Source organism: Phyllobates terribilis, unplaced genomic scaffold, assembly GCF_046119375.1.
Source record: "Phyllobates terribilis strain yellow unplaced genomic scaffold, ASM4611937v1 Scaffold_130__1_contigs__length_5004896, whole genome shotgun sequence".
Taxonomy (NCBI): domain Eukaryota; kingdom Metazoa; phylum Chordata; class Amphibia; order Anura; family Dendrobatidae; genus Phyllobates; species Phyllobates terribilis.
Window position 1 is genome coordinate 2300306 of NW_027362890.1, and position 72089 is coordinate 2372394.

General features: G+C 46.4%; 1 long non-coding RNA gene across 1 annotated transcript; it reads left to right on the forward strand.

Annotated features, from left to right (window-relative positions):
* Positions 1–32851: 32851 nt before the first annotated feature.
* On the forward strand, positions 32852–39061 carry LOC141203885 (uncharacterized). The gene is made up of 4 exons (XR_012274899.1): positions 32852–32950; positions 36706–36827; positions 38352–38484; positions 38924–39061. It is a non-coding gene; the product is annotated as an uncharacterized lncRNA (long non-coding RNA).
* Positions 39062–72089: the final 33028 nt, after the last annotated feature.

The following is a 72089-nucleotide window of genomic DNA, read 5'->3' on the forward strand; positions in this document are numbered from 1 at the left end:
GGAAAGGGCCCGCCACTCTGCCTAGAGCTACTTCTTTTTGTATTTTTTGCCTAAGTATTTCAGGGTGCTCTTTTGCAGATTTAAGGTTATTTGCAAAGGTGGGCGATTTATTAAGTTTGAAAGGGATGAAAAAAACCGTATGTGAAACCAAAACGTAACTGTCCCGCTGCATCTTTCTTAGGATATTGGTCTAGCCAGGGGCCCATCGCGTTTACGCTCACCGGGGTCCTTGGATTCTGACTGGGGGAGTTTAATTGATAATTTGCTTGCGGGACGAGAACATCTTGCCACGGGGTGGGCTGCACCGCAGGCTGAGCATTCATGTTTGTATCTGCATAAGGCGTAGAAACGACAGTGTCCCTCATTGTACTGCCAGCAGGCCCCTGGTCTACGTACTACCACTGAATTTTGGCCTGCTGTTGTCTGTTGTCCAGTAGCCGTTGTTGGAAAGGGATGGTGTTTCTGTGACAGCATTAATCGCAACCATACGTCTGTAGCTTTTACCCCCCAGCCTAGCTGTGGTTGCAGGGCCAACCGCCTCCGGAACTCTTCATCGTAGCGCCACCATGCTGAACCGCCGTGGGCTTTGTACGAGTTATACACCGTATCCTGGTATATGAATAGTTCCGAGCAGCGTTCCGGATGCTTTTGGCCCATGATGCAACCCAGCACAGAAAACGCCTGTAACCAGTTACTCATCGTCATTGCAACCTTTTGTCTGTTTCTGTCGAATGGTCTGTCGGCTATCCTTTTCTCTTTGTCTATAGTATGTTGGTCAGCGGTTACAAGTGACCAAATGTCGATGTAGTCATTATTCCATATTTTAATTCTGGTTTCCTCGTCTATGTGTGAGCCCAATGGGCTTATCCCGCAAAAGAATGCGTCCTTGTGTACGCTGGCTAATGGTGGAGTTGTTTTAGTAGAATTATGTATAGCGCCTGGTGACGCGGATAGTTGTTCGACTATGGCCTTAAGGGCCGCTATTAAGTTGGTGTTACTATTTCCCATTTCAGTTATACTTATATTGCACGCACCCATTCTTGCGGCTGGAGGAGGGACTCCGATGTGTGGAGGGACTCTGACACGTGTCTCGCTCGGGGTGAGCGGCGTGCCTCTGCTCGTAGACCTGCGTGATATCGTGCAGACTGTAAGCTCTGGAGGGTGCCATTGTATCATTTCTGTCCCCCGGAGGACGGGATCGGTGCAAGCGGCTGTTGGGGCTCGACGATGCGCTCGACATCTCTGATGCAGAGGATGGTGAGCGCCACCTTGAGGACTGCGACCTGTGACCCCTCCTGTGGGATGCCGATCTCCGCTTTGCTTGTGACGACCGCTTCCTTCGCCGGTGACTTGTGTGCGATGGCGTAGATCTGTCGTCGGAGGAACTACAGCGAGTTCGCCTAGAGTGAGTACGCCTGGAGTCTCTGTGTCCCTGAGGGTGTATGGGGGGTTCTGCGCAGTTTATGACGCACCCCTGGGCCTGTATCGCGCAGCGTTGCGCACGCGGGAGCTTACCCGGAGCCGGATCTGTTGAGGGTTGTAGTCTCGTGGCGGTGACCCGGTCCGTGCCCAGGGAGTCAGACTAAGTGGCGTTGTATTAGCGGTAGATGTTGGACGACTACGCCACCCGTTGAATGCAGCGAAGGAGCTGCCGCTGCAGGGCAGACCGCTGAGGCGGGTGGTAGGATTGTGCAGCGTGGTAGTATCACCCCCAACGGGAGGGGTATGGCCTCAGGGCAGCCGACGTGGATGATGGGGGTAGCAGGAACCACTCGGAGACGGTACGGTGTAGTTCAGGGTCTTTACTGGTGACAAAGATAGACCCTCCCGGAGTACTGGCTAGCGATTGGGGCCTGGTCAGTCCTTGAGCAGATGGGATCTCCCCTGGCCAGGCGGAGTTGTAGGCCTCCCAAACTAACGATACTCTTCTGGCTACCTTGCTAGAAGCGAGTATAAGTAGCCCACGTCCCTGAGTGTACCGTGTGGTGCTCACCCGTATGGCCGGTGACTCGGGGCCTTCTAGTAGCTTCCGCTCCACGACGGCGGTGCTGGTCCCATGCGTGTGACCGTGCCTTCGGGTTTCTTGGCCAGAGGACCTGAAATCCCCTGCCTGACGGATTCTGCTGCTGGGTAGGAGTTAGTCCCCACAGCCTCGGACTCCGGGTCCGGTAAGAAATCTTCTCAGTCAGGGCGAGCTCTGCAGCTGCCAGCCCCTGACTCTTTGTAACACTGCTCCCACAGAGCTCCTGTTGTTTCTTCCTATGCTGCTTCTCTTCTCTACTTCTGGCATGGCCCAGGAGCTGGGCCCAGCCGGAGCCACAGCTCCCTGTCAGCCCTCCTGGCTCAACTCTCCCTCTCAACTCTCTAACCCTGCCTCAGCCCCAGGTTTATACAGGGGAAGTTCTTCCCCTCCCAGGACTGGGCAGGAGGTGTGTCATGCATATGATTCCTGACCAAGAGACCTCCCACCTGCTCTCAGACATAACATTGCTGTTACTGTGGAAACCAGACCCCTGGGGTGCCACATTTACATGTGTCCCGCCGGGACATGTCGGTGCTATTTGTGGCCAGGGCGATGCTATAGCGGTGTCAAGCGCGTGCGTCGCTGCGCTATTATAGGGGTATATGGGGTAGGCGAGGATGGTCGCTGAAGTGTTTAGGCTCCGCATTGTGTCCATCAGGGGGGTATTGATACTGTGACTGGGCGCTGGATGGGCTGCGGTGATTACAGGGCCGCAATGTCCCCTGGGTGTGTAGTGTCACGTGTTCTGTTTTGGGAACTTTTTCTTTTATTTTTAATAGGAGTTTTTCTGTGGGGGATTGTTTGGCGGGGAGGCAGAGCACAGCCCCCGGCAGAGGATTCCTGTCCGGAGTTCTGCTCTCCCACAGCCCCTGCTGTGTTTTGAGGGGGCGGGGAATGGTTACTAAGTGGCCCGTAGCTTCTTCTGTGAGGCTGCGGGGTGAGTCAGGTACCATTGATGCCAAGGAAGGAAAGTTTGTTAGTAATGAAAAGGTCATGGATGTAGGAAAGTTTGTTGCAGACGGAGAGAGCGTTCCATAGAGCTCCTGTTAGTGGGATTGGGGAAGCGGGGGATGGGCAATGGGTATAGGGTTAGAAAGGTTGTGGAAATTTGATAGATTGTGGATGAGAGGTAGAAGTGACTGTGGGGATGTGGTGAGGAGGGCCATGATTTGGAGAGATATCGCCAGCAGTGAGGAGCAGCAGGAGCGAGCGTGAGGTGGCTGTCTGTGTTTGGAGACAGAGGATTGTATGTTGAGGAACAGATCTGAGGAGGAGGTGAGATGGAGGGAGAGATGAGCAGTTCATTACTAGGTGTAGGGATGAGAAGGGTTAGTAGAACGTGTAGGACTATAGGGGTGAGAGTGAAAACAAAGAGAAACATTTTTTACTCTGGCTGTGCAGTTACCTTCAGTTATCTTCTGGTTCAATTCTGGTCTAACTCAGTGCAGCACACTGTAAGGTGGCTGCCAGACAGGTCGTGGACGGGAGGTATGTGTCCCCGAAGTACCAAACTTCGGTGATGTAGGACATGGAGAAGCAGGCTCCAGAACACATAGTGCTGGGAGGGAGTTAATGGGCCCGGATTAAAGGGCCGGGTTTCAAGAGCAGCTGAAAGAGTTGGGGGGGAAACAGCTGCTCACTCACCTCCAGTCCAGGTCTTGGAAGGCCTGATTTAAGACAGCTGTGCCTGTCTCAGTGGTGCTGTGTGTTGTGCAAGGTGAGCAAACCTTGCATGTGCTGCTCAGTCTGCTGGAGGCCGAGAAAAGCACTACATTTAAACGGCTGATGCCGTGCTGTATGGACTGGTTATTTTTAGTTTTGTTCTGTTATAGCAGTGTTTCCCAAACCCCATCCTCACGGACCCCCATAGGTCATGTTTTCAGAATCTCCTTAGTATTACACAGGTGAGAGAATTCCTGATGCCTTGATGATACTTCAATCACCTGTGTAATACTAAGGAGATCCTGAAAATATGACCTGTGGGGTCTGTGAGGATGGGGTTTGGGAAACACTGCGTTATACCTTTTGTGTATCTATTGTATGGTGGCAGAAGGTGCCAAGCCCCCCCTGCTTTGGGCAGAGGGGGGGTATGTAAGGTGGCTGCCGGACAGGTCGTGGACGGGAGGTATGTGTCCCCGAAGTGCCAAGCTTTGGTGATGTAGGACCCGGAGAAGCAGGCTCCAGCACACATAGTGTAGGGAGTTAGTGGGCCCGGATTAAAGGGCTGAGTTTTACGAGCAGCTGAAAGAGCTGTTATGTTTTGTTTTCCTGGTTGGTTTATGGACATTTAATAAACCACCAGTTTGTTTTGGAACCTGCGGACTGCATTCCTGTGTGAACCTGCGCCTACCCAAGAGCTGATCCGTCACAGCAGGTATATGATGCACCGCAGACTAAATTCTTAATGACCCGATAAATGGTTGATCTAGGGGCAATCTTACAAGCAGCAATGTCCTTGCCTGCAAAGCAATGATGACTGCACATGTTTCCTTGAAGGTAATCAGAAGACAATGATTTGAAGCACCAGCCTGCTCTTGTAATTCAGTAAGCATGACTGTGGAAATGGGGGTTTTGTGGTTAAGTAATTTCCTTGGGAAAAAATTAATATGCATTTTTTTTTTTTTTTTTTTAACAATTCATCTGATCATTCTTCATAACAATCTACAGTTAATGCAAATTGACACTATAAAAACTGAAGCAGCAAACTTTATGAAAGCCAGAATGTGTTTCAGTCTCCAAACTTGCCGACTGTGTATTATTGTGTTACCTCTTTTGTATATTATTGTCACCTCTTATCTTGTGTATCGCTTCTCTCTTCAGTTTGTTAGCCACATGCTGCCAGGCGAGAGCTTGTGGGCACAATCATGCGGCTGGTGATTCTTGATGACTATGCCCTGGCCAGCGAACGGGCAGCAAAATACCTAAGTAATCGCATCGCCCAGTTCAATCCTGGACCTGACAATTACTTCACACTTGGGCTACCCACAGGTAATGTGCCTTTTATCTATCTTTATCCAGTTTTCCACGAGTTGGTTCAAGCATTTTAGTTGTGGATTGAACTATTTTTGCACATGTGAATTATGAGAAGTCCTCAGGAGTAAGTCAGATGTGTACGGCAAAGCTTCATAGAGGAGGGAGACTCCAAGTTCACTGCTGAACATCTGCTCTCTCCATGTTTCGTTGCGATCTACCAGTGTCTCCGTAAGATTTGGCCATTCTCTACTGTTATATGCAAGAGTGTGCCAATTTTCCAAAGGAACAAGGAGATTGAGTAGCTCAACAGCCTCTTGCCACTGATCGGCAAACAGATTTGGAGAAAATAATTGGACAAAGCCTGAAGGACGCTGTAATGCAGGGCTGTGTTCTGGGGGATCGATGAAGACATAAGAAGCATGATCTGTGCTGAACAGTATGGATGGTAATCCAAAGCCTCCATAACCAAGCTTGGCGTGGAAGGCACTCGGGATATAGGAGTGTGAGTTGGGGGTCTCCCAGTGGTAATACAGTTGGAATCACTGCCTTATTAATACAACGGGGAACTGTTTTGATTTCAATTAACATTAAAGGGGTTGTCCGTACCCTACACTGATTTAATCCTAAATCTCTATTTAATTTAATAATCTACCGTATTTTTCGGACTATAAGACGCACTTTTTTTCCTCCAAAATTTTGGAGGAAAATGGGGGGTGCGTCTTATAGTCCGAATGGGGGTGTGTGTGTGTGTGTGTGTGTGTGTGTGTGTGTGTGTGTGTGTGTGTGTGTGTGTGTGTATGTATATATATATATATATATATATATATATATATATTATTATTATTGCTATTGAACCCGTTCTACGCCCGGGTGGCGAGCATTTTTATTGGTATATGGTCTCCCATGTTAGTATGTGCTGCCCCCCTCCTGGTATTTGTGCTGCCCCCGCCATCCTATCCCGGTATGCGTGGCTCCCCTCATCCCCAATCCCGGTATGCGTGGCTCCCCTCATCCCCAATCCCGGTATGCGTGGCTCCCCTCATCCCTATTCTGGTATGCGTGGCTCCCCTCATCCCCAATCCCGGTATGCGTGGCTCCCCTGTGGCACCCCAGGGGTCTGGTTTTCCACAGTAATGTAATGTTATGTCTGAGAGCAGGTGGGAGGTCCTTTGGTCAGGGATCCTGTGCATGCCACACCTCCTGCCCAGTCTTGGGAGGGGAAGAACTTCCCCTGTATAAACCCGGGGCTGAGGCAGGGTGAGTCAGACAAGTGGAGTAGAGACAAGAAGCAGCATAGGAAACAGCAGAGTTACAAGGAGTCAGGGGCTGGCAGCTGCAGAGCTCGCCCTGACTAAGAAGACTTCTTTCCGGACCCGGAGTCCGAGGCTGTGGGGACTAACTCCTACCCAGCAGCAGAATCCGTCAGGCAGGGGATTTCAGGTCCTCTGGCCCAGAAGCCCGAAGGCACGGTCACACGCGTGGGACCAGCACCGCCATCGTGGAGCGGAAGCCATTAGAAGGCCCCGAGTCACCGGCCATACGGGTGAGCACCACACGGTACACTCAGGGACGTGGGCTACTTACATCAGCTTCTAGCAAGGTAGCCAGAAGAGTACAGTCAGTTTGGGAGGCCTACAACTACGCCTGGCCAGGGGAGATCCCATCTGCTCAAGGACTGACCAGGCCCCGTTCGCTAGCAAGTACTCCGGGAGGGTCTATCGTTGTTACCAGTAAAGACCCTGAACTACACCGTACCGTCTCTGAGTGGTTCCTGCTACCCCCATCATCCACGTCGGCTGCCCTGAGGCCATACCCCTCCCGTTGGGGGTTATACTATCTACGCTGCACCATCCATCCACCGGCCTCAGCGGACTGTCCTGCAGCGGCAGCTCCATAGCTGCATTCAACGGGTGGCGTAGTCGTACAACATCTACCGCCGATACATCGCCGCTCAGTTTGACTCCCTGGGCACGGACCGGGTCGCCGCCACGAGACTACAACCCTCCACGGATCCGGCTCCGGGTAAGCTCCCGCGTGCGCACCGCAGCGCGACACAGGCCCAGGGGCGCGTCAACTTTGGCGTAGTCGGCAGGATTTCGTGCCCGCAACCACCGGGTACTGCGTGCCTGAAAAGCAAAGACTGTTCAAACTTACCAGTGGTGAAGATTCCCGCTATCCGTGGAGGTTTCCCGCCATCCGGCGCCATCTTCTACCTTCTTCCCGCCATCCGCGAAGTTTTCCCGCCATCCGGCGCCATCTTCGACCTTCTTCCCGCCATCCGTGGAGTTTTCCCGCCATTGGACGCCATCTTGAGGACGCCGCGCGGGAAGAAGAGGGGCGTGGACTCCGAAAGCGCGCGAGAACTGAAGCCCCGCCTCACGTCCGGACGTTGCGTAAGGTCGTGGAAGGAGCCCAGCAGACGCCAACGTCACAGGAGCGCGACGGAAGGTCCTCAACCCTGACGATCCACTGCGGAGCCGCGGCCTACGGAAGAGGATCATCGCAAGGTAGGCCACGGTCCACTAGGGGGGAGGAAGATGTCGGATACGGAGGAGAGCTTCACTGCCTCAACCCCCGCCAGCGCTACCGCTGCTGCAGTTATGCCCTTCACCATGCCCTATATCCCGGGAGCAGCTTGGCTACCCCAGTACTCAGGGGAGTCACATACCCTGCATGACTTTAGAGAAAAGCTGGATAGCCTCTTCCAGGTGTACCCCCTCACAGAAGAGCAAAAAGTGAGCATCCTGGTGGCCCAACTAACCGGGGCAGCCAAAAGGGAAGTAAAATCCTAGCCACCTGGGAGGAAGACTGTCGCAGGGATACTAACCCGGCTGAAGGACACCTTTGATACCCGCACCTCAGCCGAGATTAAGCTTAGATTCTACGGGTGCAAGCAGCGAGCGCATGAGAGTATAAGGGACTATGCACTAAACCTACAAGAGGCCCTGAGGGCCATAAAGCAGACCGACCCTGATGGGGTGGGAAACGAGGACAGGCTGTTGACTGAACAATTTATAGAGGGTTTATATTGCAATGCCCACCGAACCCAGTTGCGGGCAATGGCCTTACAGGATCCCCATCTGGACTTTGCACAGTTCAAGGACAGAGCCATCCGGGTGCTCCGAGAACCGGCACCAGGTGGCGTTGTGACCCACAGACGCCCCACTACCACTTACTACTAAAGAGGCGGCGCCCTTGTCAGCAGGGCCTGTGGGAGCTGATGCGCAGGCTTTGGACAATGACCCGGCTCCAGACCTACACCATCAGGTCCAAGAGCTAGCTAAGAGCGTTGCTGCGCTAACCCGAACTGTGCAGTCTTTACAGGTTTCCACCCCAGGGAAGATCCAGCTGGCATCCGGACCGGAGGACATCCCGTGGCGTCGACCAAGGAGGACCCCACCGGCCAGAGGAAGACCCAGTGACCGATACAGTGAGGACGGACGACCCATCTGCCGCCGCTGCAATCAACCCGGACATATGGCAAGGTACTGTTCTTTAAACGGGCACAACCTGGGGTAGAGGGCCAACCCCCAGGAAAAAGATCACCAGGCCCATCGAACTGGCGCGACAGATATGTGGGAGGACGTCCAGTCTTGCCTGTGGTACTGGATGGCATTCCCATGAGTGCCCTACTGGACACCGGGTCACAGGTCACCACCATCCCGTACGTGCTCTTCAAGCAGTACTGGAATGACTCGGATATTACCCGCTACCCCGACGACGACTTGAGTATCATCGCCAGCAATGGTCAGCCCGTGCCACAGATCGGATTTAAAGAGGTGACCATCAAAATTGGTAGAGTCGAACTGGCCGCACAGGGACTGATCATTGTAGATATTGATAAACATGAGAGTCACCCAAAAATAACTCTAGGAACTAATGTAATTGAAAATTGTCTTGCAGAGGTGATTTTCCTTTTACAGCAGGTTGCCAAGAATGCCAGCTCCGGCGAGCAGCGGGTGCTCCAGAAAGAGATCCGGGCACTGATGCAACGGCAACAAGTGGAACTCTCCGGCGGTGAGATTGGTAGCGTAAGAATGTGTGACCCTTTTCCTATTGCCATGCCCCCAAAAAGTGAAATGATGATTTGGTGCCGGGCAGCTATTGGTCTGAGAGGTAGAGATTACCAGGCAATGGTAGAACCAGTTTACTCAGACAGTAGGCCCACCATTTTGACAGCACGGGGGGTCGTCAATGTACGCCATGGGAGGGTGCCCGTTCGCATAATAAATATCGGGGAGAGGGAAGTGTACCTGCCCCGGTATGCCACGCTAGCCAAATTATATATCACTAATCAAAATTCTATACAATCTGTGGAACCCTTGCCTCCATCTCACCCGGAGGAAGGTAACGGCTCTAAGAAAGATATGGAGGACTGGTGTCAGCAACTACATCTGGGTACTGACTCCACTCCCTCACATCAGAAACTAGCGGGTACTGGCAGGTTCCTGTAGCAGAGGCGGACCGGGAGAAGACCGCATTCACCACCCCGATGGGACTTAGCGAGTTCACCTGCATGCCGTTCGGACTCTGCAACGCACCAGGAACCTTCCAACGCTTAATGGAGTGTTGTTTGGGCCACAGAAACTTCGAGACGGTCCTGTTGTACCTGGACGATGTCATCGTATATTCCAAGATGTATGAGGACCACCTGAAACACCTGGCGGAAGTGTTCGAGGCTCTGGCGAGTTACGGCCTAAAGGTGAAACCCTCCAAGTGTCACCTCCTGAAACCAAAGGTGCAGTACCTGGGACACGTAGTGAGCGCTGACGGAGTGGCTCCCGACCCTGATAAAATCACCGCAATTAAGGAATGGCCAAGCCCCTCCAGCGTAAAAGAAGTGCGGCAGTTCCTCGGGTTGGTAGGCTACTACCGAAGGTTTATTCCCGGTTTCACCAAAAAGGCAGCACCTATGCAGGACCTCCTGATAGGCCAGTCCCGGAAGGCCAAGAACCAGAAGCCGCCCTTCAAATGGGAAGAGCTGGAAGAAGAGTCCTTCCGCCAGCTGAAGATGGCCCTCACGGGGGACGAAATCCTGGCGTACCCGGATTATAGCCAGCCCTTTATCCTCTACACCGACGCCAGTAACATCGGGCTAGGAGCCGTACTGTCCCAGATCCAGCAGGGGAAGGAACGAGTAATCGCCTACGCCAGCCGAAAACTGCGACCCACCGAAAGGAACCCCGAGAATTACAGCTCATTTAAGTTAGAGTTCCTGGCCGTAGTATGGGCAATCACTGAGCGCTTTAGGCATTACCTCGCTTCTTCCCGGTTCACCGTGTACACGGATAACAACCCGCTGACACACCTGGACACGGCAAGACTCGGTGCCCTGGAGCAGAGGTGGATGGCCCGTCTGTCCAACTACGAGTTCACAATTAAATACCGGGCAGGACGCTCCAATACCAACGCGGACGCCCTGTCCAGGATGCCCAACCTGCCGGACGGAGGAGAAGATCCGGAGGGACTGGAAGAAGTTGAACTCCACCGTCATGGGACTATTCAGTATTCCCACCGGGTAAGGAGTAAGCAGGCTGCTACGTTGAACCCCTTACCCCACTACAACTGGGCGGAGACGCAAGACAGCGACCCTGCCGTCCGACTGGTGAAGGAGATGCTGACTCGGCCGGAGGCTCGCCTTGAACCAGACGCTCCGGAGGAAGCCAAACAACTATGGGCAGAGAAGAGTCGACTGTTCCTTTATAAAGGGAAGTTGTGCCGCAGAATGGTTAACTCCCGGACGCATGAATTACTCTGGCAAGTAGTGGTGCCACGAAGAGACGCAGCCATGGTGATGGAGGCATACCACGACGGAGCTGGACACTTTGGGTGGAAAAGGCTGGAGTTCCTGCTGCGCGAGCGGTTCCACTGGGTAGGCATGAGGGGAACCATCGAGAAGTGGTGCAGAGATTGTGGCCCGTGCAACCTGAGAAGGAAGGACCGAGCCAGCCAGAAGACTCCCCTGCAGTCCATCGTCACCCGGCAACCGTTGGAATTGGTAGCCTTGGATCATGTAAAACTGACCCCAAGCAGAAGTGGCTACGTCTACGCGTTAACCATCGTGGATCATTACTCCCGGTTCTTGGTTGTCGTCCCCGTCAAGGACTTAACGGCTCAAACAGCAGCTAGAGCCTTCCAGCAGCACTTCTGCCGTCCACACGGGTACCCGGACCAAGTGCTGACGGACCAGGGACCTGCCTTTGAAGCGGAGGTCTTTCAGGAATTCTGCAATCTGTATGGCTGCCGGAAGATAAGGACGACACCCTACCATCCGCAGACTAATGGACTTTGTGAAAAAATGAACCAGGTGGTAATGGATCTTCTAAAAACGTTGCCCCTGGAAGAACGCAGTCTGTGGCCTGAAAAGTTGCCCGATCTGGTGGACCTATACAACCACATCCCGGTAGGTTCCACCAACTGTACCCCGGCTTACCTAATGAGGGCAAGACCTGGTAAGTTACCTGTTGACCTGGAAATGGGAGTCCTGACCCCCGAGGACACTTCACCAGAAACAGACTGGGACACAGAGAGGCAGCAGCAGTACCGGAGAGTACAGGAGAGCGTGGAGCGAAGTCTCTGTCAGGCTAGGGAAAGACAAGAGAAAACTTACAACCAGTATGCTCCCGCTGTTCCCCTGGTACCCGGAGAGCAGGTCTTGAAGAGGAAGAGACGGCTCCACAAGTTGGACGACCAGTGGGAGAAGGACCCGTACACCGTACTGCCCTCAAGCCACGAGAACCCGAAGGTCTGTACCATCAGTAAAGACGGAGGGGAAACCACAGCCATTGTATCCCGGGACCACCTGAAGAAGTGTCCCGAACAACTGAGGAACCCTGAAGAGGAACAAGAAGACCATCGACCCGTGGAAGAAAGGGAAGATATGGTTAGTACCGTGCTCGGGGACTTCCCTCAGTCTTGGACTCAAGTCAATGGTGCAGTTGTGGTACCCGTACTCACCTTCCTCCAACCATCATCCCAAGAACCTACGGAGCAACGGGTAGAGCTGGAAGAACAGCCGGTCCAGGAGGCAGAAGACTCCACACAAGCAGAACAGGAGAATCAACCCTCTGCTTATAGTGAGCCTGCCGTACCCCTAGTGAGACAAAGAGCCGGTAGACAGCTGCCCAGTTTACCCTTGACAGCTCCTACACCCTGTAGTTCAGGGCCAGACAGTCAGCTCCGTAGGTCCACTCGGGCCACTAGAGGCCAGTTACCCGCACGCTGGAGAATTTAAAGTGTATAAATTGTTTTATTTATGTTTTTCTGTGTCTTGTTGCTTGTGTATAATTTTGTGTTTCTAGTTATTTTTAGGAATCCTTGGTGGATTTACCGGGAATCCTTGTACATAGTTGGAGCGTAACCCAGGATGGACTAGAGACTGTTAAGGACTCGGGGTAGGACAGACCCCTACCTGGTTACGTCTCCCTGTGTTGGTGAAATGGACACCTTGCTTTCTTCAGAGACTGCACCCGGTTGCGGACACGCCGTAACCATCTTTATATGTTTTCTTATTGTATTATTAATGTTTTTGCCTTGTTATGTTTTTCCAAATGTGTTTAGTCCCGGAGTACTAAATTTCACTAGGGGGGAATGTGGCACCCCAGGGGTCTGGTTTTCCACAGTAATGTAATGTTATGTCTGAGAGCAGGTGGGAGGTCCTTTGGTCAGGGATCCTGTGCATGCCACACCTCCTGCCCAGTCTTGGGAGGGGAAGAACTTCCCCTGTATAAACCCGGGGCTGAGGCAGGGTGAGTCAGACAAGTGGAATAGAGACAAGAAGCAGCATAGGAAACAGCAGAGTTACAAGGAGTCAGGGGCTGGCAGCTGCAGAGCTCGCCCTGACTAAGAAGACTTCTTTCCGGACCCGGAGTCCGAGGCTGTGGGGACTAACTCCTACCCAGCAACAGAATCCGTCAGGCAGGGGATTTCAGGTCCTCTGGCCCAGAAGCCCGAAGGCACGGTCACACGCGTGGGACCAGCACCGCCATCGTGGAGCGGAAGCCATTAGAAGGCCCCGAGTCACCGGCCATACGGGTGAGCACCACACGGTACACTCAGGGACGTGGGCTACTTACATCAGCTTCTAGCAAGGTAGCCAGAAGAGTACAGTCAGTTTGGGAGGCCTACAACTACGCCTGGCCAGGGGAGATCCCATCTGCTCAAGGACTGACCAGGCCCCGTTCGCTAGCAAGTACTCCGGGAGGGTCTATCGTTGTTACCAGTAAAGACCCTGAACTACACCGTACCGTCTCTGAGTGGTTCCTGCTACCCCCATCATCCACGTCGGCTGCCCTGAGGCCATACCCCTCCCGTTGGGGGTTATACTATCTACGCTGCACCATCCATCCACCGGCCTCAGCGGACTGTCCTGCAGCGGCAGCTCCATAGCTGCATTCAACGGGTGGCGTAGTCGTACAACATCTACCGCCGATACATCGCCGCTCAGTTTGACTCCCTGGGCACGGACCGGGTCGCCGCCACGAGACTACAACCCTCCACGGATCCGGCTCCGGGTAAGCTCCCGCGTGCGCACCGCAGCGCGACACAGGCCCAGGGGCGCGTCACCCCTCATCCCCAATCCCATTATGCGTGGCTCCCCTCATCCCCAATCCCGGTATGCGTGGCTCCCCTCATCCCCAATCCCGGTATGCGTGGCTCCCCTCATCCCCAATCCCGGTATGCGTGGCTCCCCTCATCCCTATTCTGGTATGCGTGGCTCCCCTCATCCCTATCCCATTATGCGTGGCTCCCCTCATCCCCAATCCCATTATGCGTGGCTCCCCTCATCCCCAATCCCGGTATGCGTGGCTTCCCTAATCCCCCCCCCACTATACACACATCCCCAAAAAAATAAACAGTTATACTCACCTTTCTTCTCTGTACTCCAGCGCTGCAGCGTCCTGTTCTGCCGGAGGCCGGGGGAGGAGTGCGGCGACAGAGCACAGCGCTGACCGGCGCCAATTTGCTGAAGACACACTGTAAATATGTCTTCATAAAAATGGCGCCGGATAGCGCTATGCGCACGCGCCGATCCAACGTCTCACTCTGCCCCCGGTTTCCGCTGAAGAGAGGCGCCGCGGCAACGCTCTTCCCGGTCAGGTAAGTATGGCGCCGGAGATCGCAGTGTGCGTTCAGTGCCTACACACAACCGCGATCTCTGACGCCATACACCTCTTACCTGTAACGGCTGGATGCGGTCTTCTGTCTGGAGCCAGACTGCGCGTCACGCATGCGCAGTCTATCGAGGCTTTGGACAGAGACCCGCATCCCCGGTTATATTATAGATTGTGGGGTGTGAGGGGAGTGGTAGCTGTGGAGGAGCGGGGCACAGGAGGCAGCGGTGCAGCCTACACTGTCCCTGCTGCTAAAGAAAATGAATATTCACTGCTCCTTAATAGCAGCACACAGTGTAGCAGCGCTGCGGCTCCTGCTGCTGCCGGAATCGCCTGTGCCCGCTGTTAAAGGGCATGAATATTCAACCTCTCTCCACGCTCATGGGCGTGGGGAGGGGGTGAATATTCATGCCTTTTAATAAGCGGGCACACGCTATAGCCCGGCAGCAGCAGGAGCCGCAGCGCGGCCAAGCTGTGTGCCGGCTATGAAGGAGAGAAGTCACTGCTCCCCGCGCACACAGACCCGGCGTGGGGAGCAGTGACTTCCGGCAGCTGATCTCTCCATGTGAGCCGCGCATGGCAGTGACGTGCGGCTCACATGGAGAGATCAGTGCAGGCAGACATGAGGAGAGAGAAGAAAGGTGAGTATGAGTGTTTATTTTTTTTTTTTTATGTGCAGCCTGATGGGGATTAGGGGGACCATGCATATTAGGGTATGGATGAGGGGGCCATACAAAACAGGATAAAGATGAGGGGGCCATACATACCAGGATGGGGATGAGGGGTGCCGTGCGTACCTGGACGGGGATGATAGCCGCCGTGCGTACCTGGACGGGGATGATGGCCACGTATAAAAGGAAGGGGGTCGGGCATATATACCAGGATAGGGGATATTGTCAGAATTGGGTATTACCCCTATACCAGAAGACCCCCTCCCCCTTAAAAGTGCATCATGAACAATTTTTTGCTTAATTTTTATTTATTTTTTTCCCTCCTCTAAAACCTAGGTGCGTCTTATGGTCCGGTGCGTCTTATAGTCCGAAAAATACGGTAATTGCTTTTCTAATATACTTTAATTAAAAGTTAATCTAAATTTATCTAACTGGGGTGTGTTTGTATGTGTGTATACATTTGTTTTTTTTTACCAACTTCCTGTTTGATAACATTTAGTTTGAAAATCCCCAGTGCATCCTGGGATATGAAGACGGACGTGATCAGGAGCAGAGGCTGCGGTCCCTGCTGCTGCCTCTTTCCCCACCCTGAATGAAGCGTCATCAGTGATGCCTGTTTCAGGGGATGGGCTAGTCCCTGCTTCTCTGCGCATGTGTCGGTTGTCAATTCTAACTCTCAGTTGCTCAGCAGGATTTTGTCACTGTGCAATATTCTTTTTAATGCGCAGCGTCAGGGATTCCTCAGAGACGACACCGGGGAGATCACGCAATATCTCACCCCGCCATCACTGTGTCACGGATTTCGTCCGGAATCGCAAGCACACGATCCAGATTACTCGAAAGTTCAGCAGTTTTTGGGGATTGCGAATCTCAAGAATGCTACCTCCCGGAAGCTAAAATACGATAAATGAGGGGCCAGGTGAAGAAAGCCATAGCAAATTCGGTCATGTCCCTTGGAGGTGCAATGTACCTGTTGGGTACCCTGATATCGTGGGTTCTGTGAGCACAATACCATTCCAGGGTTTTATAGTGGGATCTGCTACATAATGAAGTTTCTCTTAAGGGGCACTTGGAAGGGAAGATGTCCTTATCACCCCGGTCAGTAAAATCTTTATAGAGGTTAGGCTCATCCTGCCACCAATCTCGAGGGGTTCCCTGGGTACTTGGGGTCACTAGCACAATTACCACAGATGCGAGTCCCAGAGGGTGGGGAGCCCAGCGGACCTGGTCAGATATCGAAAAGGGTCTCTCCTCCAATGCAAAAGAACTTTTGTCGGTCCGAGCTCTGCTGTGCCTGTTTGGGGTGAAGTTCGGGTCCTAGGAGGCATCGACTATGCAGCCTACACAGCAGATCACAGCCCGGGCACCGCGTCTCCGGGTAAGTCTCCACCTTGTGAGTTGCTTCTTGTGCAGCAGCCCCATGCAAGTTGCTCCTCTCTCCTCGGCCAGTTCATGCTGAAGACTGAGCTCCTCTGCCCAATCTAGGAGCTCAGTAGCCCTGATCATGTCAGTGGTAGCCCAGCACTGCTGGATCACATTTACAAATGGCAAACTAATCAGCCCTAGGCATTTCTAATATATGCAGAGCAGGCGACATAAGTCTGACCGGTGTCCTCATAGACCTTTCCTCAGCCGGGGTCTAATAGGAGCAGTAAGATGGCCGTCATGGGGTCCATTGTTAGATCTCGGCTGCCATAGAAACTCATCGGCACCATGATCGCGCCTCCCTCTCCTGTCTAAAGTGCCTAAATGCTGTGGAAGCCCCCTACTGTGTCATACAGTGGATTAAACTGCCAGGATCAGGGTTGGCTCCACTGTCGGTGGCTGAGGCAGTAGCAGGACTGTGTTATACAGCCACACTTCTGCCGCAGATCTTGTAAGAACCCTGACAGGACCTGCCTGATGATAATGTGTCCTATAGAGCGGGTCTTGGTACCAGACTGCCCTGTACATATTCACCACTAGCTGGGAACCAGTTACTTACAAGGTCTAGTTTCGATGTGTTTCCAGGATCTGTAGTTGTCAGCATTTTATCCTTAAGGCCGAGTTATAATATCACTGTAACACTCTCGCCCTGTACCTGTATACCTGCCCTGTGTGCTGCACAAAATTATATAACAAAGTGTGTGTACACAGATATCTATCTCCTGAATGGTATTACTGCTAGATCTCCTGTACATAGAAATATGAGGTTCTTAGCGCACATTTTGAGCAAATTGTGCGAGCCCATCTGCCAACGTCAAGGCGACCTCTTCAGATGGGTCCCTACACTAACTTAGTAACTGGGACTAGTTTTTTGTATTATTATTACCAACATTTTTACTATTTATTATTATTGCAATAATGCAATTAATTGTAACTGTTATAACACTAATTAAAAAAATTTAATTCAATTTTTTTTATTATACTTGTGATTCTAATAATGGTATTACTAAAATCCCTATGCCTAAAGCTGTTGATCCAGAAGTAGGCAAAAACCCCAGGACACCTAACGCCAATTTATTTCATAGGGGAAAAAATTCCTTCTTGACCCCTGGAAAAGGCGAACAGTCCTAGGACCCTGGATCAAAACTAATAATGTTATTACAAGTTATATAATATTACGCTAATTATTGTACTACTGGAGTTATTTTAATTTGTTTTTATAAATCTAACTATTTGATATGGTTATTATTAACATTGTGCTATCTTATTACAGTATTATTCTTCTTTCCTATCACTACTAATACTGCCCTATACCTACAGTGTTGATCCAGAAGAAGGCAAAAACCCCAGGACACCTTCAGCCAATTTGTGTTACAGGGGAAAAATTCCTTCTTGACCCTGAGAAAAGACTATCAGTCCTAGAACCCTGGATCAAACCTAATTATGTTACTAGTTATGTAATTACTATTACTGTACTAAATGTACTACTACAGTTTTTAATATAAATTTTTTTTTATATATTTTGTCTTATGTCCTGCTTTCTTATTAAAGTACTACTCTAACTTTTCTATAACTATTTAATATTACAGTATTGATTGAACTACGTCTATAACTATTTTTATTTACTCTTTGTTCTTTCTATAGATATAACTAGTTTATATTATTATCCTGCTATCTTATTACAGTATTATTCTTCTTTCCTATCACTACTAATACTACCCTATACCTACAGTGTTGATCCAAAAGAAGGCAAAAACCTCAGGACACCTTCAGCCAATTTGTGTCACAGCGGAAAAATTCCTTCTTGACCCCGAGAAAAGGCGATCAGTCCTAGAACACTGGATCACACTGCTATTCTACCTACTACTATTACCACTGTTATTTTATTACTTTCTTACTATTATCACTAGTATTATTACTCAAATTACACTAATACTCATATACTACCACTATATAACTACTATCCTGCGATTATTACTTTGGTGGATTTCTACTTACCAGCCGGTATTGCGGTATGATGTTATCGGCAGAGAGGTCTCAGTAGGATGGTCCACATGGTGTTCCTCTTTCCTCTCAAATACCGGTTGATGTAATGGCGGATGTTGTTCTGCTTCTTCCTTTATGTTGTAGGATCGATTCTTCTGTCCTCTTCTGTCCTCTTCTGTCCTCTTCTGTCCTCTTCTGTCCTCTTCTCAGGAAACGCAACCAGACATTAGGAGCAATCCTCAACTGACACAGCGCCATTACTGACCTCATCCCGCTAAGTAAAAGTGTTTTTCCTGTTTTACACAGAATGTAGACTACCGTGCAGCAACCTATACTCCCGAGGGGCCGCAGGAAACTGGAGTGAATAATGTCCCCCTCTACCTTTGGATTACGCTTATGCCGTGTTCTCACTGGTGCTATTGGCTTCCATTGGCGATTTAAGCTTTTTGGTATTTTTGATGCTGTATAGTTAGTCACAAAGTTACCTGAGACGTAATAAATAGCATTAAAGCTGCAGTAATTTTTTTATGTATACTGCTCAAAAATATAAAGGGAACACTTAAACAACAGAATATAACTCCAAGTAAATCAAACTTCTCTGAAATCAAACTGTCCACTTAGGAAACAACACTGATTGACAATCAATTTCACATGCTGTTGTGCAAATGGAATAGACAATAGATGGAAATTATTGGCAATTATCAAGACACCCTCAATAAAGGAGTGGTTCTGCAGGTGGGGATCACAGACTACATCTCAGTACCAGTGCTTTCTGGCTGATGTTTTGGTCACTTTTGAATGTTGGTTGTGCTTTCACACTCGTGGTAGCATGAGACGGACTCTACAACCCACAGAAGATGCTCTGGTAGTCCAGGATGGCACATCAATGCGAGCTGTGGCAACGAGGTTTGCTGTATCTGTCAGCGTAGTGTCCAGAGGCTGGAGACGCTACCAGGAGACAGGCCAGTACACCAGGAGACGTGGAGGGGGCCGTAGGAGGGCAACAACCCAGCAGCAGGACCTCTACCCCTGCCTTTGTGCAAGGAGGAACAGGAGGAGCACTGCCAGAGCCCTGCAAAATGACCTCCAGCAGGCCACAAATGATCCTCCTTAAGCCTGTCAGAAGGAGCTCACTGATAGATTCTCAGTTAGCTAATTTTGCAGCCAGGAATAGACAGTGCAGCACAGATGCTACAGAAGGCAACATTTTTAATGAAACTCAATAACGGAAATCAATTTTAGCCCCAAATACTTGCATTAAAGTAAAAAAAACAAATGGCCGCAAAGCAGGACAACCGCTTTAACTCCTTACCAACATCTGCCGTACATGTCTGGTATAAGTCAGTAGCGGGTGTATGGAGCAGAGTCAGCTCGCCCCGTACATGGCAGATAATGGCTGTGACAAACAACCAGGACCTGCCTCTAAGAGCTGCGAGTGGAGCGAAGATCTGCCCACCACTGTTAACCTGTTCAGTGCTGCTGTCAATCTCTAACAGCAGCATTAACAGCGCGCCGGCATTGGGACGCCTCGTTCCATGCGCCCACCGGCGCTCCTGTGACGCGATCACAGGGGGCAGATGGACTGCTATGACATCCGGGGGTCTGCTGAAGCCTCCGTGCCTGTCATCATAAAGCTTCATTTGGGCTGTAAAGAAGACCGTGATTTTGCTATATGGAGCATTACTGTGGTATCGCTGTATATAGCACAAGCAATCAGATAATGTATACAAATGCAGTGAAAATTAAAAAAAAAAAAAAAAAGTGTAAAATATTAAAACCCCACACGTTCAACTCACCTCCCACTAAAAATAAAGATAATAAAAATATACACATTTGTGGTATGGTCTCTTTCAGAGAAATACAATCTATCCAAATATAAAAAACAAACGAAAAAAATTCAAATAGCCAAAATTACATTTTTTTCGTTCGCCACAATACTACAGAAAACCCTGTAGAGGGAGGTATATAAGGTGGGCACCATCTTAGGTCAGTGGTCAGTTCAGAGAGGAGCTCAGCCAGAGAGGGCTGACAGGGAGCTGTGGCTCAGTCTGGGCCCAGCTCCAGAGCCAGGCCTGGAGTGAGGCCAGGAACAGCAGAAAGAGAGAGAGGAGAAGGAACAGCAAGGAGAGTAAGAAAGGAACTGAAACGGAGGAGAAAGGCGAGGAACACAGAGAAAGGCCCAGAGACACGAAGGCAGAAGGAACCCCATATTCCCAGAGGAGATACTGGGTGAAGGGTTGGCAGAGCAGGGTACCGGAACCCGAATTGGTGGAGGCGACTAATCCTCAGCCAAAACCGGAGGTCGTGACCACATCTTGGTGCGACCCCTCACTACATCCACCAGAAAGGCATACCGCATAGGGTCAGGGAAACCGGAGAGAGGTTTCACCAACAGAAGGCCCGAGGAAGCTGGACAAAGGTGGGTCACTGGTGAGGACGGCCAGTAGAAAGGAAGAGAGGGGAGCTCTGAACCGCACTCTGGAATTGCCTGGGAGTTGACCGAGTCCCTCACCTGGTGGACGCAGCACGGCTCGGGCGGTCACTGCTGGCCGAAGTGATCTGAACAACAACAGTGAGTAAAGCTTTGGAAACTGCACCACAAGTCTCTGTGTTTCATCGCCGCACCAGCACCATCAGTACTGGGACACTCGCACCATCACTCCCATCATTATCCACACTAGCTGCCCTGAGGCAATACTCCTCCCGTGGGGAGTCATCCCATACTCAGCTGCACAAACAACATCAGCCTCAGCGGTCTGCAGTGCAGCGGCGGTCCCCACTGACCGCAATCCACGGGTGGCGTAGTCGGACACTTATTACAATACAAATAGACTGCCACTGGTTTGACCACCCTGGGCACGGACCGGGTCACCGCCACGGAGAACTACAACCCCCAGCGATCCGGCTCCGGGTATTCCCCCTGCACAGCAGCAGCAGCACAGGCCCAGGGGGCGCGTCAACTTTGGCGTAGTCGGCAGGATCATTACCAACCCGCCACAAGCGGGTATTGCGTGCCTGAAGAAAACTGCACATGTACCTTAAAAAGAAGTCTCCCGCCATTTCCAGAAGTTTCCCGCCGTCCAGAGTCATTTCCCGCCATCCGGAGCCGATTCCCGCCATCAGACGCCATTTTGGACCGTTTCCCGCCATCTTCATCAGTTTTTCCCGCCCTGGCAGAGCGGACGCCATTATGTGCGCACCAAAGGACAGCAGGAAGCCACCTCCCATCGTGGGCCAGGTCCCAGAGTGGCGCCAAAGAAGGAGCCCGCCCCCACCAGCCATGAATGCAGCAATGGAGATGTCCATCAACGTGGGGGGGCTGCCCCTGAAGGTGATTGTCAGCAGATGCCCCCAAGACCAACCCCCATGGGGGCGGATAGGAAAGAAAACTGAGGGGCTGGGTGCGGCCTGGATCAGTCTGGACCTGCTGCACCCGGAGATGGAGGGAGCAGAAAACTCCACCAGCACCCTGGCCCGCAGCCTGCTGCAAGCGGAGCCACCCTGCAGCCTGACAGAACTGCTGGCCCAACTGCCTAGAGACCCGGATCGTGCGCGCGCAGCGCTGGAAGATCTGAATAGGAGGATGGTCCGGGCGCAGCGGGATGTGTTTGCCGGGTGGAGAGAGGAGATGGCCCGGCAGCACGGAGGTGACCAGCAGAGGACCCCGCCGGAACCGGGCAGCGCGCTTACCACTGGGCGCGGAGAAGAGGGACCGGCAGCTGCAGATGAAGCCGCGGAGGAGGCCACGGAGACCGAGGCAGGTAATGGGGATGCCACCACCCCAAGCCCGGGGAACACCAGCCTGCCCTCACCCTCCGTTGCGGGACCCGAAGCCCCGGGGACCGTACCTGACACCACGCCTCCACCGCCACCAGCTAGGCCTCAGGCAGCAAGCACCGTCGTCACGCCCCGCCCCGCGCTGTGCCCTCTGAACCCTGGCGCCGTACAGCGTGAGACGTCACGGGCCAGGACGCAAGACCCAGCACACCCGGGCGCCGCTGCCTCACCAGCGCCCCCTACCTTGGCGGTGCCACCCCCGGGCGCGACCAACAAGCGACCACCGGCCTGGTCGCAAGGCCGAGTGCCAAGAGGGCCCGGACGGGTCTGAAGAGTATGAAGCAGGAGGACATCGCCACTGAAAGGTGATGGTACACAAACTGTACATAGTTACCCGTCAGGGTACAGGAACTGTTTACTGTTGTGGAACTGTTGCTGAGTGAAGTGTGGTCCCCGTTGGGACTCGTGTGAAATAGTTAAAGGACTGTTACCTGTGTGCCCCTAATCCCTAACCAGGCTGAGGACTGTGAGCAGCCATTCCCCTATCCCCACTGGCCGAGGACTGAGAGCGGCCATACCCTTGTACATAGTTGCGCTTCTTAAAGCGCCCCCTACTGGTTTTATACAAGAACCGCAATGTCTACCTCAAAATTAAAATGGACTGTTGCACCTTTACCTGGTCGCAAGTTGCACAGCGGCCAGAGCTCAAGAATATGTTTTGAAAATGTTTATGTGAAAATGTCTTATAATGGAAAGTTTAATATGCTGCTAAAATAGTAATGCCAAAAGTTTTATATGGTGTTTTGCAAAAAGAGTTCCAGTGGCATTAGTAGAATGTTTTATAAAAATGTTTTATACCAGTAACGTTAAAAAGAGAAGGGTACCTCCCATAAAGGGATGAGTGAAAAGTTAATGTCTTATATACGAATGCATTCTAAAATTTTGTATGTTTTTGAATTGTCTTTGCTCTTTTCCAGCCCGAGGACGTGCTGTGATTTACCAGGGGGGAATGTAGCACCCCGAGGGCTCGGCTGCTACAGGGGTATTGCACCTCAAACCAGAGGTGTGATATTCCACTCCCGGGTAAGGATGGAGTGTGGACCAGGGCTCGGTAGGCTGCATGCACCACACACACCCCATTTCCGAGGAACAGACCAACGGTGCTCCCACTAGACAGAGTGCAGGCACGACAGCTTCTGTTCCTGGCTGGAGTGGGGAGGGGAAAGTACACCCAGTGGTGTAGGAGCAGATAGGGGTGCGTTTCTGGGCATAGATAGGAGCCCATTGGTTGCTAGTCACCTGGGCTCACACATAGAGGGAGGTATATAAGGTGGGCACCATCTTAGGTCAGTGGTCAGTTCAGAGAGGAGCTCAGCCAGAGAGGGCTGACAGGGAGCTGTGGCTCAGTCTGGGCCCAGCTCCAGAGCCAGGCCTGGAGTGAGGCCAGGAACAGCAGAAAGAGAGAGAGGAGAAGGAACAGCAAGGAGAGTAAGAAAGGAACTGAAACGGAGGAGAAAGGCGAGGAACACAGAGAAAGGCCCAGAGACACGAAGGCAGAAGGAACCCCATATTCCCAGAGGAGATACTGGGTGAAGGGTTGGCAGAGCAGGGTACCGGAACCCGAATTGGTGGAGGCGACTAATCCTCAGCCAAAACCGGAGGTTGTCACCACATCTTGGTGCGACCCCTCACTACATCCACCAGAAAGGCATACCGCATAGGGTCAGGGAAACCGGAGAGAGGTTTCACCAACAGAAGGCCCGAGGAAGCTGGACAAAGGTGGGTCACTGGTGAGGACGGCCAGTAGAAAGGAAGAGAGGGGAGCTCTGAACCGCACTCTGGAATTGCCTGGGAGTTGACCGAGTCCCTCACCTGGTGGACGCAGCACGGCTCGGGCGGTCACTGCTGGCCGAAGTGATCTGAACAACAACAGTGAGTAAAGCTTTGGAAACTGCACCACAAGTCTCTGTGTTTCATCGCCGCACCAGCACCATCAGTACTGGGACACTCGCACCATCACTCCCATCATTATCCACACTAGCTGCCCTGAGGCAATACTCCTCCCGTGGGGAGTCATCCCATACTCAGCTGCACAAACAACATCAGCCTCAGCGGTCTGCAGTGCAGCGGCGGTCCCCACTGACCGCAATCTACGGGTGGCGTAGTCGGACACTTATTACAATACAAATAGACTGCCACTGGTTTGACCACCCTGGGCACGGACCGGGTCACCGCCACGGAGAACTACAACCCCCAGCGATCCGGCTCCTGGTATTCCCCCTGCACAGCAGCAGCAGCACAGGCCCAGGGGGCGCGTCATATGCATCTCATTTGCAGGATGCACACTATTCATTTCAATATGGAGCGGAGTAGGAGGAGACTTTCATTACTGTTCCCTTTACTTCCTCCCTGCTGATAGGAAATGCCATGCTGTTTGCTTGTGTCCTGTGATTACAGCAGCCTGCAACAGTTTTCAGCGTGCACTCCCCGGCTCAGGCATCAAGCAGTAAATGATAACATTAAAACGCTGCTACCCCTTTGTTAGTCACTTTTTTATCTTCTTCCCCTTCTACGAATGCTATAGTCCGTTATTCTAGAACTGCTCTGAAAATGGTTCTCTCTGGAGTGTTGGGATTTGGGTTTAGGGTGGGTTATGGGAATTGAAGTTCAGATACTTTGCTCATATTTTTACTATGGAATTACTATGTCATGTATGTTATTTGAAAGATGGAATATTTGTAGTTGGAGTTTTTCAATAAAAATTATTTGATTAAAAAAAAAATGAAATTAAAATTCCTCTGTTCTTGAGAAAGCATAGGATTTTACTAAGAGGTAAATTGCACGTTCCTTGTTTTCCGGGCACTTTACATTTTTGCTAGTTTTGTACGATTACACAATCCCTTTTATAGGCCAGTGCCAGTTGTACATCTCTCCCTAAACTCCTGTTCACACTATATTTTATGCCAGTTTTATTCTATGGTTTCTAGATGTTGTCCAGCTTTGATAAATAATTAGTATTTATACTTTTGCTTTTAGATAGACTTGAAGAATGCAGATCCGGAAAGGGTGGAGAAACAAATTGAGAAGATGTTTGACGTTCCCGCTAGTGACTGTATCCGGGTACAATGCGCTCCAGATCAAAATCATTCCTGTAGGCAAATTTAACTCCGCTGTCTGTACCTTGTCTTTTTATTTTTTTCTTCAAAATGTGGCTGGAAAAGGGGCAATGTAGCGAGGAATTTACATCAATTTTTGGTGTTAAAAAAAAAAAAAAATTTTGTGATGCATCATTTTTGTGCAAAAATGTGCAGCTTCCTATTTTACAGCACTCTTGCAACTTTTAGAAATTGGGCTTGGTAAGCTACACAGGTCTAAGAACGACCCATTGGGGTTTTACGTGTTAAAAAAATGATCATATGGAAGATTTTGTGATCTGCGGTTACATGATTGTAATAACAACATTAAAGCCCCATTCAGATGTGCAGGTTTTATCCATGAGAAACTGAGCAGAATGATATATAGGTTTGTGGGAGAAGATTCAGTATAAATTGTAATTTATTCATTAGATTTGAGAGTCCTCAGTGGTTGATACCTTTAATGGCTAACTGAAAAGATGGTAACAAATTGCAAGCTTTCCAGACGACTCAGGCTTCTTCATCAGGCAGACCTGAGACCTGAGTAGTCTGGAAAGCCTGCAATTTGTTACCTTTTAATGGCTAACGGAAAAGATGGTATCAACCACTGAGGACTCTCAAATCTAAATACTCTTCTATCTACTGGCTAATACGGTACAAAGATAGATGTTTTTCCTGTATCAATTTATTCAGTGGAATCCTGCTGTTTGTACAGATGAGTCCAGTGGGCGGTCCTACTAGTGATTGACAGCTATCTTTGCCTGCATGGTCATACAGGGAACTGTCAATCACTTAGTAGGACCGCCCACTGGACTAGTGTACATACGGCAGGACTTTTCACTGCATAAAATGCCAGTTTTGCTGACTCTCTTCCCACAGATATGTCTATCAGTCTGATCAACTTCTCTGCTCTACAACACCCCCTACAGATCTTATACCATTTCAGCATGACAGGTTCCTTTAATCACCTGCAGATGACATAAGTAGCCATGTTCTGTGTGGCTTACGGAGGGGCTTGATTGCTTGTCAGCTTCAAACTGGTTTCATTTCTTCTGATTCGTTGTAGCCGAGTTCTAAACTATATTAAGAAATTCATTTCTCTGTTTATTTCTATTAGATGTCGGGGAAGCTTGGAACAAATGTGGAAAGTGTTCTTCAAGAAGTTGTCAGGAGGCTTCCACCGTGAGTACGGACTAATGCGGCTCTATCCATCTTCTCTTTATTAAAGGGAACCTGTCACCTTGGAAAATGCTATGTACCTGCAGGTATAGGGTTAATCTGCAGATAAATATTGTTACAATGCTGCGGCCGCCTTATTGATAGTGTAGGTACCGGGAGAAAATTAACTTCTTTCCTCCCTGCAGCCGCCGGCCTTCACTCATCGTTGTGCACGGAGCGGCTACAGTCTTGGATCACAGCACCGCTCGCTATATCAGGGGCGACGGCTGTAAACCCGGCCCGGATTTTGATTGACAGCTTGCTCTGCACAGATGCGCTGCAGAACCACTTAGAATCTGAGTGAAGGAGTAGTATGTTCACAGATAGAGAATATGGCTCATCCACGTGCAGATCTGCTCCACGTCCGATTACATATTTGTGGGAGAAACCCTAGTGGCAGCCTCATATTTCTGACATGGATCCTCTAGCACTATTTGTGAAACTGCGGCTCCCAGCATAACTTGATGAGAGACCGTCAGTCTGCTGGGACCTGTAGTTTCACTACAGCAGGAGTGTCACAAGCTGCGGACCTCCGCTCACTCCAGCACTGGTCGGCATTTTCAGCACGTGAACGTACGCTATGCTTTCTGGAGACAAAAGGGTGTAGATAATTTTATCAAACCCTTGACTGTAAGTTTGCTGAACCCTAAGTGGATTATATTGTTCCCACAGTTTCAGTTTTGGACCATTTAAGGGGAATTTAAAGGGTTCTGGCCACTGATTTTCCTTAAAGGTGATCAGTATCCCTGTATGTCTTTGTATATACTTGATAAAGACCTATAACAGGTCGAAACGTTATGTGATGGCGGAATAAACTTTGTCTTTTGGAATTCATCACTCTGGACTGAACGCGGTTTACTTACCTTTATTCCCCTTAACAGGATGTCTTATTTTTGTGTTTTAGTCCCAAGATTGAAAAGGGCAGCCCTCTTAAAGCCCTGCTGTTTGACTCCACGTTTGATCACTACAGAGGCGTCGTAGCAGCATCGCCCTGTGTGGAGGTGACGTGTGTAAAGGCAATAAAATCGTGTCTGCCCACTCTGGCAAGTGCTATGAAGTCAATGAGGTTGGCATACTGACCCCAGAGGAAGTGGCAGCCGAAAAACTAAGGTTTTTTTTAATAATTTTATTAGCCTTTCCCTCTGTCTTCACCAATCAGCCCTCTGTATTGATGATTAGATCAAAGATGTAGACAGGGATTGTCTCACGCTGCATCTCCTTCCTGATTGTATCACTGAGAAGACAGAAGCTGCCCCATCCCATTCTCCAAGAAATGCAGAACCCAATGCATCTGCTGTCCGTGATCCGCTTATTGTCAGAGGACATCATTAGGGACTGCATTTTCTCATTGCTTAAGAAATTGTTGGGGGATCCTGCTAATTGCTGAATAATAAAACTGCAGCTCCACTCCATTTAAAGCAGTGTTTCCCAAACTCCAGTCCTCATGGCCCCCAACAGGTCAGGTTTTCAGGATTTCCTCAGTATTACACATGTGATGAAAGTATCATCAAGGAATCAGGAATTCTCTCACCTGTGCAATACTATGGAAATCCTGAAGACATGACCTGTGGGGGGCCGTGAGGACTGGAGTTTGGGAAACACTGATTTTAAAGGGACTGTCAGCACAGAATGACTGTTGAAACCAAGTACAAGCGCTCCGTGGATCACGGCGTGGGCCAATCCTTTATATACACCTTCCCACCTGCTTGTTTTACCTCTGTCTCCTTCCTTCTCTGGTTCTATGAAGCCAGAGCTGTCAATCAAAGAAGAGGAGGGTGTGGATAGAGGGCAAACAAGCAGGTGGGAAGGTGTATATAAATGATTGGCCCCGTCATGAAGCACCGAGAGTTGGGGCTTAGTTTGAACAGTCATTCTGTGCTGACAGTCCCTTTAGGTGGACGAGATCCAGATGCAGCTCATTTCACCGTGTAAGGCTATGTGCCCACTATGCATTTTTTAAGCGTTTCCGCAGCGGCAATTCCGCCGCAGGAACGCTTAAACGCTTGGTAGAAGGTCTGAAATGTTCCCCAATGATAATCCGCATGTGCTGTGCACATGCTGCGGAAATTTCCGCTGCGGATTATCATTGTGGAAAAATCCGCAGCACTACCAATTATTTTGCGTAAGCGCGGCGTTTTTGCCGCCATTGACTTGCATTGAATCGCTTAATATCCGCATGATTACATGTACACATGCGGATATTAAGCGATTCAACGTGCGGATGGTACCCGGGTCTGGAGAAGAGGAGACTCTCCTCCAGACCCGGGTACCATAGAACCTGTTAAAAAACAAAGAATTTAAAATAAAAAATAAACCTTATACTCACCTTCTGATGGCCCCCGGTCTCCTTAGTGATGCGTCCTGGCTCCCCGGCGGCTCGCGATGGTCTAAAAGGACCTTTCATGACGTCATTTAGTCATGTGATGGGTCGCATCGGATAAGGCCATTGGAAGGTGAGTATAATGTTTTTTTACATTTTTTACCATTTTTATTCTTTTTTTTAACTAACTTGGTCACACTATATAAAATCCATGCCGGTTGCATGGATTTATATAGTGTGACCAAGTTGTCAAGCACTTTTCCATGTGATGCTAAAATCGCTTGGAAAGCGCTTGACAACCCGCATGCGAAATCGTATGTGCAAAACGCGTGACAAACGCTTGTCCCTGGCTGAAAAAAACTCATGTAAAATCCACATGCCAGGGAGATACAGAAACGTTCAGGAAAAAAACGGAGCATTTCTGCATCATGGGCACATAGCCTTAGAGTGCCGCTGTGCAGGCAAAGACAACATCCCCCTCTTTTTGAGAATCAGTGGGGCTTGAAGGGGTACGGCTCCCCATCAGTTATAAAGCCATGTCATGTCATCAATCATATGAGTGTTATGTGGCAATGGCATTGTCTTGACAGCCAAGGATCCTACTGAAGGCCTCCATGTCTTCCATGATTGTACAACTATGAAGCCCGTCCCATAACTGGGATTAATATCAGATTGGTCATTTTACTCTACACTGTAGCGGTAAAGCCATTGGATGTTTTCGGTGACCTGAGCCTGCAAAGTTAAATTCTCCCGTTACATCATTTTTGGCTTCACCACATCTGTTCGTGTTAAAACTAAAAAAAATATCTTCTAGAAATCCTATCGAGAGGATGATGGAATGAAAAAGAAGAAAAAAGATGAAGCGGCAGAATCTCTGGAGTTTATTTTGTTCACTTTGCCTCACCAAGAAAAGTAATAAAAAGATATCAGAAAACATTTATAAAAACTATCAGCTCTAACTGCAAAAAAAGCCCAGATACAACGAATCTACTGGGAAAAAAGCCCAGATACAACGAATCTACTGAAAAAAAAGCCCAGATACAACGAATCTACTGGGAAAAAAGCCCAGATACAACGAATCTACTGAAAAAAAAGCCCAGATACAACGAATCTACTGGGAAAAAAGCCCAGATACAACGAATCTACTGGGAAAAAAGCCCAGATACAACGAATCTACTGAAAAAAAAGCCCAGATACAACGAATCTACTGGGAAAAAAAGCCCAGATACAACGAATCTACTGGAAACAAAGCCCAGATACAACGAATCTACTGGAAAAAAAGCCCAGATACAACGAATCTACTGGAAAAAAATGCCCAGATACAACGAATCTACTGGGAAAAAAGCCCAGATACAACGAATCTACTGGAAAAAAAAGCCCAGATACAACGAATCTACTGGGAAAAAAAGCCCAGATACAACGAATCTACTGGGAAAAAGCCCAGATACAACGAATCTACTGGAAAAAAAAGCCCAGATACAACGAATCTACTGGAAAAAAAGCCCAGATACAACAAATCTACTGGAAAAAAGCCCAGATACAACGAATCTACTGGGAAAAAAGCCCAGATACAACGAATCTACTGGAAAAAAAGCCCAGATACAACGAATCTACTGAAAAAAAAAGCCCAGATACAACGAATCTACTGGAAAAAAAGCCCAGATACAACGAATCTACTGGAAAAAAAAGCCCAGATACAACGAATCTACTGGAAAAAAAAGCCCAGATACAACGAATCTACTGGGAAAAAGCCCAGATACAACGAATCTACTGGAAAAAAAGCCCAGATACAACGAATCTACTGGAAAAAAAAGCCCAGATACAACGAATCTACTGGAAAAAAAAGCCCAGATACAACGAATCTACTGGGAAAAAAAGCCCAGATACAACGAATCTACTGGAAAAAAAAGCCCAGATACAACGAATCTACTGGAAAAAAGCCCAGATACAACGAATCTACTGGGAAAAAAGCCCAGATACAACGAATCTACTGAAAAAAAAGCCCAGATACAACGAATCTACTGGAAAAAAAGCCCAGATACAACGAATCTACTGGAAAAAAAGCCCAGATACAACGAATCTACTGGAAAAAAAGCCCAGATACAACGAATCTACTGGAAAAAAAGCCCAGTTACAACGAATCTACTGGAAAAAAAAGCCCAGATACAACGAATCTACTGGAAAAAAAAGCCCAGATACAACGAATCTACTGGGAAAAAGCCCAGATACAACGAATCTACTGGAAAAAAAGCCCAGATACAACGAATCTACTGGAAAAAAAAGCCCAGATACAACGAATCTACTGGAAAAAAAAGCCCAGATACAACGAATCTACTGGGAAAAAGCCCAGATACAACGAATCTACTGAAAAAAAAAGCCCAGATACAACGAATCTACTGGAAAAAAAAGCCCAGATACAACGAATCTACTGGAAAAAAAAGCCCAGATACAACGAATCTACTGGGAAAAAAAGCCCAGATACAACGAATCTACTGGGAAAAAAAAGCCCAGATAGAACGAATCTACTGGAAAAAAAGCCCAGATACAACGAATCTACTGAAAAAAAAAGCCCAGATACAAAGAATCTACTGGAAAAAAAAGCCCAGATACAACGAATCTACTGGAAAAAAAAGCCCAGATACAACGAATCTACTGGAAAAAAGCCCAGATACAACGAATCTACTGGAAAAAAAGCCCAGATACAACGAATCTATTGAAAAAAAGCCCAGATACAACGAATCTACTGGAAAAAAAAGCCCAGATACAACGAATCTACTGGAAAAAAAAGCCCAGATACAACGAATCTACTGGAAAAAAAGCCCAGATACAACGAATCTACTGGGAAAAAAAGCCCAGATACAACGAATCTACTGGGAAAAAAAGCCCAGATACAACGAATCTACTGGGAAAAAAAGCCCAGATACAACGAATCTACTGGAAAAAAGCCCAGATACAACGAATCTACTGAAAAAAAAGCCCAGATACAACGAATCTACTGGAAAAAAAGCCCAGATACAACGAATCTACTGGGAAAAAAAGCCCAGATACAACGAATCTACTGGAAAAAAAGCCCAGATACAACGAATCTACTGGGAAAAAAGCCCAGATACAACGAATCTACTGGAAAAAAAGCCCAGATACAACGAATCTACTGAAAAAAAGCCCAGATACAACGAATCTACTGAAAAAAAAGCCCAGATACAACGAATCTACTGAAAAAAAAGTTTTATAGCTTTTAGAAGGCAAGGATAAAAACAAATTGTAAAAGTGAAGATTATCCCACATGCACTTTGTCACCCAAGGATCTGCATAAACTGCAGCCGGCCCATCTCAGCACCACTTCTTTTGTTTGTGCTTTTTCCTTATTGCTTTCTGTGTCTTTTTAAAAGGGTTTTTCCATCATTTTTTTAAAGTAATTTTTTCCGATATCCAAAGCATTTAAAATTGTGTACGACCCTGTGCAGGATATAATAGAGCGACATTTTATCACACTAGGAATATTCTTATAGTGCCACTAGATGGCGCTCTAATCCTGCATGCAGTACTGATGCTCCTGTCTGCTGCTTTCTATGAATATACATGGATGTTTGGTGCCCAGGAGACTGCAGAGCTGAAAGGGGAATCTGTTATTAAAGCAAATAAAATGTCAATATTGTGTTATGGAAAGTTCTGCAAATTAAAATACAATTTTGTGTTTTTATTGCCATTCAATACAAATCTGTTGTGGCCGCATGATGGTTCTCAGCTTGTTACAGTGCGATTAGCAGAGCTCTCTGATGTGGTATTTAGGGTCTGGGAAGTTATAACATATATGTTGATAGATCCAAAATAGTTTTACATCCAAAATTCAGTGCTGACTAATCTCACAGCATTTCTGACTTAAATGAATGTAACTAGATGAAATACTATTTTTGCTTCATGCAGCCACCACCAGGGGGAGCTGTTGACATGTGATTATGTACAGCTAGTATTGGACCCAACCGCAGCAGTAGAAGTCTGTCTCCAGTGAGCGCCCTCTAGTGCCAGCTGTATATAGCTGTAGTGAACTCATGCAGTGCTGGGTCTCAGAGCCGTTGCTACCTTCTTTTATGGTAGATTTGTACCTGATATTCAATGTAGAATTTGATGAATCTGCACTAATTGTGAATATATATTACTCTCATTGCTTCTAAGATATGCTGGGCAAGTAGGTTATCTAATGGCTGGGATGAAGGACGCACAGGAAGCACAAATAGGAGACACTCTGCATTTACTGAAGCAGCCAGTGGCTCTGCCCGGCTTTAAGCCTGCGAAACCCATGGTGTTTGCAGGTGAGTTGAACCCTAATACAAATTAAATGGTTCCTGTACTTGATCCCATTCGATAGATAATGTGCAAAATCCCTTTATAAAATTCAATTAAGTTGGAGTTACTTTTCAGGGGTTAGATAACCTAAAAGTGTCGGCCGGTAGGGTCTCCCTTCTGTCTAAGTGTAATTTGTCTCTAGCAGCAGAAACCCCCCTATATGGATTACCGGAAGTGGGGCTTGGCCTTCGTCTCTCTGCTCCTGCCTGTCAAACTGTATATGCAGGCTTAACAGAGATTCAGTCTTTCAGTTAATTGCAGGCATTTCATTAAGCAATGGCGGAAGCAATACGTGCTGAGTAATGAGAGAAGGGATGTCCCAGGACCTATAGTGCTGACAGAATGCTGATAAAGAGCAATCGTCCACTTCAAAAGAGTGGATGGCAAGTTACAGAGCATGTGTATTGGTACTGTTCCAGGACATACTGTTTTATCTACAGTCCATTTAGAATCAAAACTCTGTTCTACATAATATTGTACATGGAACAGAGTATTATGCCAATGTAACTGCAACACGCATCGAAGTCAAAATCTCGGCAGAATTACACCTATAGCCCCCTCAGACTATGCAAAACACCAATTGAGCTTTAACAACTTCAGCTCAAGTGCTCAAAAACTGTGTAACGGGGTCGGAAAGCTATTGTACAGTATACAGTATATATTTTATTAGCGTAATATTAAAACCTGTATTACAAGAGCACTTAGTTCAAGATTCAGCCTCCAGATGGCGTGACATCAGAGATTAGACCCATCTGCAAGAGCGTCCTCAGCAATGAATATATAGTCAATCACAGGGACTAGACGTGTAATGTATCAGTACAACAGTATAACGAGTGTTGTGTAGAGATGAGCGAACCCGAACTGTAAAGTTTGGGGTTCATACCAATGCTGAACTCCGAACACTGGCAAGTCCGTTTTAAGAAAGAGAGACCTCCTAGCCCTTACTACAACCATTTTACAGCATCAAAGTTTGTGTCTGCATTGACTTCTATGGGGTTTGGGTTCAAGTTCTGGTACCCGAACCAAACTTTGGACTAAAGTTTGGTCGAAACCGAACATCCACGGGGTTCGCTCATCCCTAGTGTAGTGTAAATTCTACATATTTTGCGCCTGAGTACCAGTAATGAGGAGATCCTTACCCATTATGTGCCTGCCACTCTCCTAAACACGCGTTTCACTTTTTTAGCTTCTTCAGAGGGTCACAGAGTATACCAAACACTGCCCCCCAGGCACCAGATGTAACCCACAGTATCAATTCCTTTAAGGCTAAAGTTACAGCTATAGAATAGATTGACCTTGACAATTCAAGTGCTTTCTTGTGGGAAGTATGTGCACCCCCCGATCATTTCAGTGGAGAGCGACCATTCCCAGCCACCTCTATTGAGAATCCATGACCGGCACAGGCGCTGTACCCTCGCCTGTCACACTTCAGAAATCCTACTAATTCCTTGTAACAGCCAGGAACGCCTCCACGATTGGATTAGGAACGGTGATCACAGAGTAGATAAATGCCAGAGAACCTTTATTCTGCAGCCGCATTTTTCGTCCCATTAGACTCGGCCTATTTTACAGAAGCCGAGATAATTGAGGAGAGATGTAAGGAAGGAACCTCACGATCCTCCAGGACTAGTCAGCTCAGAGCCGTGACGTGTGGACAAGGTTTTTCTACATTGTGGGGAATTTAGGGAGCGCTGCAGCAAGGGGGTTGGTAATGACACGCCACCGTGACACATAATGCATGGACTGTCTCCTCTCATTTGTTCTTTGAAGCTTGTTTTTCTCGTGAGTGATGCTCGGGGCATGAGAAAAGCCCAAACAATTAACATCAAATAGGTTTTCTGCGATTTGTAAAAAATATATAGCAGAGAGATGGGAATCTAGGAATGATTACATATGGAATAAAAAAATAAAAGAAAAGACCTTCTCAAACTCTGCCCTTTCAGAATCGCGGCTCTCACGGTCCCTGCTCACTTTTGGCAGTGACCAAATCCAGTATATCATTCATGTGGACACTTAAAGTGAATCCATCATTTTAATTTTTATTTCATAAATCAATAGTTTACGTGAAAATAGGAAACTTTGGAATATATCTTATCAAAGAAATTTGCTTCTTTATTTACTAAAATTGATCAGTCATCATCAAGTCTCAATTCTGAGGTAAAAATTTGTATTCAGTGAAGACAGACTTTCCCATTACTGAGATAGGAGATGGCAGCTGCTACTGATAAGGGGGAGGAGCTGTCTCAAGCTCCTCCCTCTTCCTGCCAACATAGAATTGTATCAGTAGCAGCTGCCATCTCCTATCTCAGTAATGGGAAAGTGTCTTCACTGAATACAGATTTTACCTCAGAATTTCATAGTGAATGATACATTTTGGCAGAGAATGAAGAAAATGTCTTTCATAAGATTTATTACAAAGTTGTTTAATTTCATGTGTACTCTTGATTTATGAAATAACAATTAAAAGAGGGTTACTCTTTAAGATAATCGGAAGCCTTAAAGGTCATGTGCTGGAGATGTCGGCTTCACTGCTGAGGTCAGTACTAGTGTTGAGCGAGTATGTTCTATTAACCCTTTCACCGAGTATGCTCGGGCCGAGCTCCGAGTATTTCCAGCTGCTCGGTGATAAGGTTGAATCGCTCCCGTGTGCATGATTTGCAACTGTTTGATGGTTTTATTACATGAGAGGAATGTCTATTTCTTACACTTTCCTCACATGTAATAAAACTGTCAAACGATTCAACCATATCACCGAGCAGCTATAAATACTCGGAGCTCGGCCCGAGCATACTCGCCGAAAGGGTTAACAGAACATACTCGCTCAACACTAGTCAGTACCTTAGTCACATGAATGATGTACGGAAAGCCTGCAGGAAGTAAGCGGAGACCAGTGCGGACTACCGGAGCAATAGTGATGGAGCCATGGGGGGAACAGAGGTGAGAATAGGGATTTTGAATTGAACCCATTCCCTGCTGCTTCCTGAGTTTTTGGAAAACCATTTTAAGATATGTGCACACGGCGTCTCTTAGATTTCGGTACCGCCACTGAGATTTCCCAGACAAGGCCGCTTGAGGAAGACCGCAACGGTCGTTTTCCTGAGGTGTCTTCTCCGGCGGCTTTGCAGCGGCTTTCACTTTACGCTGGTAACTATAGAGAGCAGGCGGCTTCCTAGCGGAAGACACTCAAAGAATGAACCTGTTCCTTATTTTAACCACTTCAGTTTCCGAATCCTAAAGTGGTTAAAAGACATAAGACAGAAGATGTGCACAGCAATGTTGCTTTGACATTGCTGTGCATTATGTTCATATTATGGGGCGCTTTATCTGGCAGATTCCAGGCTGAAAAAGCAGCCTGGAAGGAATCCACTTGAAAAAGATGCCATGTTCGCACACCCTTGGGGTAAGTTCACACACAGTATTTTAATGTGGATTGTTTTATGCGCATTTATTGAGTGGCCATACCCACTCCCAGTTGAGTTCTGACCACCGTTCAAAAACTTGGCAAAGTGTTCCCAGACGGGCAAAAAAAAAAAACACAAAATTTTAAGCAATTTTACACTAGAAAACGGACGTAAACTGCTGGATGAATCGGCCCCTTCGTTTTCTGAAGCAGTCAAAAAACTCAGTGTGAACATACCCTAAATGTGGTTTTTGGAGCAGAATCCACTTCAGAATATTGTGTGAACATACCCTAATGGTTTCTTTTAACTTTCTGTTCCAGGAATGTTTCCAGTTGACCAATCCGAATACAGCAATATGAAGAGTGCGCTGGAAAAGCTGACCTTGAACGATTCAAGTGTCTGTTAGTCGGGACAGCAGTGCAGCTCTGGGTGCTGGCTGGAGGTGCGTCTTCTACTGCCATTATCTGAATTATTTTATATCACTATATATTTTATTTCAGTCATTTCCTATACTGATGATGAAAATATACCGTGAGGGCATTAATGTGTCCTACAGTGATCATAAGGGCACAGTTATCACCTACGGACCGATTAATTGAGCATTAGATAGACATTTCAATAACTTTAATTTCTGAAAAGGGGTCATTTGTGCAAGTTTAATTATTGATATAGTGTGTAAGGCTGAAAAAAAACGTCTTCAGCTCAGAAAATTCTTTTGTAACAATGATCAGGAGGAAAGCAAAAACACATTGCAAGGTAAAGTCCAATTTTTGGCAGAGCAAACCACTGGGTCAACAATTCATCTTGGTAATGTGTTAACCACTTGTATATTACACTCACGAATGGTATCTAGTCCCCTAGTGAATTCAGCAGAGAGTTGCACAGTCTCACGCTCTTACAGTAAAGAATCCTGGTCTTGGCCCTTTTGTTATAGATACGGTACTGAATATATTACAGTATGTCACTCCTTAGCATTTTTTTTTAACTAATAATTTAATCATAATAACTAATAATTTTAACTAATTAATTGTATTACTCTTTCCTTGTATTGCAGTCCACCTATTCCATCTTTGCTTTAATCTCCCACCTTGAACTTGCTAGACCTCGGCTTTGCCTTTCTTGCACACTGGTGGCCAAATCTGTGCACCATGTTCCATATGGAGTCTGACTAGTGAAAATGTATTTTTCATTGTTAAATCACATTTGTCCCTTCTCGGCCCAAACCTCCAGCTTATCCAGATATGTTTGTGACATATTATCCTGCATTTCCATAGCCAGGATTGTCACCGGTACAGTATTGTGTAGATCTGAATCCTCATATCCTCATCAATACACATGTACATGTACACGTGAGCCTGCTGGACTTCCCATAGAGAAGTCAGAAATGGTTTATTACCACCTCTGCCTTCCTGATTGTTTCCTAAACGAGTGCTGTGCATATAGTTTAGGAAGCAATGGCGGTGATCATGTGAGTACCGGTTGCTGGCAGCATGCGGTGCTAGGTTAGCCCCAGATTGACTCAGCAGTTTGCAGGAAGTTGAATTTTGTCATGTTTTGTTATTACCAAATTTCCCTGTAACTGGGCCTGGCATATAAGCCCCAGTTACAGGGGAATACAGTACTGACAAAATGGAGGCAAACGTTATTTGGATGATTGAACCAGAGACCTTTTTAGAGATCTTAAAATCCCATGTACGGAAAAAAAAATATGCCTGGTGATGATCAGAAATGATCTGGTCTTGAACTGGTTTGTAGTTCAGTCTACGACCTGCCTTGTGTATAGTAGGCAGTGCAAATAGCGTGGTGTTTCTCTATTATGATGGACACCGCGTTACTGGTATTTTCCAGACCAATTTCTATTAGAGTGGTGGATACCTATCGAGCACTAAGTAGTTGCCCATTTTATTGACACCTTCGGTATACTTGCCTCTCTATAAATTATAACTAACGTTCATGTCCTGCACAGGTTGGGCTTCCTGGGGCTTTTACACATGGAGGTGTTTAACCAGAGACTGGAGCAGGAATACAATGCATCTGTCATAATGACGTCCTCTACAGTCCCATAGAAGGCTGTGTTGTCCTCTCCAAAGCTGATTAAGGTACTTTCTGTCTATGGCTTCCATGAAGCAGTAATGCCTTATACGTAACCACTCTGCGCTGTATTGTGGGCCTCTCTGATTTGTTGTGCCATACTCCAAAACTAACTATCAGGGTGTTTCATTATTTCTGGGGGAAACAAAATCAGTAAAATTGGACTTTGATGTTGAGATGTTGACATTTTTTGTTCAGTATTTGCAGTTGAAGTGGTTTTCTGCTACTGTAACATTAATGACCTAATTCCAGCACTGGTCATCAATGTCAGATCGGTGGAAGTCCCAACAACTGGCATCACCAACAATCTTCTGTGTGCAGCGGTGGCCAGATGGTGTTCGGCGCGGATCCACACCACTCTAGCACGCTGGTCACTGGTCACTGCCGGGTTCTGCAGATCAGCTCCAATTGTATGATCCCATCTAATTTTCCACATTATTTCTTTAGGAATATGGAGAATCGGAGATTACTATTGTAAATCCATCTGAATTTCCTGACAAATCTGTAGTAAAGGAATATCTTGAACCTATGATTTTGGGCACAATTATCTCACCAGATGACTATCTTGGAAAGATCATGTCGCTGTGTCAGGTCAGTGACCATTGGATCACAAAATTTGAGGTGATGACATTGGGAAATTATATCATAAACATTAATTTTGCAAACACATTATATATGTTATCTTAAATTCTCCATATGTTAAAGGGGTTGTCAAAGACTTAGATATTGATGACTTATCTTTTGGATGGGTGGAGGTCCGCAGCCGCTCCCCCGGCAGCTGGGTGTACACAGTATACGGAGGTGGAAGACCTGAGCTCTGTACACTGTGTAGAGACTGTTATCAGGTTCTGCAGCTCTGCTCTTATTTACTTCAATGGGAGCTGAGCTGTAGTACCTGAGAATGGCCACTATGTGGTATCCTGACTCCATACACTGTTCACTTTTGGGTGCCATGTGAGCTGCAAACAGTGGATCACCGAGTGTAAGAAGCCCCCTGATCTATCAAAGTCCTAGATAACCCCGTATAATACAAGGACGGCAGATTATAGGAAATGTCACCCTATTTTGGGGTAGATGTAGCAAAACTAATGTAAGAGCCAAGTGGAGCAGAGACACGTAGCAGGCAATTTGGTTTCAACCACGGCAAGGTGACCTCCGCATGATGGGTAACTATTTTCCTAAACATGCCTCTCTTTGGCTATAAGCCTACAATTTTAAGTGGACAGTTAGAAAGCAACACTAATTAAAAGCACCCTTGGGTTGATGGGTGGAGTGCAGAGTCAGAAAAGGAGGCAGTCAAAACCTCCATGGTAAACTGCAAGAAAACAAAAAACCTGACCACCACCTCTTGGCCCTTACAGAGTGCTGCTGTTCTTTCTTATTTTATGTTATGCAGTCATTGCAGCGTGCACCTGTTCACACTATATGGAGGTTGTTAGGGATCCGGGTGGTGGAACCTCTGTGCTGCGGTGCAAGGAGGGACCAGAGGGACGTAACTAGGTATCAACTCGGACTGACCAAGGTCGCATGGCGGCTCAATCGACTCCGTGAACCAGGATAGGACCGAGCAGAGGGACCAGGTGCTACTCTGGGCCAGTCCTTGTATGAGAGCAGGTGACTCCCACGGGTCAGAAGGCAGGGACTGACCGGTACAGCAGATGGGCACGGCAGGCAGACTGACTGGTGATACGGGTAGACGGACTGGCGGACACCACAGGTAACTGGCAGGAGCATCCAGATAGGCTGGCTGGTAGGCACGGCAGGTAACTGGTACGTTCTCCGGGTAGGCAGGCAAGCCTGGCCCATAGACAGACTGGCGGGTTTGGACCGTAGGCAGACCGTCGGGCTGGAGAGTGTACTTGGCTGGCGGACTGGACTGGTAGTCAGGCTAGCGGACTGGACTGGTAGTCAGGCTGGCGGACTGGACTGGTAGTCAGGCTGGCGGACTGGACTGGTAGTCAGGCTGGCGGACTGGACTGGTAGTCAGGCTGGCGGACTGGACTGGTAGTCAGGCTACCAGCGGGACCTGAGGGCTGAAGCAGAGTTTAGAACACAGAGCTACAACCTTGCACAGGCACCTCCATTTTGGAGGAGGTTCCTTTTATATGATAAGACCTCCAGCCATTGGCCGGGGACTCCTTAGGACGGCGCGTGCGGCCCCTTTAAGAGGGAGCGCGCGCGCGCCTTAAGCACAGTGCCCGGGAAGCTGCACGCGCCGGCAGCAGCAGCTGGAGAGCCGGAAGACGCCTGGCCGGGAGCGCGGCGGTAAGGGGGACGGCGTCTCTGCCTATCAGGGGGCAGAGACGCCAATGCCACAGAGGTTCTGGACAGGTTTTTGTTTTCTTGCCTCTCCCACATAGATCTTGCCCTGGTGCCGGACTCTGCCTTGGCTGCAGTCATTTTCTATTATTACCTCTGTCACTCCATCCCAGATCTTACTCCTCTCCCTGTTCCCCTCTTGGGAGGGTCCATTTCCAAGGCCACTGTGACATATAAATCCATCTTGTGTCTCTCTCCTTCTCCTTTTTTTTATTTTAAAATAACAATGAGGACCGTATAATACAACAGGTATGGGATACTTTTGAAGCATTTGCTCCTGATATCCTGGCTCCTGCTGTGAGGGATGTGGAGATGACTGAAGTATCACACAAGAGCTCCAGTACCTGTGGAGCATAATTCCCAGTGGCCGGCAGCCTTACTTGTTACACTCCCTTTGCTTAGAGATGATGAGCAACATGGTCCTTTTATGTATGACAGGAATACTAAATGGGGACAAATGTGGTAAACTACTTACCTATATGGCAAATCTTTACTGTGACCCCATGGTAATCAGGGCACTTAGGGGCGAGGAGAGGAGAACTAGAGGGGACCCTAAACATGTTCTGTCGGAGTTTGATCATTTTTACCAATCTTTATTCCTCATACAGGCCTGTTTATTACTTCAGTTTGATGTAAAAATTCTAGATAAAGTATTGGAAATTCCTCTGCGTTCATATATTTGGCAAATTATTCATTGTGACCAAACTGATATTGTGCCAGGAAAGTCGACAACCCTCAACCTCCAGCGTTTTTATTTATTTTTCTCTAAGGAGGACACGTTATGGTCTCACTTGATGCCAATAAAGCCTTCAGCTCTATTGAATGGTCTGTTCTTTGGGCGACCAAGCGTTGGATGGGCTTTCGGCCAGTGATTACTAAATGGGAGAAGCTCCTATACGCGGACACTGTGGTGCGTATATGCTTCCCCCTGATCCAGGGCGCGCAGCAGGGATGTCTGCTGTCCCCAATGCTGTATGTGACTGTAGTGAAACCACTGGCCGCCCTTATCCGCTCCACCCCAGAGATTCAGGGGTTTATCCAGGCCCCAACACACAGCAAACTTAGTCTCTACGCAGACAGCACTTTCCTGTACCTGCAAGGTGCTAACGTGTCAGTACCAGCAGCGCTGAATGTGATTGATGAGTGTGGCCTCTTCTCAGGTCTAAAAATCAACTGGGATAAGTCTTTTGTCTTCCCTGTAGACCTGAAAGTCACCTCCAGACAAGCCTCCCTCCTATCTTTAATATGGGTTTCAAAGTTCTCTTATCTAGGAGTCCAAGTATCTACATATTTAGGTGAATTCGCTACACAGCTTCGCTCTTTTGTTGATTATAAAAGCTAAGGTAAGGAGATAAGAGAAGTTACTCCTGTCGGTCGCGGCTCACATCAGGTTATATCCCCAATATATGTGAACTTCAATACCTTCAATAAGCGTAACTCCATCTTTTCCTCATTCATTTTGCAGGGTCACAGAACTGGGATCCATCGCCCGCTCCTGTAATATGCTCGGGTGAGGGGGTGGTTTTATCGGACCCTAGACTGTATTATTGGGCGTATTATTATCCTTTTGCGCATTATTGGTTTGTTCAGCTTTCCTGTATATGTAGGTGGAACAGGGATGACTTCCTGAGAGCCCTTGTGGCCATTGTTTGACCCTATGACTCACAGATTAAGCACCCTTTGCACATACTTTTTTGCTCCTCCAAGAGCATACATGGAAAGCTCTGGCCCGCAGGGTGATTTATATTTGGCTTGCGGCACCAGAACAGCCACCTCTATGTGGGGCCCATTACCCTGTATGGAGGACTATGTGGGGCACATTATACTGTATACTGATTGGCTCACGACTTTGTCCAAGTTTTTCATTTTGGCCCTCTGTGTGTTTGACATCCCTGTTCTAGAGGGCCCCTTCAATACATAACTGATTTTCATGCAGGCTATATCAATCTAGACCATGGTATGGAAACTTTTCTGTGCTCCTTTTTCTCACAATCATACCCCTCTCTGGCATAGCAGTGTAGCACCCTGAGGACTCGGCTGCTACAGGGGTATTGCACCTCGACCCAGAGGTGTGGTATTCCACTCCCGGGTAAGGATGGAGTGTGGGACTGAGCTCAGTAGGCTGCATGCACTACATACATCCCATTTCCGGGGGACAGAACTACGGTACTCCCACCAAGTAAATGTGCAGGTACGACAGCGTCTGTCCCTGGCTGGAGTGGGAGGGGGGTGGAACATCCCAGTAGTGTAGGGGCAGATAGAGGGAGTACTCTGGGTAAAGCTAGGAGCTCATTGGGTGCTAGTCACCTGGGCTCATACATAGAGGGAGTATATATGGTGGGCACCATCTTAGGACAGGGAGAGCTGAGGGAGTCTTTAGGAAGAGTTCAGCCAGGAGGGCTGACAGGGAGCTGTGGCTCTGGCTGGGCCCAGCTCCAGAGCCAAGCCTGCAGAGGAGAGAGGAGAAAGAAAGGCCCAGAGTGGAAGACCAGAGGGAACCCTAAGAACCCAGAATCAGACCAAAAAGGGTGAAGGGTTGGCGGACACGGGTACCGGAACCCGAACTGGTGGAGGCCACTTATCCTCAGCCAGGAACCGGAGGTCGTGGTCAAGATTTGCCACGACCCTCACCAAATCCACCAGAAAGGCACACCAAGTATAGGGTCAGGGAACCCAGAGGAGGTTTGACCACCAAGAGACCCGAGGGAGCCGGCCAAAGGTGGATCCCTGGTGGGAACGGCCAGAGACAGAGAGAGAGAAGGGAGCTCAGGACCACGCTCCGGAACTGCCTGGGGGTTAGCCGAGTCCAGGACCTGGTGGACGCAGCACGGCTCGGGTGGTCACTCAAGGCCAGAGTGACTGAGAGAACACCCGTGAGTAAAAACCCTGAAACTGCATCTCCTGACTCTGACTCTTCTTACTGCACCGTCACAACCCCCATCATCTTCACCTGCTGCCCTGAGGCCATACCCCTCCCGTTGGGGGTTATAACATCATCGCTGCACCCATACCACCGGCCTCAGCGGACTGTTCTGCAGCGGCGGCTGCAAAGCCGCACTCAACGGGTGGCGTAGTCGACATCCAAGTTAACATCTACTGCCATAGACTGCCACTTAGTTTGACTCCCTGGGCACGGACCGGGTCACCGCCACGAGACTACTACCCCCATCTGGTCCGGCTCCGGGTAAGCCCCCGTGCACGCGATGCCGCACGACACAGAAGGCCCAGGGGCGCGTCACCAGCACTCTTATTGAATTATTAGATTTGGAGTGAGGGCCTTTATGGGAAGAGGCAGGCTCGGTTTACCTGGGTCAGGTCTATGTGGCTGGTGACCCATTTCATGTTCTGAAGTGAAATCTTCTTTACCCTTCCATTTTCTACAGCTTAGACAAACTAATTCCTAGCTATTCCGAGAGAGCGGCTCAACTCTGTATCCTACATTGCACATATTACACCACAGCCAGGATGAGTAGGGTCCAGCGCCAGTTCCTGGATGTATGCCTCATGTGCTGCAAGGGCCGGGGGACGTTCCTCCACCTTCTGTGACACTGTCCAGAGTTTTGGGCTTACTGGCCAAGTTGGTTCAATTCCTACATGACAGTATGGAGAAGCCTGTCGCAGAGGACCCTGTAACCTGCCTTTTGGTTCTTGACCTTGAGGAGTGCCCGGGTCACTCCTAACTGCCTGCACTCTTTTGGGGCTGGTGGAAGGGTGAGAGCGTCGATCCTCATATCTGGTGGCAGAGTTTGTGGTATGGTGGAGTGTTCGGCATTTTTTCCCTTCTTACTGTTCCTGGGTCTCACCCCCGGCCCATTCTCTGTTTCCGGGCCCCCAATGGGAGCAGTTTATTTTTATTTTTTTATTATTAAAATTGTTTGATCCCAGGCCTTCATAATGTACAATCTCATGGCAGTGCACTTGGTATACGTGATATTTTCTTTGCACATAGGTCCCTCCTAGTTGTACACTGCATGTTCGGTTGACTTGTTCTTTTGCTGTACTGTAGTATGTACTTCATTCTGTATTTTCTTAATGACATTGCCTGGATCGTTGTCGTCCGGCTGCAGAATGATTTTGGCACCAGTCAGACACCTCCGTAATGGTACTGAATGGTGGATAAGAATCTGCCTGTATTTCTCAACATCGAGGACACCAAGAAATGGGCAACGTTAAGTGCGGTAGATGCAATGGTCAAGCAAGGAAACGTAGTGCAGCAGATGAAAGATATATCAGGATTACTTCCCTTCAGTGTTGGAATATGTCCAGCAGTGTCATCAGCTCTAAGCTCCGTTTGTTTGTTTAGTTAAATCTCCATTTATTATGCCATACCTCTGTCTTTTTTTTGTGCATATATTTGTGTTTCTTCAGATATTTTGTTATACCATGCCTGAGGAAGAGACCTAAGAAGCTTGCTTTGTAACATTGATTATTTTATTATTTTTGTTAGCCATTAAAAGGTATCATAACTACAAGATTATCTTGTTTTTTCCTACTGAGAGCAATCTTTTTTTTTTTTTTTAATTAGCTAACAAGTAGAGATGAGCGAACATTTCAATGTTCGATTCGGAAATGTTCATAGAATATTTAGACATTCGCCAAACATTTCCGAATACCATACTGTTCAATGGGGGGAATGGGACAAAAAAAAAAAAAAGAATATGCAACACCTTCACTCTGGCCCAAAAGCTGTCAAAACACATCAAATTAAGGGTGTAGACACCAGGAAAGTGGGTCAATTGATGCCAGAGTACAAATACTATATTTATTATTACTATTGCAGCGACATTTATTCCGTGGTGCTTTGCATGTGAAAAGGGGTCACCGACTGGTACAAGAGGAGAGAGGACCCTGCCTGCGAGGGCGCACAAACAATCTGCAAGGGATGGTTGAGGATACAGTAGGTCAGGGTACAGCTGGTTGTGCAAAAGTACGCTGGAGTGAGGGTTACCACATATTGTACACTTGTCAGAAGAAATGGATCTTCAGCTTCCTTTTCAAGGTTTCCATGGTAGGCGACAGTCTGATGTGTTGGGGTACAGCTTTATCACAGTAGGGGAGATGCATGGAGCAAATCTGCTGAGAACCTAAATCACGGCAAGCTTCCAAGAGCTCACAACTGAGCAGATAAACCCCTGCACCGATTAATATGAAGGCGAAAGGCTTCTAATGACTGCAGGAGTGGGAGGAATCAGACGCTTCTGGCTCCTCTCTGTGACGGTAAACCCATAACACCTTGCAAGCTTCAACACAATGGTCAAAAGGTAGACAGCAGTGGTGGTCGGTCTCCTACACAACGAGCTAACTCCATGATGATAGAGGACAACATCTGCAAGTAGTTTGTATGTTCTCCCCGTGTTTGTGGGGGTTTCCTTCAGGTTCTCCGGTTACCTCCTCAGTAAAAAATCAGCCATACAGCAGTGTTCACAGTTCAAAAAATTAGGGACTGACACCACCATTTGCGTGGCCAACAGTTTGGAGATGGTGGAGTTCGACCTCTTAGCTTTGTCATGTGTGGGAGGAAACAATCTTTTACGTGACCACAAATGCAGCACTGAGGGCTGGCTGTGGTGCTGATAGAGGGCCGAGTATGGTGAAACGGACAAACTGCTGGACCGTGAGTGAGGTGCAAGTACAGATGTAACGGTGGATTGAGAAACGTGGTGTGCTCAGTGAAACAAACACAGCAGGCATGTCTGCTTCTGATACAGCTGACAGGCTCTCTTTCAGCCTGACTGGAGCGGGTACAGAACTAGAAGTTCTGCGGTGGGAGACCTGCGTGACAATACTTGGCACGGTAACAGAGGAGGAGGAGGAAGAAGCAGCTGATGCGGTTGATGGGGCAGCTGATGGTTGTTGAGGTCCGCATTTTAGCGCGGTAAGATTACCAGCGTAACACATGTGTGCATATGTGAAGGTTCATGCATGTACAGTCATGGCCAAAAGTATTGAGAATGAGACAAATAGTATTTTTTCCAAAGTTTACTGCTTCATTTTTTGTAATGGCAATTTGCATATACTCCTGAATGTCAAAGAGTGATCAGCTTAACAGCAATTACTGTACTTGCAAAGTCAATATTTGCCCAGAAAATGAACTTTAACCCCCAAAACACATTTCAACATCATTGCAGTCCTGCCTTAAAAGGAGCAGCTAACATCGTTTTAGTGATTGATCTATTAACACAGGTGTGGGTGTTGATGAGGACAGGGCTGGCGATCAATCAGTCATGATTAAGTAAGAATGACATCACTTGACACTTTAAAAGGAGGCTGGTTCTTGGTATCATTGTTTCTCTTTAGTTAACCATGGTTATCTCTAAAGAAACACGTGCAGCCATCATTGCACTGCACAGAAATGGCCTAACAGGGAAGAGTATCGCAGCTACAAAGATTGCACCTCAGTCAATAATCTATCGCATCATCAAGAACTTCAAGGAGAGAGCTTCCATTGTTGGCAAAAAGGCTCCAGGGCGCCCAAGAAAGACCAGCAAGCGCCAGGACCGTATCTTAAAACTGTTTCAGCTGCGGGATCGGACTACCAGCAGTGCCGAGCTTAATCAGGAATGGCAGCAGGCTGGTGTGAGTGCTTCTGCACGCACTGTGAGGTGGAGACTCTTTGAGCAAGGGCTGGTTTCAAGGAGGGCAGCAAAGAAGCCACTTCTCTCCAGAAAAAACACCAGGGACCGACTGATATTCTGCAAAAGGTACAGGGAGTGGACTGCTGAGTATTGGGGCAAAGTCATTTTCTCTGATGAATCCCCTTTTCGATTGTTTGGGACATCTGGAAAACAGCTTATTCGGAGAAGAAGAGGTGAGCGCTACCACCAGTCTTGTCTCATGCCAACTGTAAAGCATCCTGAAACCATTCATGTGTGGGGTTGTTTCTCAGCCAAGGGAATCGGCTCACTCACAGTCTTGCCTAAAAACACAGCCATGAATAAAGAATGGTACCAGAATGTCCTCCAAGAGCAACTTCTCCCAACCGTCCAAGAGCAGTTTGGCGCCCAAAAATGCATTTTCCAGCAAGATGGAGCACCTTGCCATAAAGCAAAGGTGATAACAAAATGGCTCATGGAACAAAACATAGAGATTTTGGGTCCATGGCCTGGAAATTCCCCAGATCTTAATCCCATTGAGAACTTGTGGTCAATCATCAAGAGATGGGTGGACAAACAAAAACCAACAAATTCTGGCAAAATGCAAGCATTAATTATGCAAGAATGGACTGCTATCAGTCAGGATTTGGTCCAAAAGTTGATTGAGAGCATGCCAGGGAGAATTACAGAGGTCTTGAAGAAGAAGGGGCAACACTGCAAATATTGACTTGCTGCATTAACTCATTCTAACTGTCAATATAACCTATTGATACTCATAATATGATTGCAATTATATTTCTGTATGTGATATAAACATCAGACAAACACTAATAAAAACCAGAGGCCAGCAGATCATGTGAAAATATAATTTTGGTGTCATTCTCAAAACTTTTGGCCATGAATGTAGTAGTCAAATTATTAGCACTTTTTCCCTCTACCGAGTTTTTTATCGCAAACTTTGCAGATAACGCGATCTGGCTCATCCTTTGCGGTCTCAAAAAAAAAAAAAGCCCAGACTAGGCAACCTTTGCCACCCCTGCGAGCTGCAGACCAGCGACCGCTGCCGGTCACTGCCACAGTTGTTGCAAAGGATGCAGTGCTCCTCGTGTTTGCATTACTTTGTGTCTGCGCCATAGGACGCAACGTAACCTTCTCGTCTTCCTCCTCCATCTCCTCGGATGAGCTACTCAGCTGCGTGCCTCTGGGTTCACACCAAGTTGGATGGACAACCTCATCATCCCATGTGCTATCCTATTCCTCACCTTCAGAGTCACCCTCCTCCTCTACTTGCCCCGACCGTACAGTACAGTCGAGGGTCACGGAACTACTCTTACTCAACTCCCCCCCCCCCCCCCGTATGGAGAACAATATCTGTCCCAAACAATTTTAAGCGGAGATGTAGCCTGCTTTATATACCAATTTTGAGTTTATCAGGTCTGTGTACCCCTTTTGTGGAGAACAATATCTGCACCAAAAAATTAATTTCACTAGAGTTGAACTATTGTAAAGAAGACCAAAACCTCTTCGAATACAGCCAACCCAGCACATCGAGATCCAATCAGGAGTGTTCACATTTGACAAATGTCTCACCGGTGTGCAGCGCTGACAGGCTGCATGACAAAGAGAGCTGCTGCTCTCTATGCCATGCAGCCGATCAGGCTGTAAAAAGTGAAACTCCCATAGTGGGACAATGTGTAAAAGTTAAAAAAAAAAGTAGAAAAGTGAAAAAAAAAAATTTTTTTAAATTGTAAAAATATAAAAAAAGAAAAAAGAAAAAAATAATCCCCAAAAAATAAAAATATATTGAACCCATAATATTTATTTATTATGAAAAAAAAAATAAACCAATAAAAGTACACATATTTGGCATCGCCGCGACTGGACCTATAAAACTGTCCCACTAGTTAACCCCTTTAGTGAACACAGTAAAAAAAAAAAAAAAAAAAATGCTTTATCATCATACCGCCAAACAAAAATGGAATAAGACGCGATCAAAAAGACAAATGTAAATAAAAATAGTACAGCTAAAAAAGTCATCTTGTCCCGCAAAAAAACAAGCCACCACACAGCAACATTGTCCAAAAAAAAAAAAGTTATAGCTCTCAGAATAAAGCGACACAAAAAATATTTTTTCTAGAAAATCGTTTTTATTGTGTAAAAGCGACAAAACATAAAAAAAACTATAGAAAAATTGCACTGACCTGAAGAATAAGGCTGCATTATCAATTTTACCACACGCGGAATGGCATAAAAAAAAACGCAAAAAACAATTCCTGAATTGTTGCTTTTTGTTTATTCTGCCTCCCAAAAATCAGAATAGAAAAAAAATGTCACGTGCCCGAAAATGGTACCAATAAAAAAACCTCAACTTGTCCTGCAAAAAACAAGCCATCGCATGACTCTGTCGGCCAAAGTATGGAAAAATTATAGCTCTCAAAATATGGTGATGCAAACATTAGTCTTTGCAAAATAAGCGTCTTTTAGTGTGTGACCGCTGTCAGTCATAAAAACCCGATATGAATCTGGTATTGCTGTAATCACACCGACCCGAGGAATAAAGTAATCTAATCACTTATACCACGCGAGGAATGGCGTAAAAAAATAAACTCTAGGGTTACGGATGTGCTAGGGTTAGGGTTGGGGTTGTATTAGGTTTGGGGCTAGGGTTGGTTTTTTTTCAAAAGTAAAGAAAAAAAAAAAAGATAATATGGCGACCAGTGTTGAGCGCAAGTGCTCGCTACTTGAGTTTGCATCGGGTACTCGGGTATGCACTGAGTATCGCGGGTGCTCGAGTGACATGCTCGAGTCTCCGCCCCATATGCTACACGGCCAAAAAAAAACGTTGCTGGGATCGCCTGCCATGCACGAGCGATCCCCGCATGTTTTTTTTGGGTGTCTAAGAACCGTGAAACATGCGGGGCGGGGACTCGAGCATGTCACTCGAGCATCCGCGATACATGGTGCATACCCGAGTACCCGATGCAAACTCAAGTAGCGAGCACTTGCGCTCAAGACTAATGACAACTTATTTAATATGATGACCTAATGTTATTAAATTCTGTCGTTCCTTTGGGTTCAAAATGTACACTATACCCCTTGATAAAACTCTTGAGGGGTATAGTTTCCAAAATGGTGTCACTTGTGGGGGGTTTCCACTGTTTAGGCGCATCAGGGGCTCTCCAAACGCAACATGGCGTCCGCTAATTATTCAAGCAAATTTTACATTCAAAAAGTCAAATGCCGCTCCTTCCCTTCTGAGCCCTGCTGTGCGCCCAGTGTTTTTTCCCCATGTATGGGGTATCTGCGTACTCAGGGGAAATTGCACAATAAATTTTGGGGTCCATTTTTTCCTGTTACCCCTGCAAAAATAAAAAAATTGGGGTCTAAAGTAACATTTTTGTGAAAAAAGTTAAATGTTCATTTTTTTTCTTCCCCATTCCAAAAATTCCTGTGAAGCACGTGAAGGGTTAATAAACTTTTTGAATGTGGTTTTGAGCACCTTGAGGGGTGCAGTTTTTAGAATGGTGTCATTTTTGGGTATTTTCTGTCATAAAGGCCCCTCAAAGTCACTTCAAATGTGATGTGGTCCCTAAAAAAAAAAAATGGTTTTGTAAATTTTGTTGGAAAAATGAGAAATCGCTGATCAACTTTTAACCCTTATAGAGCACTAATAAAAAAAAATTTTGGTTCCAAAATTGTGCTGATGTAAAGTAGACATATGGGAAATGTTATTTATTAACTATTTTGTGTGACATATCTCTCTGATTTAACGGAATAAGAGTTCAAATTTTGAAAATTGTGACATTTTCTAAATTTTTGCCAAATTTCCAATTTTTTCACAAATAAACGCAAGTGATATTGAAGAAATTTTACCACTATCATGAAGTACAATATGTCACGAAAAAAACAATCTCATAATCAGGGGGATCCGTTGAAGCGTTTCAGAGTAATTACCTCCTAAAGTGACAGTGGTCAGAATTGTAAACATTGGCCTGGTCATTAACGTGCAAACCACCCTGGGGGGTAAAGGGGTTAATAATAGCCATTTCAAAACTGTGCAGAAGGGTGCAGAGGTCCTTAATCTGTTCCCACTCCGTAAACGTGAAAAGCCCCACGTCCGTACTGCGTTGGCACAGGCTATATGACATGACATACTGCGTCAGGGCTCGTTGCTGCTGCCACAGTCGCTGCAACATGTGCAGAGTGGAATTCCACCGCGTTGGCACATCACTATCAACCTGTTAACTGTCATGGAGAAAGACCTCTGTATCAATGCAAGTCGATGACATGAGGGGTGCGAACGGTGGAAGTGAGCACACAGCCTCCGGACTTTCTGAAGCAGCTCATCCAGGCCGGGATAGTGGCGGAGAAATCGCTGTACCACCAGGTTGAGGACGTGAGCCATGCAAAGCACGTGTGTGGGTTCGCCTTGGCGTAGAGCCGCAAACAGGTTGGCACCGTTATCGTACATGGCCTTCCCTGGCTCCAGGTTCAGCAGAGACAGCTATTGCTGAAACTGAGCCTGGAGAGCTGTCCACCACTCTTCAGCTGTATGACTGCGATCTTCAAGGCATATTAATTTGAAGACTGCCTGATTGCTGTGCTGCGCAGTATGGAGGTGGTGTGAATTTGCTCTGCACTGTTGGAACGCGCGTCTCGTTAAGGCAGAGGTTGATTGCCAAGTGAAGCACAGTGGATGGTCCATGCAATTTAGCAAATGGAGTTAGGGATTTAGTCAGGATTGATGGCTAATTATCTGCCTGTATTTTTCAGCATTAAGGACTCCATCATACAATTCCATCAGGGAGGAATCTGATTGCCTCCAACATTATTCTGCAGCAGCAAAACGACCACAAATATACAGCCAATGTCATTAAGAACTGTAAAGGGCATAAAGAAGAAAAAGGAGTCCTGGAAGTGATGATCTGTCCCCACAGAGCCCTGATCTCAACATCAAGTTTGTCTGGGATTACATGAAGAGACAGAAGGTTTTGTGAAAGCCTACATAGGATCTGTGGTTAGATCTCCAAGATGTTCGGAACAATCTCCCTGTCGAGTTCCTTCAAAACTGTGTAAGTGCATCCAGAAGAATTGATGCTTTGATGATGTATTGTGTTCATTCACTTTGTATTTTGTTAATTGATAAAAATAGACACTTCTACTTTTTAAACCATTTTCACTATGCAGCATTTTTCCACACCTGCCTGTCTAGTTGATTGGAGGGGTTTCGGTCCTGAGGAAAGGTCTTGGGAGCCTGCCGACAGCATCGTTCTCACCCCTGCGATTTTTGAGCAGTTTCTCCGTCGGGTTGGCCTAAAGAACAGTGGGGCGTAAGGGGGGTGCTGTCACAGCGGTAACTCACGTGCCTCCTCAGCGTCGTCCTACTCTCCATCGTCAGCGTTCGGCGTCTCCTCCCATCAGGTCGGCTCGCTGAGGTTTGCCTCTTGCCGCTCTCCTCTGCACAGCTGCAACAGCATGGAGTTTTCCATTTGGCCTTAGGGGGCGTGGCCGGTCTCTGCAGGAATTTAACCCTGCTTGTCCTGCAGAGATCAGGAGTGGTACCTGGCGAGGGGAGGAGTCCTGAGGAGATAATTTGCATATTCCCACTGCATTTTGGGGTAAGTGAAGAGTCTCCGTGAGCTCAAAGAACACTGGATTTTGGCTGTTGGAGCTGAAAAGAGGACATCGGTAAACCAGGGGAGGAGTCCTGAGGAGATAATTTGCATATTCCCACTGCATTTTGGGGTAAGTGAAGAGTCTCCGTGAGCTCAAAGAACACTGGATTTTGGCTGTTGGAGCTGAAAAGAGGACATCGGTAAACCAGGGGAGGAGTCCTGAGGAGATAATTTGCATATTCCCACTGCATTTTGGGGTAAGTGAAGAGTCTCCGTGAGCTCAAAGAACACTGGATTTTGGCTGTTGGAGCTGAAAAGAGGACATCGGTAAACCAGGGGAGGAGTCCTGAGGAGATAATTTGCATATTCCCACTGCATTTTGGGGTAAGTGAAGAGTCTCCGTGAGCTCAAAGAACACTGGATTTTGGCTGTTGGAGCTGAAAAGAGGACATCGGTAAACCAGGGGAGGAGTCCTGAGGAGATAATTTGCATATTCCCACTGCATTTTGGGGTAAGTGAAGAGTCTCCGTGAGCTCAAAGAACACTGGATTTTGGCTGTTGGAGCTGAAAAGAGGACATCGGTAAACCAGGGGAGGAGTCCTGAGGAGATAATTTGCATATTCCCACTGCATTTTGGGGTAAGTGAAGAGTCTCCGTGAGCTCAAAGAACACTGGATTTTGGCTGTTGGAGCTGAAAAGAGGACATCGGTAAACCAGGGGAGGAGTCCTGAGGAGATAATTTGCATATTCCCACTGCATTTTGGGGTAAGTGAAGAGTCTCCGTGAGCTCAAAGAACACTGGATTTTGGCTGTTGGAGCTGAAAAGAGGACATCGGTAAACCAGGGGAGGAGTCCTGAGGAGATAATTTGCATATTCCCACTGCATTTTGGGGTAAGTGAAGAGTCTCCGTGAGCTCAAAGAACACTGGATTTTGGCTGTTGGAGCTGAAAAGAGGACATCGGTAAACCAGGGGAGGAGTCCTGAGGAGATAATTTGCATATTCCCACTGCATTTTGGGGTAAGTGAAGAGTCTCCGTGAGCTCAAAGAACACTGGATTTTGGCTGTTGGAGCTGAAAAGAGGACATCGGTAAACCAGGGGAGGAGTCCTGAGGAGATAATTTGCATATTCCCACTGCATTTTGGGGTAAGTGAAGAGTCTCCGTGAGCTCAAAGAACACTGGATTTTGGCTGTTGGAGCTGAAAAGAGGACATCGGTAAACCAGGGGAGGAGTCCTGAGGAGATAATTTGCATATTCCCACTGCATTTTGGGGTAAGTGAAGAGTCTCCGTGAGCTCAAAGAACACTGGATTTTGGCTGTTGGAGCTGAAAAGAGGACATCGGTAAACCAGGGGAGGAGTCCTGAGGAGATAATTTGCATATTCCCACTGCATTTTGGGGTAAGTGAAGAGTCTCCGTGAGCTCAAAGAACACTGGATTTTGGCTGTTGGAGCTGAAAAGAGGACATCGGTAAACCAGGGGAGGAGTCCTGAGGAGATAATTTGCATATTCCCACTGCATTTTGGGGTAAGTGAAGAGTCTCCGTGAGCTCAAAGAACACTGGATTTTGGCTGTTGGAGCTGAAAAGAGGACATCGGTAAACCAGGGGAGGAGTCCTGAGGAGATAATTTGCATATTCCCACTGCATTTTGGGGTAAGTGAAGAGTCTCCGTGAGCTCAAAGAACACTGGATTTTGGCTGTTGGAGCTGAAAAGAGGACATCGGTAAACCAGGGGAGGAGTCCTGAGGAGATAATTTGCATATTCCCACTGCATTTTGGGGTAAGTGAAGAGTCTCCGTGAGCTCAAAGAACACTGGATTTTGGCTGTTGGAGCTGAAAAGAGGACATCGGTAAACCAGGGGAGGAGTCCTGAGGAGATAATTTGCATATTCCCACTGCATTTTGGGGTAAGTGAAGAGTCTCCGTGAGCTCAAAGAACACTGGATTTTGGCTGTTGGAGCTGAAAAGAGGACATCGGTAAACCAGGGGAGGAGTCCTGAGGAGATAATTTGCATATTCCCACTGCATTTTGGGGTAAGTGAAGAGTCTCCGTGAGCTCAAAGAACACTGGATTTTGGCTGTTGGAGCTGAAAAGAGGACATCGGTAAACCAGGGGAGGAGTCCTGAGGAGATAATTTGCATATTCCCACTGCATTTTGGGGTAAGTGAAGAGTCTCCGTGAGCTCAAAGAACACTGGATTTTGGCTGTTGGAGCTGAAAAGAGGACATCGGTAAACCGCGCGCCTACCGGCGCGCGCATTTTGAAGCTTTTTTTTGAAGCTTTTTTCACTGTTTTCAGAACATTAACAGTAAGAACATGGAAGAGTCCAGGAGCCATTTGGTGAGCTGCATATCCTGCTACATGTTCACAGACTTGCCAGTGGAAAAGCCAAACTTCACATGCCAGAAATGCAAGCTTGTGTCCCTGTTGGAGGAAAAGTTGCGAAATCTAGAAGAGAGGTTAACTACCTTGAAAATCATTAAGGAAGGTGAAGAGTTCTTAGACAGAGCAGAATTATCTCTTCATGATTCAGAAAGAGAAGAAATTCGAACTGCACCTGAGGAAACAGGAATGGAAGCATGTGACCCACAGAAGCAGGAGGATCGAGAGGCAGTCAGCACCCATACTGCTCAGGAACCAGTACCAGGCTCTCTCGCAGGAGAACCATGAAGAAATACAGCAAGATAAGACTTTGCCAGCAATGAATAACCTTGTAAGCCCTCAGAATCCTCCTGGATGGAGAAAGAAGAAAGTTGTGAAGAAAAAACGGAGAGTGGTGGTCATGGGGGATTCCCTGTTAAGAGGAACAGAGGCTGCTATCTGCAGACCAGACATAACCTCAAGAGAAATGTGCTGTCTTCCAGGAGCAAAAATTAAAGATGTGTCTGACAGGATATCAAGACTCTTCAGACCTACAGATCACTACCCATTCCTGCTAATACATGTGGGGACAAATGACACCGCAAGAAAGGACCTGGAAACCATCTGCAGTGACTTTGAAGACTTAGGCAAGAAAGTGAAAGAATTGGGAGCGCAGGTGGTCTTCTCATCCATCCTCCCAGTGGATGGCCATGGAACAATGAGGTGGAATAAGATTCTACAGGTGAACAACTGGCTACGTCGATGGTGCCGTCAACAAGGATTTGGATTTCTGGATCACGGAATGAATTACCTATACGATGGACTACTTGCTAGAGATGGGGTGCACCTTACGAAGACTGGAAAACATGTATTTGGAAATTGCCTTGCTGCACTCATCAGGAGAGCTTTAAACTAGAACAATGTGGGAAGGGAAGCAAAAGGCCAGAAAAAGCCATACAGCTGACAAATACTATTGAGATCTCTGCTACTGGAAGTGGAAAGGAAGAACAAAGACAAAACAATTTAAATAATAAAAATATGGGAGGAAGAGAAACCAATCACAAACTAAAATGTTTTTATACAAATGCACAAAGCATGGGCAACAAACAAGGAGAATTGGAACTACTAACGCAGGAAAAGAAATATGATGTCATTGGAATCACTGAAACTTGGTGGGACGATACACATGATTGGAATAAAAGGCTAAAAGGATACAACTTATTTGCAAGAAACAGACTTGATAAACGAGGAGGAGGTGTCGCATTGTATGTTAGAAAAGCGTATATCTGCACAGAGATTGAAGCTTCAGAGACTGGGAGTTCTGTGGAAACTGTTTGGGTAAGAATACAAGGAGAGAACAACGGAAAGGACACCATTGTAGGCATTTACTACAGGCCACCTGGGCAAGCTGAAGATATGGATGAACTCTTTATGTATCAAATGACCAAGTTCTCAAAAAAATATGACGTAGTGGTCATGGGAGATTTCAACTATCCAGACATTTGTTGGGAATCTCTCTCAAGTAAAACTAACAGGTCAAGCAAATTCTTATCCTCTCTTGCTGACAACTTTATCTTCCAAAAGGTAGGGGAGAAAACAAGGGGATCTGCTACTTTGGATCTAATCCTTATAAACAAGGAGGAAATGGTTGAGGAGGTAAAAGTGGCTGGGACCCTAGGAGGCAGCGATCATGCTATTATAGAATTTTGGATAACTAGAGGAGGAAGACATGTGAAGACTCAAACTTCAAGGTTAGATTTTAGAAAGGCAGATTTTAAGAGACTCAGAAAGAGAATAGGAGGGATCCAATGGCTGGATGTCCTTAAGGACAAAAATGTCCAGGAAGGATGGGAAATTTTTAAAAATGAGATTCTCAAAGCACAATCGTTAACAATCCCGAAAAGTAGGAAGAATGGGAAGCATTTAAGGAAACCAGGATGGATGAACACAGAACTTAAACACATGCTAAAAAGAAAGAAAGAAATGTTTATTAAATGGAAAGAGGGAGGCATATCTAAAGAAGATTATAATGCAGTCTGCAGATCCTGCAGGGCATGTATCAGGTTAGCTAAAGCTGACAATGAATTAAGGCTTGCAAGAGATGTCAAAAGCAATAAAAAAGGATTTTGGGGGTATGTCAAAAGTAAAAGAAAAGTCAAAGATGCTATAGGATTTTTACAGGCTGAAAATGGAGAAATTGTAAGAGAGGATGTTGAGAAGGCCAAACTTTTTAATTCCTATTTTGCATCTGTTTTCTCTCAGAAAGAAAATGTAACATCAACTGATCTTCACTGTCCTTTTAAAGGAATAGAAGAATCCAAGTTATCTGTAAACAGAAAGATTGTGAGGGAATATTTAGCTAACATAAATGAGTTCAAGTCTCCAGGTCCAGATGAATTACACCCCAGAGTACTGAAGGAGATCGTAGAAGAAATTTTAGAACCACTCTCCATAATCTTTGAAAATTCTTGGAGAACAGGAGAAGTCCCAGAAGACTGGAGAAGAGCAAATGTTGTTCCTATCTTCAAAAAGGGGAAGAAGGTGGACCCAGGGAACTATAGTCCGGTGAGTCTGACTTCTATACCAGGAAAGATCTTTGAAAAAATTATTAAACAACATGTATGTAAGTACCTGGATAAGAATGAAGTGATTAACCAGAGTCAGCATGGGTTTATAACTAACAAGTCATGTCAGACTAACTTAATTTCCTTCTATGACAGAATCACTGACTGGGTGGATCAGGGAAATGCTGTAGATATAGTATATCTTGACTTCAGCAAAGCATTTGACAAAGTATCTCACACCATCCTTATTGAAAAAATGACCAAGTATGCAATGGACCAGGCAACTGTTAGGTGGATTCATAACTGGCTTAGTGATCGGACTCAAAGGGTGATTGTAAATGGCTTCACATCCAGCTGGATGAATGTCTCAAGTGGGGTACCACAGGGCTCCGTCCTGGGACCTGTATTGTTCAACATCTTTATCAATGATTTAGATGAAGGAATTGAGGGTAAACTGATTAAATTTGCTGATGACACAAAGCTAGGAGGGATAGCTAATACTAGAGAAGAGAGAGAGAGGATTCAAAAAGACCTAAATAAACTGGAGCAGTGGGCAGCAACCAACAGAATGGTTTTTAACAGGGAAAAATGCAAAGTACTACATCTGGGCAATAAAAATGAAAAAAGCATATACAGAATGGGAGGAATAGAGCTAAGCAACAGTACATGTGAAAAAGACTTAGGTATACTAATAGATCATAGACTGAACATGAGTCAACAGTGTGATGCAGCAGCAAAAAAGGCAAATACAATTCTGGGATGTATTAACAGAAGCATACAGTCTAGATCACGTGAAGTCATTATTGGTCTTTACTCCTCTTTGGTCAGACCTCATCTGGAATACTGTGTACAGTTTTGGGCACCACATTTTAAAAAAGACATAGACAAACTGGAGCAAGTTCAGAGAAGAGCGACCAGAATGGTGACTTGTCTGCAAACCATGTCCTATGAGGAACGGTTGCAGGATTTGGGAATGTTTAGCTTGCAAAAAAGAAGACTGAGAGGAGACTTAATAGCTGTCTACAAATATGTCAAGGGCTGTCACATTGTAGAAGGATCATCTTTATTCTCATTTGCACAAGGAAAGACTAGAAGCAATGGGATGAAACTAAATGGGAGGAGACACAGATTAGATATTAGAAAAAACTTTTTGACAGTTAGGGTGATTAATGAGTGGAACAGGCTGCCACGAGAGGTGGTGAGTTCCCCTTCAATGGACGTCTTCAAACAGAGGCTGGACAGACATCTGTCTGAGATGATTTAGTGAATCCTGCTTTGAGCAGGGGGTTGGACCAGATGACCCAGGAGGTCCCTTCCAACTCTACCATTCTATGATTCTATGATTCTATGATTCTATGACTACCTGCGGCCAAGACTATCCTCGCCACCAGAGGCTCTAGTGAAAACCAGTTAGTTGCTTAGTCACGCCACTCCAGGGTCAGCCCGGCCCCAGGAGCAGTGGGTCCACACCCAGCCGTGTTACAGGAAGTTTCAGCAGTTTTTATTTTAAGTACATTAAGACTTTTTCTGTTCCACAACTTCCTTTGTAGAGAAGCTGTCACTTGACATAAATGTGTAATTTTTTCCGTTCTCATGAATCTGCGTCATTTTGTTTTCCTTTCCTGTGCCCCTTCGTTTCTAAAATATGGCACTTTACGCCTTGTGTAAGGTATTCTTTTTAGCCAACTCAGAGTGGTCTTTAACCCCTTACTGGCCAGGGGCGTATTAGTACGCCCCAGGCCATCACCCCCGGTTCAGCACTGGCTCCGGCGCTGAGCCCGCACTGAACCAGGCACATGTCAGCTGATTCTTACAGCTGACATGTGGCTGCAACAGCCGTTGGTGGAATTGCCAACCCGCAGCTGTTAACCACTTAAATGCCGCTGTCAATCTCTGACAGCGGCATTAGCCCCGCCCATTGGTGACCTGTCACGTGATCGCGGGTTACCGATGCGTGGGCATGGCAACCCGGGGTCTGCAGCAGACCCCTGTGGTTGTCATGTCTTGCTTGCTATGAGCGCCACCTAGTGGTTGGCGCTCATAGCACATGAGCATTTCTGCTACATAGAGGCAATCTGCTCATCGCCTTTCTGAAGCCGAGCCGATCAGGTAACCGCAGCTTCTGGTCTCCTGTGAAGACTATTGAAGCATGCAGAAAGTGGAAAAAAATGTTTTTAAAAATATGAAAAAGGTAAAACAATATATAACAGTTTAAATCGCCCCCTTTCACCCCATTCAAAATAAAATAATAATAATAAAGAAAAAACACATACACATATTTGGTATTGCTGCGTTCAGAATCGCCCATTCTATCAATATAAAAAAAAGAATTAATCCGATCGGTAAACGGCGTAACGAGAAATTCTAAACGCCAGAATTATGTTTTTTGGTCGTCACAACATTGAAATAAAATGAAATAACGGGCGATCAGCTCGACACGCAAAAAATAAGCCCTCACTTGGCCCCAGATCCCGAAAAATGGAGACTCTACGGGTCTCGGAAAATGGCGCCATTTTTAGCAAACTTTGGATTTTTTTTCACCACTTAAATAAAAAAGAACCTATACATGTTTGGTGTCTACAAACTCGTAATGACCTGGAGAATCATAATTGCAGGTCAGTTATAGTATTCAGTGAACGTGGTAAAAAAACAACAACTGTGGAATTGCATTTCTTTTGCAATTTCACCGCGCTTGGAATTTTTTTCCCTGTTCTCCAGTACATGATATGGTAAAACCAGTGATGGCGTTTAAAAGTACAACTTGTCCCGCAAAAAATAAGCCCTCACATGGCAATATTGACCTAAAAATAAAAAGGCTATGGGTCTGGGAAGAAGGGGAGCAAAAAATGAAAATGCAAAACTGGAAAATGCTCCGGTCATTAAGGGGTTTAAAAGACCCCCATGTAGAGGAGTTTTGTATCACTACCACTTAGCTAAAGGGACAAGATCTAATATATAAGTAAGAGGAGTGGAGTGGCCGATGGAAAAGGGAATAAAACCAATCCCAGATCCAGAAGAACAGCGGCATTTACACCAAATAAATGTTCTAGATTTATGACAAGTGACAGATCCTATTTAATGTGATTGTTTCTGTGACATTACAGCCATTTTCTGCTATTCTAGAACTCCTTTCCATATAAATGTATTGTGGGCTCTAGATGGTACCGTGTATGCTGTCATTGTAATCTCCATTACTGGATAGAATTAGAGAAGAAAGACTAAGGCTCGAAGCTGTGACCAAAAATTATCAAAAGTGACTGCAGATTTTATTTGTATTTTTTTTAGGCAAAAGGAGTTAATAACAGCGACCACCTGACCGGGGTCTTACATCTTCAAGCAACTATTCCCAATCATCTGGGAATCTACAAGAAGAAATGTCTTGTTTGCAGCCACTGATTTCTCTGCCTCCATTCAGTCCACAGTTGTGGATTTGTCCGGCTGAATCTTCCATGAGGCTTTTCCTCCATCACTGACTGCGAGGATCCATCACAGAACTGCCATAGATTCAGCTTATGTGCTCAGACATCACTGGGAGCCCCCCAGCAATGTATACATGACATTGCCAGAACAGACCACCCCACTGTATCCAGAGCTGATCACTCCGTACTAGGACCCTGGAATAGAAGTGGACGGCCCCCACACACAGGGGGCAGCTGTGGACGTGGTCCTGTGCCGGCTTCATTAGGGCAAGGTATATAGAGGATCTCATCTGTACCGAGAAGCCGGACGAGCAGTCCTGCAGCAGAAGTGACCGAACACTGCGAGGGTCAGGACCTAGGACCACCTCTTGGGAGGAGGAGGATGTTTTAATGAAGTATAAAAACTTAGGACACTATAGTCCTGATTGATCAATGCAATTATGCCAGAATTCTGGTGTAAATCACTTTGAAAAGTCACAATTTTTTGTGCATTGTTGAGTTGATTAAAAATGTTGTGACGTTTGGTGTTTTCACGTCAGTTTTGCCCAGCTTCACCAAAATGGGCAGAGTTGGGGCAGGATGGAAGTGTGGCACCACAGCTTGTCTAATTCATAGCGAACTGTGGCTTCCCTTACACCAGAAATCTTACTCCTGTCCGTGACTGGAGTAAGATTTGTGGCAAGGTGCACACACCACTTGTCAGAAGTGCATAATTCATGCGCCACTTAATGAATGTGGACTGTCTGACTCCAGCACGCTCCCTCATCAAGAGCAGCTTGAATATGGCCAGTCTTAATGAATCCGTGTCCTAAGTGCTTTATTAGTTAAAGAATAATTAATTAATTTTTGTTTTGTAAATTAATATTACACATGAAAATAAGTAATTTTATAATCTTATCAGAGAAGTCTTCTTTTTCCTGCTGGATTGATCTTTCAGTCTCAATTCGCGGTAACATCTGTAAAATCTGTATTCAGTGAAGACAAACTTTCCTATTAGTGAGATAGATGACAGTTAGTGCTATTAATACTCTTTAAAGAAGGAAGGGGAGGAGCTAGCGGAAGGGGGAGGAGCTAGCGGAAGGCACAGACCTTCTGCTGCAAGTTCTCCTGAAACCACAGTTACTTCTCCATGGAAGATTGCAGCTGGTGTTTATACATAGAATCCTAGAACATTAGAATTGGAGGAACCTCCAGGGTCCTAGTGTCCAACCCCTGCTCAATGCAGGATTCACTAAACCACCTCAGACAAATGTCTGTCCAGCCTCTGTTTGAAGACTTCCATTGAAGGAGAACTCACCACCTCTCGTGGCAGCCTGTTCCATTGAAAAACGCACCAAATCTGCAGCGTGTGCACACAGCCTTGTTCTTTTGGTCACAGGCAGGTCTTTGCACAGTCCTGAATGATAAGTACAGCACATACACGCTAAGGCTATGTGCCCACGTAGCAGATTTGATGCAGAGCGTTTTTGCCTCTCTGGCAGAAAAAAACGCATGCAGATTTACATGCTGATTTACATGCAGATTTACATGCAGATTTACATGCATTTTTTCTGCCAGAGAGAAGTGTTTTTTCAGCATTTTTTCAGCGTTTTTCAGCATTTTTTCAAGCACTTTTCCAAGTGATTTTGAGCATCACTTGGAAAAGTGCTTGACAAGTTGGTCACACAATATAAATCCATGCAACCGGCATGGATTTATATTGTGTGACCAACTTAGATGCTTTAAATGCTGCATCTATAGTAAAAATAAAATAAACCCTGTATACTCACCTCTCCGGTCTCCTCCCAGCAGCGTTCTCTCTCTTCAGCGTCCCGCGGTATACTGGCAGGACCTGCGGTGACGTCATCTAGTCAGCTGATGGTCACGCGACCATCACCTGACCTCTGACGTCAGCGGTCGCGTGACCATCAGCTGACTAGATGACGTCACCGCAGGTCCTGCCAGTACACCGCTGGACGCCGAGGAGAGAGGACGCCGCCGGGAGCAGACCGGAGAGGGGAGTATACAGGTTTATTTATTTTTAACTTATTTATTTCTTTTTTTCACCGCTTGGTAGCCGGGATGAAGAGGAGTTGTAGTCTCTTCTTCATCCTGGGTACCACACGCACCCCGATTACGCTGCAAATTCTCAGCCATTGAATTTAATTGAAACGCAGCAAATCCACATATACCTGCGGGTTTGCTGCTTTTCAATGGCCGCGTAATCGCAGTAGAAATGGTCATGCTGTGTTTTGCAGCGCAATGTGAATTCGGCGCGCTAATTAGCGCATCATGTGCACAGCACATCCCAATTCACATTGCTTTGCATGGCAGACGGTTTTACATGGGCACATAGCCTAAGAGCGGGGAGCGGCTCTAGTGTCACCGGCTGGGATGGCACAATCACTGTCACCAGGATACAGGGGACATTATCAGAAAGGAGGAGATGACGTCTCTGCCCTCTCGCCTATCAGAGAATAGATTACTGTATACGGGGGGCCTTATCCTCCTCTATTACACAGCACTCAGTTCCTAAAGGGAATGATTTGACCATAATACAATATATTTGAGTGGGGCCAGTGCTCCAGTTTTACCTTCATAATGTTGAATGGAGATTGATCAGTTCCAGTGTGTCTGAACAGGGTCCGAGCCCACATCTCCTGAGCTCAGGCTTTACACTGAGCATCACTGTCACGGAGGTCAGATTAGAAGGGCATGGAGCACGATGTGGATGGTTGCCTCCGTATCCGCCATTACCTGGACTGCTAGCTTTACCTGGACACTCTGGATCAGCTCCTCCGTCTTGTCGAGACCTCTAAGGGCCTGTTCACACAAGCAGATAAAATATCATTCAGAGTTTCATCCAGAAAAGTGGGAGAATTCTTTCCTCACTTGTCGTCCATGTGCGGTCCAGATCTAATCTGGCTTTTTAACCATTTACAGTTTCCAGGGCTACAGGATTGCAATGTATCTGTAAAAAGCAGATTTTTTTCTGTACCCATAGACTTGAATGGGTGAATCTTGTCTGACGGATGAAACGAGGACATGCTGCCATTTTCTTTCTTTATTTTTTGCTCACACACAGTTTCGATCAGTGACAAAAAAGAAAAATGACTCCTCTGCACTTTCCCATTGAATCCCATTGGTCTGAGTGCCGTCCATTTGTTCCACAGACAACTTTCCTACTGAAAATACATTCGTGTGAACGAGTCCTAAGAAAGACCTTGTAATTGGTTATTAGATGTTGACTGAAGTTTGGCTCTGAAAATGCCGGGCTCTTAAAGACGTTCTCTAATGCTTTAATGCAGATGATTTATGCATAAAATAGGTGGTCTATATCAGATCGTTGTAGGTCCGACTCTTGGCTCCCCACCAATAAGCTGTTTATAGCTCTGGCAACGGCCGGATGTAACTTGTGAACAGAGCGCACCCCAGTGGCCACTGCCTGGTGCTGCAGATCACCTCCGGTACTCCTCAATAGCTGGTCTGCACCCGGCAGCGGCCGCAGTGCACGGAGCGGTTTTGTTCCACTTTGAACATTGCCTGCATCTTGCCAGAGGTGATGACAGCTGATCATCGGGGGGCCGATGGTTGGACCCCACCTATCTTATATTAATGACCTATCCAGTGGAGTATAAAAGTGTTTGATAACTCCTTTTAAAATCTTGTTTCCATCCCATTGTCTTATACAGCGTGTATCTGTGTTCTTTCTGTAACCAGATGGGCCTGACCTCTGATGGTTCTTCTAGGCCTCTATTACAGCTCTTACAGCCCCAGCATGCATCATTTGTGCTGGAGAGGAATATGAAGACGCAGGAGCAAATAGAAGAACAATTAGGAAAGCTTGGATTATTAGAAGAGCAAAAAATGCTCATAGTGGAGGTGAGCCTATTATTATTATTATTTTTATTTTTTAACTTTTTTTATATTTTTTTATTTTTAGGACATTTGTTTCCTCTCTTCAGAAAATAACAGCAGATAAGATTGATTAAAGCTTCTGGAAAGGTGTTCAATAACGTCTGATCAGGTGGCTGGTTTGTAATGGTTGTCCCATCTTACCAATCCCTCTCTTCTACCATGAATGTGACATTGTGGGATGAATATATATATATGTATATGTGTATGTGTGAAAAGTTGTTTGCCCCTTCCTGATTTCTCATTCTTTTGCATGTTTGTCATACTTAAATATTTCAGATCTCAAAACAAATTTTAATATTAGACAAAGATAACACAAGTAAACACAAAATGCAGTTTTTAAATGAAGATCCTAATTATTAAGGGAAAAAGAAATCCAAACCTACAGGGCCCTGTGTGAAAAAGTGATTGCCCTCTAAACCTAATAACTGGTAGAAGCACCCTCAGCAACAACAACTACAATCAAGTGTTTGGGATAATTGGCAATGAGTCTTTTATAACACTCTGGAGGAATTTTTGCCCACTCATCTTTGCAAAATTGTTGTAATTTAGCCACATTGGAGGGTTTCCAAGCATGAACCGCTTTCTTAATGTCAGGACTTTGACTAAGCCACTGCAAAGTCTTAATTTTGTTTTCCTTAAGCCATTCAGAGGTGGACTTAATAGTGTGTTTTGGATCATTGTCCTGCAGCATAACCCAAGTGCACTTCAGCTTGAGGTCATGAACAGATGGCCGGACATTCTCTTTCAGGATTTTTTGGTTAACCAGCAGAATTCATGGTTCCATTTACCACAGCAAATCTTCCAGGTCCTGAAGCAGCATAACAGTCCCAGACCATCAAGCTACCGCCACCATATTTTACTGTTGGTATGATGTTCCTTTTTTGAAATGCAGTGTTACTTCTACGCCAGATGTAATAGGACATACACCTTCCAAAAAGTTAAACTTTTGTCTTGTCAGTCCACAGAGTATTCTCCCAAAAGTCTTGGCGATCATCAAGATGTTTTCTGCCAAAACTGAGATGAGCCTTTGTTCTTATTGCTCAGCAGTGGTTTTCGTCTTGGAACTCTGCTATGCGTGTAATTTTTGCCCAGTCTCTTTCTTATGGTGTAGTCATGAACACTGTCCTTAACTGAGGCAAGTGAGACCTGCAGTTCTCTGGATGTTGTTGTGGGGTCTTTTGTGACCTCTTGGATGAGTCGTTGCTGCGCTCTTGGGGTAATTTTGATCAGCCGGCCACACCTTGGAAAGTTCACCATTGTTCCATATTTTCGCCTATTGTGGATAATGACTCCCACTGTGGTTCGCTGGAGTCCCAAATCTTTAGAAATGGCTTTAGAACTTTTTCCAGACTGATAGATCTCAATTACTTTGTTTCTCATTTGGTACTGAATTTCTTTGGATCGCAGCATGATGTCTAGCTTTAGAGGATCTTTTGTTCTACTTCACTTTGTCAGGCATGTCCTATTTAAGTGACTTCTTGATTGAGAACACGTGTGGCAGTAAACAGGGCTGTGTGGGGCTACGGAAATTGAATTCAGCTTCCCAAAGATGTGACAAATTACAGTTAATTTATGTTTTAAGGAGGGAGGTGCATCACTTTTTCACACAGGGCCCTGTAGGTTTGGATTTCCTTTTCCCTTAATCATAAAAACCTTCCTTTTAAAAACTGCATTTTCTGTATACTTGTGCTATCTTTGTCTAATAGGAGTCTGCTGCTGACATTGGTATTGGGGTAATGTCCCCCAAGTCTGTTAATATCCTCCATCCTGGTATGTATGGTCCCTCCTTCCTGGTTATATGTGGCCCCCATCCCATCTTGGTATACGTGGCCCTCATCCCCATCCTGGAATGCATGGCACCCCTTGATCCCCCATCCTGGTATTCATGGCACCCCTTTGATCTACCATCCTGGTATGCATGGCACACCCTGATCCCCATCCTAGTTTTCATGGCACCCCTTGATCCCCCATCCTGCTATGCATGACACCCGTTGATCCCCCATCCTGGTATGCATGGCATCCCTTGATCACCCATCCTGGTATGCATGACACCCCTTAATCCCCCATTCTGGTATGTATGGCACCCCTTGATCACACATCCTGGATATATACAGTAACAGACCAAAAGTTTGGACACACCTTCTCATTTAAAGATTTTTCTGTATTTTCAATGACTATGAAAATTGTACATTCACACTGAAGGCATCAAAACTATGAATTAACACATGTGGAATTATATACTTAGCAAAAAGTGTAAAACAACTGAAAATATGTCTTATATTCTAGGTTATTCAAAGTAGCCACCTTTTGCTTTGATGACTGCTTTGCACACTCTTGGCATTCTCTTGATGAGCTTCAAGAGGTAGTCACCGGAAATGGTTTTCACTTCACAGGTGTGCCCTGTCAGGTTTAATAAGTGAGATTTTTTGCCTTATTAATGGGGTTGGGACTATCAGTTGTGTTGTGCAGAAGTCTGGTGGATACACAGCTGATAGTCCTACTGAATAGAATTTGTACTATGGCAAGAAAAAAAGCAGAAAAACACGTCCCCAATATGAGACACCCATTCAGGGCCGATGTAAGGGCAGGCAGACTAGGCATCTGCCTGGGGCCTCCAGCCCGTGGCGTGCCGCTATAGGGCCCGTGAGTTCGTTCCCCCGCATTGGGCATTGAACTGTATCGGTAGCGGGGGAATGACTGTGCCTGCAGAGTGGAGCTGCTGAGACGCTCTGCAGAGCATGGAGCAGCTGGAGAACGAGGAGAGGTGAGTATTGTATGTATTTGTTTTTTATACGTGGTGACCATAATACTGCAGAACTGGGGGGCTGCATTATACTGTATGGAGTGGCTGAATTATACTCTATGGTTGGGGCCGAATTATACATTACGAGGACTATGGGTTTCATTATATTATATATACTATATGTTTGGCTGCATTATACTATAGGGAGGCTGCATTATACTCTATTAAGGACTGAGGAGAATGCATTATACTATATGAAGGACTATGGGGAGTGCATTATACACTATGAAGAACTATGGAGAGTGCATTATACTATAGGGAGGGCTATGGGGAGTGCATTATACTATAGGGAGGGCTATAGGGAGTGCATTATACTATATGGAGGGCTATAGGGATTGCATTATACTATATGGAGGACTATGAGGTGCATTCCATAATATGGAGGACTATGGGGAGTATATTATACTATATGGAGGGCTATGGGGAGTGTATTATACTATATGGAGGACTATGAGGTGCATTATACTATATGGAGGGCTATGGGGAGTGTATTATACTATATGGAGGACTATGAGGTGCATTATACTATATGGAGGGCTATGGGGAGTGTATTATACTATATGGAGGGCTATGGGGAGTGTATTATACTATATGGAGGGCTATGGGGAGTGTATTATACTATATGTAGGACTATGAGGTGCATTATACTATATGGGGGGCTATGGGGAGTGTATTATACTATATGGAGGGCTATGGGGAGTGTATTATACTATATGGAGGGCTATGGGGAGTGCATTATACTATATGGAGGACTATGAGGTGCATTCCATTATATGGAGGACTATGGGGAGTAAATTATACTATATGGAGGACAATGAGGTGCATTATACTATATGGAGGGCTATGGGGAGTGTATTATACTATATGGAGGGCTATGGGGAGTGTATTATACTATATGGAGGGCTATGGGAAGTGTATTATACTATATGGAGAACTATGGGGAATGTATTATACTATATTGAGGAATATGGGCCACATTATACAATATGGAGGGCTGTGGGGCACATTATACTATATTGAGGACTATTGGGAGTGCATTATACTATATGGAGGACTATGGGGAGTATATTATACTATATGGAGGACTATGGGGAGTATATTATACTATATGGAGGACTTTGTGGAGTGCATTATACTATTTAGAGGGCTATAGGGAGTGTATTATACTATATGGAGGACTATGAAGTGCATTATACTATATGGAGGGCTATGAGGAGTGCATTATACTATATGGAGGGCTATGGGGAGTGTATTATACTATATGGTGGACTATGAGGTTCATTATACTATATGGAGGACTATGAGGTGCATTATACTATGTGGAGGGCTACGGGGAGTGTATTATACTATTTGGAGGAATATCGGTCACATTATACAATATGGAGCTCTGTGGGGCACATTATACTATATTGAAGACTTTGGGGGAGTGCATTATACTATAGGGAGTGTATTATACTATATGGAGGGCTATGGGGCAGTATATTATACTATATAGAGGGCTATGGGGCAGTGTATTATACTATATGGAGGGCTATGGGGCAGTGTATTATACTATATGGAGGGCTATGGGGCAGTGTATTATACTATATGGAGGGCTATGGGGCAGTGTATTATACTATATGTAGGGCTATGGGGCAGTGTATTATGCTATATGGAGGGCTATGGGGCAGTGTATTATACTATATGGAGGGCTATGGGGAGTGTACTATACTATATGGAGGACTATGAGGTGCATTATACTATATAGAGAGCTATGGGGAATGTATTTACTATATTGAGGAATATGGGCCACATTATACAATATGGAGGGCTGTGGGGCACATTATACAATATGAAAGACTATGGGGAGTGCATTATACTATATGAAGGACTATGGGGAGTATATTATACTATATGGAGGGCTATGAGGTGCATTATACTATATGGAGGACTATGAGGTGCATTATACTATATGGAGAACTATGAGGTGCATTATACTATATAGAGAGCTATGGGGAGTGTATTATACTATTTGGAGGAATATGGGCCACATTATACAATATGGAGGGCTGTGGGGCACATTATACAATATGGAGGACTATGGGGAGTATATTATACTATATAGAGGGTTATGGGGAGTGCATTATACTATATGGAGGGCTATCGGGAGTGTATTATACTATATGGAGGACTATGGGCCTCATTATACAATATGGGGGGTTGTGGTGCACATTATAAAATATGGAGGACTATGGCATGTATTATACTAAACAAGCAAAATGCTGCCTATTCATCGAGTAATTGGATTGTTTATGCCAGAACAAAAATCCTTGTTCTCAGCAGCACATCGCCCGGTGTAACCTGCAGATGTGCTGCTGATAACATGATGCTGTATGGGGACAGATTGATCTATTAGTGATTGTTCTGTATCCATCATTCTTCCTCAGCTGGTGTAAAGAGGCCGGGAAACAAGCGTCGAACGGCTTCAGTATTGTGGATTGCGCTCGTTTAGCGGCCTGATCTCAGCGCATGTACATACAAGCTAAATGTTTGTGTGGTGCTGTATGTCAGCATTTGGGACCACACTTTAAACTTTTCCCCAGGGCCCCACTTTATCTAAAATCGGCCCTGCACCCATTTAAATGGTTCCCGTCCGCTGCACAGACTGGGAGAGAGAGGGGAGACTATTTGGGGCTTATGTAGTGGCGCTCAGTTTTGTGGACATCGGAGGGAAAGTTTTCTTTTAGTTTATGAAATTCAATTCATGCGCTAAATGTAAAAAAATATTAGTAACAACTCAACTTTATTTTAATCCTTAGGTTATGGGTGAGGATCTTTTGGCAGAAAGAACAGAAGAAGGACAAATGGACACAAAAACCACTCAGACATTGGCCTCTTACATAATGCCGTCTGACGCCGAGTTCAGAGTCAAATGGTTTCAGAAAGCGACCACTTTCCTAATGAGCAGCGAGTAAAGATGGTCAGCTCTCCGCCATCACTGACTGTCTGCCAACTGGAGCTTGTCCATCTCTAATCATTCCTGCTCAATGGGGGCCACAATATTTTGACTTCACAGTAATCACTGACATCTTTTCGGAGTATATTGTATACATAGTGATCTTTATACGGCTGGAGCACTTACAGTAGCCAATCAGATGGCATGCAGGTAGCGTTGTGGGAGATCCAGTATGCCGTCCTGCTTCTATCATTAGAGGGTCCTGCTAGAGAACAGCGGCCACACTATTATACTGTGTCCAGAGTTACAGGACTCTGTCAGATGGGGACTGCTACGTTCCAAAAAATGCTTAATAAGTTATTTTTTTTCAAACTGGATTGATATGCAAAATATTTTTAATAAAATCATTTTCTTATACTTGCAGGGTTTCTGTTTATTCAGTAATGTTGTAGCTGTTTTCTCTCACACTGTGGATGATTGTAAATGAATACAGTTTCCTACATAATCAATGCAGCGGATCAGTTAAAAACGGGTGTCGTATGTGTTGTACCCAGGGCCGGCATCACCACCCGGGCAAGTGCCTGGGCCCTGAGCGAGCAGGGGGCCCACTCACCCTCTGGGACACCAGCGTGCTATGGGGCCCATGAGTCAGCGGGGCCTGATGCCTGCGAATGGGCACTTGCACTGGGCCTTCCCCAGTGCTTTAAACTGTTTGCAATACTTACCTCTCCCTGTTCCTCTGCTGCTCCTCTGTCTTCTGCGTCTTCTTACTCTGTGACATCTCAGGGCAGAGGGTACGATGACGTCACTACAGAGCGCCCTCTGCTGAGCAGTCCCAGTGCAGAGAGTTGGAAGACGCTGATGAGACAGGCCTGCTTCCAGCAAGGAGCGGTGAGTATTTGATTATTTTTTTTATGTAAGGAGTATTATTTGGGGCTCATTATGTATGGAGTATTATATGGGGCTCATTATCTATTGAACAATATATGGGGTTCATTATGTATGGAGTATTATTTGGGGCTCATTATCTATTGAACAATATATGTGGCTCATTATGTAAGGAGTATTATATGGGGCTCATTATCTATTGAACAATATATGGGGC